We start from the raw sequence: 71,437 nt of genomic DNA on the forward strand, positions 1-71,437 counted from the left end.
GCCCGTCCAAAAAGCCTCCCCAACAATGTGCCCCTAGGGTTTTTACTCAGTCTGACACATTTTTATTTCTTAGCTGAGCATATGCTTTCTTAACCAAGGCTACTCTTTCAATGGGCCCAGTGGGCTTTGTGGGGACCATGTGGGCCTCATTCAGGCCCTTCCAAAAAATCTCCCCAAAAATGTACACCCATGTTTTTTATTTAGTTTGACCCATTTCACATTTTAGCAGAGCATCGGAATTCCAAACAAATACTACTTTTTCAATGGGCCCAACGGGCCTGTTAGGAGCCCATGCGGGCCTTTTGCAGGCCCGTCCAACAAATCACCCTAAAAATGTGCCCCATTGTTTTTTACTCAGTCTGACACATTTTTATTTTTTTGGCTGAGCACACTCAGTTTGCATTTTTTTTCAGTACAGAGTGATTTTTTTTCAATGATTTTCCCAACCTCGAACTTTGAGTATTTTTTTTGGGAAATTTCATTATCCTTGAAGTGTTAGAAAAATGCAGTAAGTTGGAATTGACTGTCACACCCTATTGATTTTTTTTTCTGTTTAGTTTTTGTTTTGAAAAGATAAGAAAACAGGCACAAAAATTGGTTATACTATTTTCATATGGGAAAATATCACTAATTTGGGTTGCCTAGTCCTAGGCCACGCCAGAGGTGCAGGGGAGAAAATACAGCCAATATTCGACTGGCGTTCGGAAGACAAGAACCAAATGGTCTTCTTCGCTAATGGGTAGGTCTGACAGCGATCTTGAGACATTGGCGACTGGCCATCTTATCCAAGGCTTGTTGATATTCTTCAATTTTGAAGATATCCTGTTACACGTCATAAAATTTCTATCAGCAGCGTCCTCATCCCGACTCCGATACAATTGAGTCGGCTTACAGTCACCATCCCCTCGGTACGAATCTTGCCCGAATCACTAGCGAGATTGAGTCAGGCGATCGTCTATCGAGTCAGAGACAAACAAGACTTGCAGGACTTACAGGTATGCAACTGCTCGCGGAAAGCAGTTTCTACAACAAAATAAAATGATCCTCAATATCCAATGAACCAAAAACAGAAACAGAATAGAGAACAACCTACGTTTGAGAAAAAGATCCAATAATGTTTATTTCATCGGAGAAAATTTTGGTGGGCGACCAATTGACTCGCGCAGCGTTATCATAAACGCCATAGACAAGCCTGCAACGCACGTCTCAAGAGTCAGCAACCATTCTGAGAAATAAGAGAACGGAGAAGCACTTGATGGGATGGTCTACAAAAACTCTTACAGAGTCCCTCCACGACGCACATAGTTGATACTGTCATCAACTATCGATTGCACTCCGGTGGCTTCGACCACCACATCAAATCCGTGCGGATTATCTTTCTTCAACTGGGCCCATTGGCTCGCAGCATCGTTCCGATCTAAATCGATGTATTCACTATGACGTCATAGAGACTACGCGTCAATCGAAATGAAACAGTTGCTTGCATAAGTCAAAAGAGCCTGAAAAGCTTACTCTGCCGCCTGAATCTTGCGCGCAATGTCCTGTAGGAAGGGTGGAATGAAGTATCAGAGTGAGAATATCCTTGGATGGTTATAGCAAAGCGGTTGAAGCCCGGGACTTGCCATCTTCATGCCTTTGTTAGCAGCTAGTACAACACGCTGTGCTCCATTTAACTTGAGAAGTTGGGCAAGGATGAGCCCTGTGGGACCGGCGCCGATCAAGAGGCACTCGCTGCCAGGTTTGGGACGGATCTTGTCGAGTCCGTGGACGGCACATGAGGCAGGCTCGACCAAGGTTGCTTGCTCGTCGGTCAGATTCTTGATCGGGAACACCTTGGCCGCGTGGAATTTTGCATATTGCGCAAAGCCGCCGTTGAGGGTCACCCCATGGGCTTCGAAACCTGCCAAAAACAAAGTTACATCAACCCCCAAAAAGTCCGTGTTCCTATGTCATTGTAGATACTTGGACTGCGTGAAATGATTTGTGTAACACACTTACTTTCACAAAACCTGGTGGTCCAGATGGAATAAACAGTTGAGTCAGGAAATTATGCTGTTGACTGTCTAGATTGAAAGAAAGTGTTACAAACAGGGAAGTGCCACGTTGGCAGTAGAAGCATTTGCCGCAGGTTTCCCCAACGTCGCAAACCACACGATCGCCAATCTTGACGCTGTGTACTTGAGATCCAGCTTGAACTATCGTTCCAATGACCCTGAGTTGGAATGGGAGAGAGGGAGAGGAAGAGGGAATGGTAAGGAGCCCCATTTAAGAGTATACTGGACTGAGATCACTCGGTTGACTCAACTCATGTCCTGGGATCAATGGAAACTTGGAAATGAACTCTCCTTCGTGAATATGTCTGCAATCAGGGAGAGAGGATTGGGAATTTGAAATGAGGACTTGGAACAGAGAATCGGAAAGATGATGGGGATTAATTGAAGAGCAGCAAAAAATAATAATCTAACTGGTCGGTTCCACAGACTCCGCACATTGACACTGAGGAAGGACATCAAGCAAGTCATCATCAGTTTCGGTGAGAGCACGAATCAAAAAGGGAAAAGATAAGAAGATTGCACAAGGGAAGCCCATCACAGCGACATTGTAACTACGTCATCGGGAGCAAACACTTTGGATAGAAGAGATTGGAACGGTTTTGAAGAGGGAGACGTAATTTTTAAGACTGGAAAGCCCAGCATAACACCATACAGGCTTAAAAGCATCGGTGGCCAACTGTTATAAATTGGCTCCGTTCTTTCATGCAATTCATCGTTGCTTTACAGATAGCGAGCCACGGAGAATTTGATGTACTCGGAAGAGTTGAAACTGCTCTACAGCAATAGCAAGGAGTCTGACCAACCTTTCAGCAATACCTCGTGTTCATCGATCGTCGGGAGATCAGCCTGGATGACTGAAAAGTGACGAGCTTTTTCGTAGTAGAGCGCGGTCATCTTCGAGGGTATCACGGCGGCGGCGGCGGCCATTTTGTTCGGCAATTCGGAAGTGGGAAGGTTGGGATTGTGAAGCGGGGCGGTTGACTTTCCGGGATAAGTTTTGGAGCGAAGCTGTTTATACGCTGCCTTGATGAGGGAAAGCAGATGGGTTGATGAATCGAGGAGATGGGTGAGTTGGAAAGTGTCTATTGGAAAATCATAGACGAGAATCTGGCTATGAAATATCTATCAACCAAGCAGCCTACTTTATACGCTTTTGTGCTATCTGCGCTTGCTCTCAGACTTGAAGAACGTGGATTGCTTGGCTGGGGGGAGAGTTCAATCGATTGGATGCTGGCAGAGGGGGCGAGAGAGGGAGAGCGGCAGGCAGCTGGAGGACGGAGAGAGTCGGGGGGATCACGAGGCTTGTTTTTTAGCAGCTCAGTGGCTATTTTGATGTATGCTGTACAGGATTATAAATTGCCCTCCTGGGTGGTTCTCTTACCAGAACTCTGGGCTCGAGGGATGCCGGCGGGGCAGCGAGAATGCGCCACAGAAGAGCTATGCAACCGCACTGGAGGGCCGATGTCGAGCGCTCTCCTTTTTTTTTCTGGAGGCATTAACGGCCTGTTCTCATCATTCATGTGGGGGACACCCTCTTTACATACGAGTAACGAGCCGAAGAAAACGGCTCCCTTTTTTCCATTCCGGTCAGGGAACCAGTCCGCATTCTTCAGGTGTGCAAGGAAACATCCATTGATCTGGGCATTCATGATATGGATCTCTCCCATAGTCGATTCAAGCTTCCGGCATGAACTCTGAGCCAGGCCGTAGACCGAAAGATATCAGCAAACCTTGCACTGCCGCACATCAACAATACTCGTCATCTGAGTTGGCCTTCCATCGATACATAAAATATCTTGTAGCTTATTGCTGTCCCGGCCTCTGCCATCTAGCCGCCATCGGTCCACACTCTTTGCAGGGCTTATTTCGATCAAGCATCCCTCGCTCGCACGCGGTGATACTCGGCGATTAAAATCATAAACAGGCCTTCAGTTAGCCTGCTGCATTACCATAATGATCCATCCAGCATGCCCTGTGCAACAGCAGAATGAAACGCTAGAGTCAGAACAACAACCTCGCCATCATAGATCACATCCGCTATCAGACATCCAAGTTTCAAACCCAACCGCCAGCTGTATATTTACTATTTGCCCTTCGTCAGCCTTCGTCTCATCGTCGCCGTCCCGCTCGACTCCTCATGACATCACGACATCCATCCCACCCTTCACCACCTGATCCGAGCAATCACCTGAGCAACCAGCCACTTGGCAGAATCAAACCATATATCTCTAATGCTGGAACCAGTTGCGTGACTCGAAGCAAGGTCCAAACTGCTTCGGTATTGATGGCAAGCTACCATGACCCGGAAGCCACGTGTCTTTGACCTCATAGAGACATTTTAACAGCCCTAAAGTTCACTTTATGCCAAGATACTCCCTAAAAATTGGTTTACCCATGCAAATTTTTGCCATAAACTTTACCTTAATAGATCCTGCATGAGCAAGCCCTCCAACAATCTCTAAACCTCCGAGAGTCTGCTGAAATCTTTGAACTGCGTGTTTTGTGCTTAACCCTGAAGAGCAGGTCGCCGGTACCCCTCATGCGGTCTATGGAAACGAGTCATTTCGGGTACTTGAAGCAAACTAAGATTGAGAGGAAAGGAAGAATGAAGCCCTGCTTGGCAGCAATCATATATATGAATATTTTTGTCTGAAATCATCTGTGACATGTGATCAGGCCCACCAAACGTTCATCAGATAACACAAGAATTTGCAATAAATTAATTGCTTGGAATGATTCACTGCTAAAGAAAGCCTAATTGAGAAATGATGAAAGCTTGACAATTCTTAGGCCCCATTTGGAGCCAATAGGTGGGTTCATGTAAGGCTGATTTCGCAAATAAGCCTTCAAACCTTCCTAAAAATCAAGTACTGCTTTACTTATGCATCTTGATGCAGGAAAAACTCTAGTGCAGCTGCCTTTGCATCAGCAGCGCAAATCAGCGGGGGTGTTCACATTGCCCAGGCTGAGAATTGTGCATTTTTGCACATGAGAACTCTCAAAATTTTCAGCAAGGCCTCGAGAGTCAAGGTGTTGCTGAAGTGCCCGCTTATGCACTATTTTTTTAGAGTTTATGCAGGCAGGGTGCATGAGCAGTGCAGGCTGATTTTGAAATCAGCCTGACGTGAACCCCCCTAATATAATTGCCCAATATAACACCAGGGGAGATATGTTCCCACTCCCCAGGGAGTGCCTTACCGTAACTTTTTTCCATAACTGTGCTGGAGGCCTTTGGTAAAGAAATATTGAATAGGTATGAACAAGACTGGAAGTCAGCTTGGAATCAGTTGGAAATCATCCTGAGTAAACCGTAACTTGCCAAGGAATAATCCAGAACTCATCCAAAATATAGGCCTTTCTTGGCTTCATGACCAGTACTGTGTCCTTTTCATGGGGATGTGAAAGGCGCAGTATGTCATATTGTCCCCCTCATGTACTTGCATACATCAGGGGGACAATTGATGTCTCAACACAAAGTTTTTACTTTTCATGTTGCTGTGAAAGGCCCATCCTGTGATATTTCCACCTCAATGTACGCGCGTACATTAGGGTGACTATTAGCAAAGTGCAAAAAAGTTCACTTGCATGTGCACATGTGGATTTTGAAAAGCAAAAAAAACAAAACATCACACAATCATCTTTGTGAAGAGGCCAAGATATGTGGCCAAACTGGGGTGGCAGTGCCATCCAACCTTGACTTACCTCAGACTTTCACCCCAATACAATAGTTTTTCACCTTTTTTTTAGCCAAATTCAAATTAATTACAGCATTTCCAAGAAAATGGGTTTCACTAATTTTACTGCAACATTGCCACATTCCAAAATTCTAAACCCAATAATACCAAGTTGACTTTTACTTTAATTTTGTACATGAGGGCATATAATGTGAATTACAAGAAACTCATTTTTTTTACAGGAATTACATTCAAGAATGGCAATTTTGCTTTCCTATCCTTCAAAATCATCAAACAGGAGCAATTGATGAGTTGGACTTGGGTGAAATATCATTTTGTCATATTTTTTCCTCTAGTTGTACCTAGAAAACAAAAGAATTCTACACAACATCGTGTTGACTCCCAAATCAATTCTGACGGACTTTTGACTCACTTCTGCATCCACTTCAATTCATTTAGGGATGAGTTACTGATGCACATCAGGCTCACATCCGACCAAAACTCACATCAAATTCAGCTCTGGCACTCCCTGGGGAGTGGGAACATATCTCCCCTGGTGTAATGTGGATTTTTGTGACATCTGATCAAGGTTTGGCGGGCCTTATCAGATGTCACATAATATGACAGGCAGAAAAACTCACTCATTTCCCGGATTATATTGGCTACAAACAGGGCCTTGTCTGCTCTTTTGATTATTCTTTGATTTTCAAAGATAATTTTGATCTTGTTTCTAAAGAAGTAATAAAAAGCTATTCCAAGCACTAGAAACTCATATGTAATCAAGAAAATTTTGAAGATTTGAAATAGATTGACAGATTTCCTTTGCACACTGCAAAAACCTTGTTGTGCACTGCAGGGGGGTGTCCACTCAATGTCCCGGCCAAAATTTCGGGTAGCTCAAAATGCTTTGTGCACTGCAAATGAAAAACCACAAAATTCCCTTTTTTAAAAAAGGAAAAGAGAAAAAAGAAAAAAAACCTGAGTGCAGGCTCCCACTCCCTGGGGATTTTCAATCTGCCAAAAGCTCATGGATTGGGTACACAGCCCCTTCAAAACGGATTTTGAGGGGAAGAACCTCCAACTGCCATGCCAATGGCCGGCACACAGATGAAGTGCAGATTACCAGTCATCAAGGGAATTATTTGATCCCTTTGATTCCCATTTTGGCCATCAAGAGGAGCATACACTCCCCTCAATGAACAGGTCTTTTCTTGTTGTTGATAGGAGTAAAACTCCTCTTGATGACCAGAACAACCAGCCCCTCAAGGGGAGTATCTAATCCCTCTTGATGATGACCAGATTCCCCTCAATGAATGGGCTCGTTATTGTCAACAAGATGAAATATAAACCCTCCCCTCAACAACCAGAAAAAACTATGAAATACCACATAGATGGCAGTGAGCTATGTTCCAAATGATGGGACTGATGAGAGCAAACAGAACAGAACTACTTCAGTCAATAATGAACAGCTGCGTAAGCGTTATCAAAATGAAATGCCTGCAACAACTTACAGAGTGTCAGCCTTAGAGATACATCAAGGATCCAAAAGACTGCAATAACTTAGTAAATAATAATTATTATTAAATTATTATTGCAGAATCAGATTCCCCATCATAAATTAAGGGGGGTCACCCACTTAAAGTACCCCCCTATTCCTATTCCTTCATGTACTAATTGTATAAATAAGAATTGGCCCCAGAAAGCGCTCAAAAATAGTATTACATACATAAATTTAGTAAAACAAACAATGTACATAAAATTAAACTGTTTTACATTAATGAGTAATATTACTTGTGTAAAAATACCCCGTGAAAGTATTAGGTAGACTTCTACTGAAGCTCTTTCACATGACAATTGGTTATAAACATGTCATGTGACAGAGTCAGGGAAATTAGTCTATTACAATACAATTAAATTACCCACAGCCAAGCCCTTTTCACGGCTACACCCCTGGATACTCCCATAGGGAGAAAAGGACTCAGTGCTTACGCCCACTGAAGTCCCCTCCATCAATAGAGGCCTATTTGGCCCTCAGGAAAAGATCCCCCAGACCATTCACCGCCCGTAAACTTTAAGTTTGCTGTGAATATTCTCCTCTGCTACATTTGTAGCCACTTTTCCTTATAAACCATCCCCAGCATGTAAAATCCACTGGATTAAACCCTTTAAATCATCAAAAATCCCTTATTAGCATATTTAAAGCTTTATCCTTATAAGTAGCTGCCGTAAGACCACCGCCTCTGTCAAGCAGCCAATCAGTTTAAGCGCTTACCACCTACTTTTACGCCAAATTAATTCCCTGTAATTAATAATTACATATTATTAATTACATAATTAATCATTCCTCTGTTACAGAGTGTTAAAACCCTTGTGGTGGCCATATTTACCACGCAACAAGCTTGGTAATTAATTACATAATTAATCATTCCTCTGTTACAGAGTGTTAAAACCCTTGTAGTGGCCATATTTACCACGCAACAAGCTTGGTAATTTAAATTACCAGTGTTTAAATCAGCACAGTCATAGTGCTAGGGCCCAAAACCCTTAATTTTGACGGGTTTTTGCCCTAAGCTTCATAAACAGAGCTGTCACAGAGGCTTGTCAGAGTCTCAAGTAGACTCTTCACTGACAGGCTCAGGGACAAGGCGCTCAGGCCTTGAAGAGAATTCTAGAACCAAAGGCTTCTATTGCAAAAGACTAGCTCAGAGGAAGTGATCAGTACTTCCCTACATACAACTTGTGGAGATATGAAGAGAAGAGAGGGAATGATTGAGTGCTGACCTCGCTCAGAGGAAGTGATTAGTACTCCTCTACTGAGCTAGGAGGGTAGGGGGAGTCAAGGCCTAAGAGTTGTTAAGATAGTCAAGTTATGTTTTCTTTCCATCTTCTGTTTTCTTTATGCCACATACATTTCACACACAGGTCACTTGTACTGTAGTCTACCTGGAGCAGCGTACGTGGAAGGCTCTCTCCTCATCCTTCCACAACCATCTCACTCGACTCCGCACCGTGCCCGCTGCCTCCAGACCCTGTCTCGCTTATCAGGTTATGAGCGCCAGCTAGCTTCCAGCTACGAACAGCACCGCTAAGCACGTTAAATATCGGCGTACCGAGTGTTTTCACATCTGTGGACTACCTAAGGATCACCTACCATCTCTCCTCGAAAATCTTCCATGTCGAACGACAAGAAAGAGGACTCATCCAGCCACACCAACATCAATCTAACCTCTCAGATGTCGGCCCCCAACCCTAAAATCTCAACAGCCCGTCTTCCCATACTCAGAGCCCCGGGTTTTGATTCGAACTACTTGAATTGGAAGAAAGTCGTCCTCCGCGTGTTCAAGTCGGCAAAAGTCAACCATGTCCTGACCCCCGTGGATCCCGCACGTCGTCCCGCCAACTGGGAGGAGGACAACGATCTTGTCTGCGCCGCTCTAGTGCAGATCGTCGATGAAGCTAATCTTCGCCATCTCGCAGACGAGGACAACGCGGCAAAAATCTGTCAGGTTGTGGTTCTGCTACTCTTAGCTTTATCATACCTGCTGGTGTCACTCATTCATGACCTGTCATTTACAGGTCTTACCCTCAATTAGGGATCTTCATGTGACACCAGTGGATGTTCTTTCACCCACCTGCAGCCATTCATATCCAAGCGTCCTTAGTACAGTGGTTAGTACACTTGACATGGATATAAGAGACATGGGTTCAACTCCCATAGGACACATAATATTTTATGGAGTTTCACAAAATCTGGGCCGATCTTTCCAAGGCCCATCAAGACAACTCCTCTGGCGGCCGAATCTATTGGATCCGCAAGCTTCTTAATGCGCGAATGGATGGCGACGACATCCACTCTCATCTCGACACTCTTGCAAAGCACTACGAGCGTCTTAAAGCTCTCATCACCCCCGACAAGCCTCTCACTGCGGAGGATGTCCACAACGCAGCCATCCTCAGCTCTCTTTCGCCCGACTGGATATCTTGCGTCTCTGGTCTGATGAACCAGGAGGATGTGAAGACGGAAACGTATGCATCCGCTCTGAAAAACGAATCCATCCGGCGCGAGTCACAGGGCGATATCATTTCGGTCTCTTCCACCAAACCCCACCCGCCTCAATCAGCTACTTCTGCCAACGCTTCCAAGGGCCCCCGGAGCGATTCCTCCAAGAAACCCCGCCGATGTCCCCTATGCAATAGCGACTCGCATGACCTTAACTCATGCAACAACACCCAAAAGCTAATCGCGGAGCATAAGGCCGCTCAGAAGGCCCGGTGGGAGGCAAACCAGCAAGACAAAACCTCATCCTCAAATAAGCCCGCAGCTTGAGCAGGACGTACCTCTGCCGCGACACTTGGTCAGACCTCTCACAGATACGACGAGGACGAGGCTTCCGACTACTCCGGCTCAGAAGTTGAGATCCGGGCTGGGAACGCCGTAATCGCCCTTTCCATCCCTTCGGACTTACCCCGAGGGGGGGACGCCAACATAGACTCTGGATGCTCGATGTCAATGACTCCCGACATCTCAGTCGTCGACACCCCGAAGCCCGACCAAACTCCTGTCTGCCTGGCCGATCACTCTACGGTCGAAGCCTCTCACAAAGGTCTCATGAAACTTCCTCTTGCCGGCGAAAGGTCGGTAAAATCTCTCGTGGTTCCGGCCCTCCACGAGCCCCTTCTCTCAGTAGCCGCCATGTGCGACGAGGGGCTCACGGTAGTCTTCACGAAGTCGTCCTGCGACTTCTACACCACTCCCTCAACCCAAGTCACCGGGAATCCTGCGGGGCGAGGTTACAGGCGGGGAAACCTATACTACCTACCGTCCGAGCCTGTAAGCTCGAACTCGTCTCTCTCTCTCACTCCTAAACCTCAGGATGGGTCTCTCATGGCCTATCATCTCCGTTTCTCTCACATCGGTGTCAAACCGCTAAAATCCTTTCTGAAACTCCACGGTATCACACCCGCAGTTATTAACGAAGTCGACGTTCAGCGCTGTCCGATATGTGTTCAGTCCAAGATGCCTCAAAAAGCGTTCAAGTCCCGCTCCTCTCACCGGTCATCGATCCCCGGGCAGATCGTTCACTCCGACGTAGGATCGTATGAGGTGGTTTCAAGGGAGGGATACAAGTATTTCATAACCTTTGTCGACGATTGTTCCAAATTTCTCTCCGTTTATCCTATGAAATCCAAAAGCGATTCATTCGCCTGTTTTAAAATCTTTCGCGCCTTCTTTGAAAGGAATGGGTCCCACAAAATCCTGTCCCTGAGAACCGATAACGGAGGTGAATACATATCGACCAAGTTCTCTTCTTACCTATCTCAAGCCGGTATCAAACATGAACCAGGTCCCCCACATTCCCCGGAGTTGAACGGAGTTGCAGAGCGTACCAACAGAACCATCAGCAATCTCGTCCGGTCCTCGTTGCTCAGCACCAACCTTCCAAAGTCCTTCTGGGTGGACGCGATCCGACACTTCATGTTCGCTTACAATTCCTTTCCCTGTAATACACCCGTAGGTTTCAAGCCACCAGTATCAGTCTTGGGCGAACCATCAGTCGATACCAACGCGATCCATCCTTTCGGATGCCTTGTCTGGTACAAAATCCCCGAAGCGAATCGAAAAAAGCTGGATCAAAAGGGCCGGGCCTCCATCCTCTTGTCGTACCTCTCCGATGGAAATGGCTTTCGATTATGGGATCTGGAAAGACGGTCCGTTCTAAAATCCCGAGACGTCATCTTCGATGACTCTACCTTCCCCTACGGGTCTCAACTCAACCCGCCCCCACCGCCAATGACGGTGGAGATTGACTGGCCGCAACCGACAGCTAACAAGCCTTTAACTCCAACTCAGAACAACACTACGATGATCCCCAACCCCTCACCTGCGCCGCGTGCTGACTCACCTCTGCCTTCCGTCCCTACATCATATCCGCCTCCTGCAGCCGAGGAAAATTCTACCCCACCTCCTCGGCAGGCGACGCCGGACCTTCCCCCTCTGAACATCACCCTTCAACCACGCTTCGACCGCCGGTTGACTGCTTCCATCCATGCCCCCGGTAATGCGCCGCGCTCACCGGACAAAATCTCCTCGGACTCTGACTCCTCTGGGAAAATTCCGCCCCATTCTTCCCCATCCCTGTCTCCAGGTAGCCGATCCCCGTCGGATATCTCCATCATTTCATTACCCCCTCTTCCACCTTCCCCGCCAGCTCGTCCCTCACCTTCTCCACCAGACCGTCCAGCTCCCTCTCCACCCCAACGCCCCCCCCCTTCGCCAATTCCTGAATCACCGGTAAGGCGCCCGATTTCTCCGCCTCCGAAACCTGCATCACCCCCCCCTCGTCGCCGCTCAGGTCGAGAGCGTAAGGCCCCTGATCGATACAGTCAGTGGTCTAAAAATGTCTCTCTAGGCTCAGAGATTGACACTCCTAAGACCTGGCGACAATTGATGAAGTCCCCTCACAAACATCGTTGGCTTAAGGCGGCGGAGGATGAGTTCGCGTCCTTGTTGGGAATGCAGACGTGGCGCCTGGTTCCGCGACCTGCACGACGGAAAATAATCAAATCAAAGTGGGTCTTCAAGGTAAAAAGACGACCCGACCAATCGATTCAGAAACTCAAGGCCCGTCTGGTGGCCATGGGGTACTCTCAGGTCCAGGGACTGGACTACGACGAAGTCTTCTCACCAACCTTACGTCTCGAAACCCTTCGCATTATCTTCACCCTTCTGGCAAGCCAAAGCTGGAAGGGCCGTCAGGTAGATTTCAAAACCGCATTTCTCAACGGACATCTGGACCATCCTGTTTTCATGGAGCAGCCGCCAGGATTTGAGGATCCGCAACATCCAGATTGGGTTTGCGAGGTCAACAGATCTCTTTACGGTTTAAAACAATCGCCTTGTCAGTGGAACATTGAGCTCCATAAAGCTCTCCTCGATCTCGGTCTCTCAAACTCAAAGTACGATCCCACCCTCTACTTTAAACTTCAATCAGGCACTCTTGTCGGTGCTCTCACCACTCATGTCGACGATCTGGCTATCGTCGGCGAACCGGCTTTTGTTGATTCTATCATCCCAGCTATCGGCAAGCGCTTCAAGATCGGCACTGACGAGGACTTAAATCATTTCTTGTCGTTAAAAATCACTCGCAACGTCCCAAACAGATTCATATTTCTGAACCAATCTCACTACATTGATGAAATCTGCAACCGCTTCATTGGAGACCATCATCTTTTGGTTTCGACCCCCACCGACTCAACTTTCAAGAACCTCTGTCACCGAGCCCCTTCTGATCCCCCTTCTTCCGGTCCATACCCTCAACTCATTGGCGCTTTGCTGTGGGTTTCCCAATGTACCAGACCGGACATTTCCTTTGCGGTGAACCGATTGTCCCAGCATCTGCGCGACCCGTCTGAGGCTCACTGGCGGGCCGCGGTCCGTATTCTGAATTACCTTGTCTCAACCAAGCATCTCAAACTCCGCTTGGGGGGCGATCTTTCTCTCTCTGGTTTCTCAGATTCTGACTGGGCGGAGGACCGCGATGATCGTCGATCAACCTCAGCATACACCTATCGGGTTGGCAAAGGTGCCATTTCGTGGAAATCTCGAAAGCAAGCCACGGTATCGTTGTCAAGCACCGAGGCTGAATACAAAGCGCTTTCTGAATCATGTAAGGAAGCTCTTTGGCTCCGACACGTCCTCACAGAGCTCCGCCTCCGACCAGATACCGCCATCCCTATCCACGTCGACAACGAGGGGGCTGAGGCCCTGGCGAAAAATCCTGAACACCATGCCAGGACTAAACACATTCATGCCCGCTTCCACTTCATTCAAGAATGCGTGCAAGACGGCACGGTGTCACTTCTTCATGTATCAACCAAGGACATGCTCGCTGATATGCTCACTAAACCGCTCCCGCGAGTCGCCCTGGAAAGACATCGGCAACTATTCGGCATCGTAAGCTAGCCCACCATCCGACCAGCAGGGCAATTTCCCATTTTTCTTTTTCCCCATTCCTCCTCTCCTTCCTTCCCGCTCTCTATCTTCTCTCTCTTTCCTTCTTCCTCTATACTGTTTTCATTTTTCTTTCCTCTTTTTTTTCTCTTCAAATTTTCCCATGTATGCAGCAAGGGGGGGTGTTAAGATAGTCAAGTTATGTTTTCTTTCCATCTTCTGTTTTCTTTATGCCACATACATTTCACACACAGGTCACTTGTACTGTAGTCTACCTGGAGCAGCGTACGTGGAAGGCTCTCTCCTCATCCTTCCACAACCATCTCACTCGACTCCGCACCGTGCCCGCTGCCTCCAGACCCTGTCTTGCTTATCAAGAGTCCTGCCAGAGGCGGTTTCCTGACATTCATATGACTGTTTGTTCTTGTGTGCTCGCAGGGGGCGGGGTCACAAGGCCCTGCACCCCAGCATCTTCCAAGAAGAGACGGATCACAATACCAGGAGAGCTTATTTTGAAGCCAGTGCATGCTGCTGGGGACACAAGATGAAGAACCCAAAGTTCATGGGTTGAGAAACCTGTGACACTTTGTTAGTGAGAATGAAGAGGTTATGATTCACTAAGGGAATAAACTCCATAAACAAGCTTGTTTTGTGTACTTATGGTTGAGGCATACAATATATGGATAGGGGGTTGAAAAATTGACTCCCATAAATTACAAAATTGACTCCCAAAGGGAGTTTACGTTGCGCGGACCGCTTTGAGACGTCTCTCCCGGGTCCTCATGACCGTATTTTGACCCAGGGGCGTTTTGGGAGTCGGAATTGTAATTCTGCAATCCCAAACGGGAGTCGGGATTTTAATTGTATGAAAAATCCCACAAAATAAATAAAAAAAAACATATCTCCTCACTGAAGCACCCAAATGCTCCCAAACATTTACAGCCATCTAGACACACTCTCTAGACAATATGTTGAGATACACAGCATTAGAAACCATCAGGAAGGCCTTGTGGAACAGGGGGGTTAATTTAATTTGGCGGATTTCCTACTAAGGCAAACCCCGAAACCTCATCTATGGTGCTCCAAACGGCGCCAATTTTTTTCTGCCATAAAAATAAACTCTTTGAAAAATATGTTGAGTAGCACACCTCAGGGAAACCTTATGTAGCCAGAGTTGATTTGGCGGATTTCCTACAAAGGCAATCCGCCGAATCCTTAGCTGCGGTGCTCCAAACACCCCCAGATTTTTTCTGCCATAATAATACACTCTTTAAAACATCTGTTGAGCTTTTTTGCCCTAGTGCCCCTCACGGTGAGGGACTCCTGTCCATGCTAGGCGGTGGCAGTTGGTTGAGGGGATGCTTGTTTTTTAGGCTGCCCTCGTGGCTGGGTGGTCCGTAGAGATGAGCTCTAGAAAGGGGCAATCTGAGATAGCTGTTGGGTTTTGGTGGTTTTGAGATGTTTGCCGGGGGTTTGGATCCTTGGCGGCGGTTGTTGGTGTTTGGAATGAAGAGGAAGGTGATCTTAAGAAGGGACAGAGGAGATGGATGCAGACCTGGATGAATGGGATGCGGGGAGCAAAGCTCCAAAGTTTGAACTCAGAAGATATGACCAATAGACTCCAGGATGGTCCGTATTCTGGGGATCAGAATGCCATGCCTCTCCCATCATCCAAGTTCGGTGAACTTGGACTCCGGGAGAGCCACATGTTACATGTATTTCATCACATCCTCCTGCGCTACGCGCGTACACACACACAACAGGCAAGAGAAACAGGAAAAAGAAAACACAACAAAAAGGAATAAGAAAAACACAGTAAGACAAGAACCAAAGGAGAAAAAAGGGAAAAGAGGAAAGAGAAGACAGAAAACACTTAATACAGGCAAAAACAAACAGAAAGGGACAGAACCCAGAAGTGTTAGGACCAAGAAAGCTGAAGAAGGATGGGGAACTGAGAAGGATTGGGAATGGAAAGGTGGAAAGAAGGAAAAATGAGGAAGGGGGAAGAGATCTTGAAGGGGGAGCCAGTTGAAAGTGGGAAGGTGATGAGAAGGGTCTTGAGGTTGGATTATTGATGCCTTGATGAGTCTTGATGATCCTGGCGGCGGCGTTGATCCTGACTAGCTGGCCACAAGAGGGGACACCTTGTGTAGCTGGGGGCTGATTTGGCGGATTTCCTACAAAGGCAATCCACCAAATCCTTAGCTACGGTGCTGCAAACACCCCCAGATTTTTTCTGCCATATGAATACACTCTCTAGAAAATATGTTGAGCTCCAAGGAGGTATTACACATCTGGAACTCCTGTAGCTGGGGGCTGATTTGGTGGATTTCCTACAAAGGCAATTCACCAAATCCTTAGCTACGGTGCTCAAAACACCCCCAGATTTTTTCTGCCATATGAATAAAATTTCTATAAAATATGTTGAGCTCCAAGGAGGTACATATTACCCATCAGGAACACCTTCTATAAAGCACTGTGGATAAGGATTTGGTGCAGTTCCGTAGGAAATCAAATTAGCCCCCCACTTACAGAAGGCTTTCCTGATGTGCAATACCTCCTTGGAGCTCAAACTATTTTCTAGAGAGTGTATTCATTTGGCAGAAAAAATCTGGGGGTGTTTGGAGCACCGTAGCTAAGGATTTGGTGGATTGCCTCTGTAGGAAATTCGCCAAATCAGCCCCCGGCTACACAAGGTGACAAGGTGTCCCTGATGTGTGCTAATTCCGTGAAGCTCAAAATATGTTTTAAAGAGTTTATTTTTACTTATGCTTGTAGATTCAAACTCTCTTTTTCTTTTCTATCACCGGCATCCCAGTGCCAAGACCACTCAGCCCTGCAGACTGCAGAGGGCCTCTTTCAGTGCACCCTTGAGAAGCGCGCCCCCCGCGGGGCCCTCGAGAGAAGCCTTGTTCTCAGCTGTGTGAGCACTGCATGTTGAGCTTAACAAAGCCTCCCAGTGAGGCAGCCCCGCAGGGTCTCTGTCTCACAAAGCCTCCCAGTGAGGCAGCCCCGCAGGGTCTCTGTCTCACAGAGAGGCTTAGCTGCAAAAACCTGTATCTGGCCTGAGAGCCCCAGGAATATCAGCCTGTATCAGGCTTTTTTTCACTTTTTCCTTTTTTGTAACTCAACCGTCAGCCCGCTGAGGCTGCCCCTCAGGACTTAAGAAGTGCTCGGGAGTGCGCTTCTTCTGATGCAATTTAGGCCTTGTAGCTGCCAATATAAGGCCTGATCCTTGCGTTTGAAGTTTTCAAACACCGAGAAAAGCGGACCATATTGAGAGGACTTTTTTTTGTAAATACATGTGGCTTTGTATCAAAATCTGTTTCAATCTATTGAAAGGCAGTTGAATACTGCATTCTTGCTTACATCAGCAGGAATGCGTCTCAAAAAGAGGCCCTTTTCAAACTGCTCTCCAGGCCATGAACCAAGTGCTAGACTGCTGCCAAATTAAAGAGGAGAAGCAGGCCTTTCTTTGATAGCCGGGGCGGGACTCAGTTCTTTTGGGAAGTGGGGTTTTTGGGGGCACAAAGTTGGACACCTGCAAAAACCAAGAGCTGTACGCGGGGCTCTCACGCCAGGAATCAGGGATTCCATGCAAGTCCCTCCCTGACGGGAGGTCGCACTTGGTGCGAGGCGCTTCGCGCCGCGCCCCCCGGCAGGCGAGGGACTTGTGCCTATAAGTTCGACTGCATGTGGGCTTGAGCTTATCCACGGCCCTCCAAACGATAATAATGTCCCCCAGCGTCCACCTGGTCACTAAGCAAGACAAACTTCCAGATGGTAGAAGCTTTACAAGCCAAACTCTTATCGATTTGGAGCATCAGTATGGAGCCCACAAGTTAAGCCCTAATCCCATGTGATCAATATCATTTCCAAGGTCATCGGAGCTGGTGGTCTTGGCTCACAATTAATATGTTTGAAATTGAAACAGTTATCACCCGCTCCCTGTTGTCTTTGATCGAGCCGAAGGATGTGCAGTATGGGATCCAGAGGGAAATCGGTACATCGATTGTCTTTCGGCCTATTCAGCCGTCAACCAAGGCCACTGTCACCCAAAGATATTAAAAGCGTTAGTCGATCAAGCGGGTCGTCTAACACTCTCATCCAGAGCCTTTCACAACTCGGCGCTAGGACCATACCTCGCAAAACTTTGCTCGACGTTTGGGTATCAAAGAGCTTTACCTATGAACACAGGAGTCGAAGCTGTTGAGACCGCACTCAAGCTAGCTCGCAAATGGGCTTACACGAAAAGTGATTTGACTTTCTTTGACATAAGACTCTCAAGAGCTAACTTATTGCATTTTTGTGACGGCTGCGTTATTCCGTTCGTTTTCAAAGAGGGGGTCCCCGAAGGTCAAGCAATAATCTTGAGCGTCGAGGGGAACTTTCATGGCAGGACCTTAGGTGTAATTGGAATGAGGTGAGTGGGTGTTCATTGCTAAAATTGATGATTTGTTAAACCGATCCAACTGGTTCGAAAAAGAACTTGGAAATAACAAGCTTGATATGAAGTATAAGGCTATTGCAGCTGACAACTCTCTTATTTTTACTGGCAACTAAAGTACTGATCCCGATTCCCGCAATGCCTTTGGGCCATTCTTAAAAGGTATCGGTTCGAGCTGCCCAATTAGCCCTCCGAACGAGGCTGAAGGAAGGTTATTGAAATACAAGTCAGGGAGCTTTCATCTGAATCGCATGTTCATCTTGCTAGATTACTAATATGTGTATGTGGGTTCATTGAAACAGTAACTTTAACGATATTGAGCGTGCCCTACAAGCGCATGGAAGAAATACTGCCGCGGTTTTACTAGAGCCTATTCAAGGTGAAGCAGGGTAAGCAATGGCGAACAACACCGAGCCGGGAATTCTGTTGGAAAAACCTTACTAATTGGAATTCGCCTGCCCGGTTTTGTATTCCAGGGTTGTTGTTCCAGACGATGACTACCTCCCGAAAGTTAAGGCTTTATGTACGCTACACAACGTGCTATTGATATTGGATGAAGTACAAACTGGACTTGGTCGAACAGGAAAGCTGTAAGTTCCTTGTTTCGAGCTTACATCAATACCTAGAACTAAAGGTGCGAGACCCGAAAGACCTTGAAATCATGCTGAATAAGAATTATCTGTGGCTATCTTTAGTCTATGTCAACATCATTCGAATGTTCGAGCTGATATTACTACTCTCGGGAAGGCTTTATCCGGGGGATTTTATCCAGTCTCAGTGGTTTTAGCGGATGAAAATATTATGGACGTCATTAAGCCCGGAGAACATGGGTCTACATTCGGTGGGAACCCATTAGGCTGCGCAGTAGCAGTCGCGGCATTGGATGTGTTGCTTGACGAGAACTTGGCAGAGAGGGCCGAGGAAATGGGGCAGATGATGAGAGATGGTCTCCTGGTCAGTCATGCTCATCCCAAATCTCAACAATTCCTTCTTTTTGTTCATGTATTGTTTTATTGTCTAAAAATAGGAATTGAAATCGATTCGACCATCAGCAGATAGTCCAACAGGTTATATTCAGACCGTCCGAGGAAAAGGTTTATTGAATGCGATTGTCATTGATTCAAGTTTATCTCCCAAGAAAAGGGGGGCATGGGAGCTTTGCTTATTGATGAAATCGCGAGGTGTTCTGGCCAAGCCAACGCATTCGAATATCATCAGATTGGCACCACCCTTGATAATCGGAGCGGAGGAAGTTAAACAAGTTGTTAAGGTTATCGCCGAGTGTTTAAAAGATTTAGATCAAGTCAGTTGCCATTCTACTTTTACTCATCTTTCAGAACCGCCCATCATTCATTTTGCTGGCACTTCACAGGTCGATCAAATAGTCGAATAAAAGTAGACAATCATTGGGGTTTTATGGACATCTAATTCCTAGGCTCAAAGTTGAATTGGCCACATCCGTCATTTTTTTCTCTTTCTGTAAACATTGACATCAATTACTTACTGTTGTAACTCTACCATTCACAAGGGCTGATCTTTTTGTGGTTTTATGTATATAGTCGACCAGATTTGAGCGTACTGTATTCCTCCCCCTCAATATGAGTGTTGGTGTTGAATTTTGTATTGCCATAGTTCATGATTTTGTTTCTCCTCACTTGGCATGCCCCTTTGTAACTTAACCAAGGTCAGATCTGGATGGATCCAACAATTGTTGGACACACCAATCAATCTCCTTACCTTAGGCTCGTAGTCCTTGCCATGAAACTGCCCCAGTTATTACATGAAAGTGAGCGCAAAATTGGTTCCGCCAAGCTGTCAACTGACTTCACATTATGTCACGCTTGATTAAAATGCTGACACGAGGCCTCACGGCGGGCGCGATCTGCGATGTCGCAGTGGGTCATTGAGCCACTCAGCCACAACGGGTGACTATGTACGCTAACCGTAGCGGTAGCGTCATGGTAAAGTAGCAATTTTGGGTCGCTATCGTCATCGTACACGTAATTTCTGTGCACTACATTGTTGGTGCACAGTTTTGCAGATTTTTAATTGAAACCACACTATTGGGAGGACTTATTATATTTCAGGATAAGAAATATAGCAAGAATACAAGAGAGAGAAAGAATGAAAGAAATGAAGATCTGAGTTTATGATAATCTGGTGGGTACTAACTTCCACTGGCAATGCTACCTAGAGATGGCATTTGGTACCCGGGTACCTCCTGTTATTTTGGATAAAACAGATACCCGGCACCGCAACCGGCATCGCCTGGCTGGTGCGGGTGGTACTTTAGGGGGGTACCTGCGGTACCCGCACTGCTAAGCGATCCTCATATTGCTTGGAAACCCTGAAGAAGGGTATTTACACATCAAAATTATTATAACTAATCATCCAATTCTATTACCTTTTGTTTACCCTTATCATTTTTCTTTTTTTGAGTCTGAATACCATCTTTCCACTTCGCCAAAACCCCTTTCTTGATCATGCCATTCTTTGAATAGAATGCAACCGTCATCCCTCTACTTATAAGCAACCGCGCTGAGAGTCGGTGTCTCTTCTGTGACACATAATCATTTTCTCTGGGATTGGTGGGATTGGTGGTTTGGGTGAGATTTGAACGATGAGGCTGACGATGCGCTGGATGACTTGTGCCACTTGCTGGTGGTTCTCATGGTGATTTGAGCGACTTGCTTGGATGGTGATGGCGGCGGATTGGCTCTGAGTCACCGCTGGCGCCTCAAAGGCATCCACCCCTTGTGTTTGGTGGTGGTGGGTGGACAATCGTGGTAGCCACTATGAAAAAAACTCAAGAAACTCCTGTCAGTTGACATGCTGTCAGCCCTCCGCTAGTTCAGACGGCAAGGAGAGCCAACAAAGAAGCTGCGCATGCAGCCCACCGGCAAGAGGCGCGGAAATGAGATTACAACAGCTGGGCAAGTCAGCCATAAAGCAGTGATCACTGCAGTGACTCACCCAGAAGTTGTTGTCTAGTTGAGTTGACTTATGCCCCCTTAACAGCGGGCAAGAAGATTAGAGAAGTGGAGGTTGAAGAACCAACCCTCACTTCTCACATATAGTACGGGGCTCTCTCTGGCAGAGAGAGTTTCCCCCAGAGCTCTTTGGTACCAAGCCCAACTATATTGCTGATCCGCATCAACAATTGGGGCTTTTCCACCAATACTCAAACAGCTTTTGTCCTTCTTATTCATTCAATCCTCCTAAATACAACAACATCCACCAGCCTTTGACCTCGCCTCTTGGATCCTTGTAAGTCTCCAAGCCAGTAAAGCTCAAAAGGCTTCTTCCTCTCCTTTTCCTTCTTTTTTTTGGCAATAGGATCCTTTTAGATCCCAGCACATTGTATATCTGCTAGGCCCCTCTTTCTCAAAGAGGCGTGGCTGCTCCTCCCGCGTTGACAGTTGAGTAGAGATAGACTCAGTTCTTCTTGTTTGTTATAAATCGCCTTGCCAGCGCTATCCGTACGGGTACTAAAGTACCATTTCTATTCAGGGCCCCGTCACTTTAAGGACAAGCCCTGACACATGCAGCATACTCGAGTTGATTTCTAGTTGATACCAGGCTCAGACAAATTAATCCCAGGGTAGTACACCCCACCCTGAAATGTTTGGAATTTCCTCAGCTTAAGTCTAGTGCACAATGCACTAGACTGATTGGACTGAGGTGCACAGACTGAGCCCTGTCAAGGCTCAGTGCAGATCAGCCCCTCTGGCCCGGTCAACAAGGGGGTCATAGGTGCCCAGGCCATACCTGTGCAAACATGATACACATCCAGTTGACCTGGAGGAATCCCTCCCGGTCGCGGGAGGCCTCACTTAGAATTGATGCTACACTTCCTGAGCAACCAAAGAAACCGGCAATTATGGGGAATCCCTCCCAGTCAAACCAGTTGACCCGGAAGGCTTCCTCCCGGTCAACAGGATAATTGCAGTAGTTGACCACAGGTCATCGAGTGGGTCTCGCCCTCTCAATGACCAGAACATAACAGTCATCAAGAGGGTACACAACTCTCTCAATGACCAGAACACACCGGTCATTGAGAGGGTCTCAGACCTCTTGATGACCTGAACAAACATACCGGTCATCAAGTGGGTCTCAGCACTCAATATGTGAATGAATGTTGCTGCCTTCCATTTGGGTGTTGATGAGCTTACAAATCCAGTAGACCCACCCGCCAGTCAAAGAGTCCTGGTGGGCGCGAGATAGGTGTTCCCATATTTTAGCTGTGTTGTCTTTGTTGGCCAGGTGACGGAGGTTGGCTTTGTCAACTATCTGTACCAAGACAGCACAGAAAAGGTTGTTGTCTTCTTCCCGGGTTTCTGGTCAAAGATTAGAGGCCATGGAGGTGAGAACGTGATTGACCTTAGCCAACTTCAGAACTCAAAGAATGACTTTCTTCCAGTTGAGGAAGTTTGATTCTGACCCAGGTGCCTTCAGTATGGGAGCCTTGCCCTTGAAATCTTTGCAGTAGAGGCAGATGGCTGAGAGTGAAGGCTGACACTGTTGTGAGTAGGTATATCCTCCTTGGTGCCTTTTGGCATTGTTTTTGGGAAGGAGAAGAGAAAGAAATGATCCTTAAGGTTTCTAATGGTGAGAACCACTTGATAAACCAATCTTTGACGTGCCTAGCGTTTCTGCCAATAGTTGTGCGCTAGATGGTTCTCACAACCTGATAAGCTGAACAGGTACTGGAGGCAGCAGAAACAATAAAGGAGAGTAAATTATGGTGGTGGAAGGATCATTTAATTGCACATGTCAGAGAAAAGAAGAAAAGGAAGCAAGAAAAACACCAAGAGAGAAAAGAAGAAATGACTAACCTGGAGGCAGCAGACACAATACGGGAGAGTATATGATGGTGGTGGACGGATGAGGAAAAACAAAGCCTTCCATGTCTGCTGCCGCCAGTACACTAACTGGAAATGTGAAACTAAAGTGAAATATGAGAAATAACTGTAACATGTATGTAGCACGTAACACACCTGTGTCAATCCAATTCTTCGGCTTTAAACCAAAGATAAATTTGCCATTATCTTTGGTTTGGAACCGATGGGAGGGCAGAGCTGGATGGAGCTGATTGGAGCTGGCCTGGGTAATAAATTCTCCCAAACAGCCCTATGCAGAAAATGTTTCATAGCCTAGTGATTTGCAGCTCTGCTGCAAACCAGGTAATAGGCAGGTTGCTGGTTCAATCCCCCCTGTCCCCATCCCCCATTTGGGGGATTAGGGATTAGGGATCAGGGATCAGGGATCAGGGTTTAGGGATCAGGGGTTAGGGATTAGGGGGGATATGAAAAAAAAACTTGGGCAATACTGGTCAGAAGCGTGTGGTAACCTTGTTTTCCGTGGTTCTGACACAGCTCCTCCCAGCTCCATCCAGCTCCGCCCTCCCATTGGTTCCAAACCAAATATAATGGCGGATTTATCTTTGGTTTAAAGCTGATGGATCAAATAGCCATGTCTCACGTAACAAGAGGTGAAAAAGAACTAACAACCACCAGGGGGGAATGTGTGGCACTCTCTAGAGAGTGCCAAGCCGTATGTTCTTTTGGGAAAGCCAATTGATTTCAACTGTGTGAGCATATGTGATGCAGGCTTCAAATATGTTGAAATTATTTTCAATTAAGGCTGATCATAGATCCACTCCATGGTGCACACACTGGTAATTCAGTTGAGGGTACCTCCACGTGATTCTTGGTAAACTCTTGGATTCTACACTTACTGGTGTGTATCAGCCATCAAGCTGAGACACCCTCCACTCAATTATTGGGGTGTACAGCCATTGAGTGGAGATACCCTCCACTTTATGACTTTTGGAAAACCATTGAGTGGAGGGTGTGTCCACTCAATTAACATATGCACATTACCAGCTACATATCAAGTGAAGAAATCCTCTACTTGATGACCACTGGTGAATGCCATTGAGTAGAGGGATTCTCCACTCAATTACTGGTGTGTACCGGACATTGAGTGGAGGTTTTCTCCACTCAATGACTGGTGTGTACCGGACATTGAGTGGAGGTGTTCTCCACTAGGTGATTGGTGTCTACCAGCCATTGAGTGGAGACACCCTCCAATTGATGACAGGTCACTGGTCTGGGAATAGCCCGCCTCAATAACCAGCACTACATGGGAGTCATTGTGCCTTACCTTTCCATGTTTAACGGTGTGGGACTCCAACCGGTGCTGGCCGGCGGCAGTTACTTGAAGGGATGAGTGCGCCTTAAACGCTGCCTTCACGGTGGTCCGGGGAGATTCTAGGATTCGAGGTTGATAGCGGAAGTGGGGGAGGATTTATTGAGGGGCGATGAGGGGTAGATCCTTGTCGGCGGAGGTGTAAAGATTTTGTTGTTTTAAAGAAGGGAAAACTAAGGAGGTTTGGCGAACTACGCCAGGAAAAGTGATCTCAAAGAGTTTTTGAGGGAAAGTTCGGCGATGGGCTGAGAAATAACGTTCAGAAGCCTTCCAAAGATATCAGATTTCTAGATATAAGATTATGGGATTTGAGCCGTAAGAATTTGATGGAAAACAACCGAGATGAATAATATGGTTCAGACGGGGTCCATGCCGCCCCATCGCCCGAATTCTCAAACTCAAACTCCGGGGTTTGTGACATGCTGCGGACAAGTCATCACACACCCGCGCGCCTCTGCGCGCCCTACAACCAGGAAACAAAACCAAAGGAAAACAGGACAAAACACACAAAAGACCAAACAAGACCAACCCAACACATAACCAACCACCCAAGAGCGCGCCAAAGAAATGCAAAAAGGAAGAATAAGATAAGAAAGCACCAAACAAATCACACAACAAACCCACAGAAACTCTGTGTTAGGACCAAGAAAAAAAAAGAAAAGGGGAAAGAAAATAATCAAGAAGGGGGGGAAAATTCTTGAAGCCAAATGGAAGAAGGGATCTTGAGGGTGATCTTAAGTATTTGAATCTTGAGGGATTTGATATTGAGGATTCTTGCAGATGAATGAAGTTTGAATTGAGTTGAAATCCTAATACGCGTGCGGCGCCACCAAAATGTTCACCACAACGGAGGGGTACGTACTGTACATTGCGCTGGGAGAGTCCTGTCTCAATGAGCAGTACATACCGTCCATCCAGCTGCGCTTTTCTGAGCTAGTTGGCCATTATGCATGCATACCATGCTTGGAAAGGTTGGCTTGATGACCAGAATTTGCTGTTCATTGAGCTAGGGCTTCCCTGGCTTGATGACCAGGTGCTGGCCATTGTCTTTGAGTTTGGAGACGCTGCAGATTGATGACTGGGGATAGCTGTCAAGCATGGCCTCTCCCCACTTGATGACCAGTTTGTGCTGGCCATCAAGTTTGAGGAGGCCTAGATCAATGACCAGAACATACTGGTCATTGATCTCGGGCTTTCCAAGCTCCGTAGGCAGCACATACTGGTCATTGGGGCTGGGAAAGCCAGGCTCAATGACCAGTATGTGTTTTAATTTTGAGGGTACCTTGAAACTCCCTGATTTTTTTTTGTGCTTTTCACCACATATACATGGGTACAAATGCTCCTCCTCCAATGTGAATTATGTTGATTGGTCTGGATAAAGCAGGTACTACTACAAAGTGCATCAGTGTTATCTCAGAACTTGGCAACTATGTACCATGTCATAATAGAAATCAACACCATGTTGTTGCACAATGCCCATCAACATGATGGTACCTGTGAGGAAAGCATGCTACCTGTAGGAAAAAATTGGCAGAGTAATTCAGGGAAAAGATGTGAAGATAATCAATCTACAATAAAAAAGGTGTTACCCATGCTGGGATGTGCATGGGCATTTCAGAATTCACTGTTCACCTTGGATTTCTCAGACCAGTTTCTGAATTTTTTTGCCTGCTGGTTCCAGGATCACTGAAATATTGATGAACCTGTTGATATCCACCAATCTACCCACTTTCTCTTTATAAACTTCATTAATTTCACAAATAGCTACATTTTGTAGTCAGGTGGCGGTAAAACTATGAAAATTTTGCAATGTGTATTCTCATATGCCAGGTGTGGTACAAAAATAACAGCTGATGACACTTCAAACTTTACCTTTCATGAGTATTCCATCCTTTGTTAAAAGTGGTAGGGAAAACAGCCCCTGGTATTCTTCACATTTCATGGCATTGCAATGTGGAAAGTTATAAGTTACACAGCTTTTCCCAGCTTTGGCACTGTTTGATAATCAAAGAATATACATTTGGTTTTAACATCACTTACCTCCCAATTTTTTACAGGAATAGGCATGACAGAAACATGCCGGAAGGATTCATCTACCACTTGGTTGAGACTTTGGAGTTGCTACATTTTACAATTTTTTTGCACAATCTCATTTTACATGTGTTTTGAATGAAAGAAATCAGCTCTCCAAAATATTCCTTGTCACTTAGTCAAGGATATTTTTAGCATAAGTATAGTCAAATGCTTGGCACCACATCTTGTGCATTAAAGTTAACATCTAGAATGTGATCAAGATTGACCAGACAAACAATTTCACAAGAGATATTTTCATGTGTTGGCGTTGAGGAAGATCAGTTGGAAACAACTTCACCTAAAGTTATGCTTGGATTGAGAAGAAAGTTGAGCAAAGGGTTACAGTTGACATTGAGGGCCTGTACCATAGGGCATGGAAATTGAAATTTTCCAAATTTATTTACCTCAAAATTTCTTGGGACAAAAACTGATCCTGGCCAAAATGTAGGCTTGAGCCCAAATGTGAAGAATTTCAACATTTGAACCCTCTGCTAGTTTTCAATTTTTGTGTACAGGACAAAAAAAGTTGAAATTTTTCAAAATTGAGGCCCATGGTACAGGCCCTGAACTCACATGAGACCATTTGACTGCTAAAATTACTGTCACGCACTCTCTAGAGAGTGCCACACATTCCCCCCTGGTGAACAGCTCTCCAACTCAACATTTTGTTTGTCTTTTTATAACTCATTGGAAACTATGGCATGTGAGTATGATGAATTGATGTGTTGAATAGTTTGAACTCAAAATTCACTCCTCATGAATTGTTGTTTAAATGTAGCCTATCTTACTCATAAGTCTAGATTTCATAATTCATTATCTTTCATATTGTGATTTGGCAGAACATGACAATGACTGATGTTCAAGTCACTCTCCATGTACATTGAATTTGTTCTTTCAACTGAGAGCATCTGTGATAATCATGTTCAGATGAGTATGTTGTGTGTTTAGGCCAACTGGTGATCACCCATCCAACGTTGTGTTATCCGCGCAATTTTGGTAACGTAACTACCCACGTTATCCGGGCCCCCCGTTACTTACTTTACTAGTAATGGGGTCATTTCAGGCCCCGCGTGTAACTTAATACCAGGGGAGATATGTTCCCACTCCCCAGGGAGTGCCTTACCGTAACTTTTTTCCATAACTGTGCTGGAGGCCTTTGGTAAAGAGATATTGAATAGGTATGAACAAGACTGGAAGTCAGCTTGAAATTAGTTGGAAATCATCCTGAAATAAACCATAACTTACCAAAGAATAATCCAGAACTCATCTGGAATTCATCCAGAACTCATCTGGAATTCATCCAGAACTCATCCAAAATATAGACCTTTCTTGGCTCCATGACCAGTGTGTCCTTTTCATGAGGATGTGAAAGGCGCAGTATGTCATATTTTCCCCCTCATGTACTCGCGTACATCAGGGGGACAATTGGTGTCTCAAAACAAAGTTTTCACTTTTCATGTGGCTGTGAAAGGCCCATCCTGTGATATTTCCACCTCAATGTACGCGCGTACATTAGGGTGACTATTAGCAAAGTGCAAAAAAGTTCACTTGCATGTGCACATGTGGATATTGAAAAGCAAAAAAAACAAAACATCACACAATCATTTTTGTGAAGAGGCCAGGATATGTAGCCAAACTGGGGTGGCAGTGCCATCCAACCTTGACTTACCTCAGACTTTCACCCCAATACAATAGTTTTTCACCATTTTTTTAGCCAAATTCAAATCAATTACAGCATTTCCAAGAAAATGGGTTTCACTAATTTTACTGCAACATTGCCACATTCCAAAATTCTAAACCCAATAATACCAAGTTGACTTTTACTTTAATTTTGTACATGAGGGCATATAATGTGAATTACAAGAAACTCATTTTTTTACAGGAATTACATTCAAGAATGGCAATTTTGCTTTGCTATCCTTCAACATCATCAAACAGGAAAAATTGATGAGTTGGACTTGGGTGAAATATCATTTTGTCATATTTTTTCCTCTAGTTGTACCTAGAAAACAAAAGAATTCTACACAACATTGTGTTGACTCCCAAATCAATTCTGACTGACTTTTGACTCACTTCTGCATCCACTTCAATTCATTTAGGGATGAGTTACTGATGCACATCAGGCTCACATCCGACCAAAACTCATATCAAATTCAGCTCTGGCACTCCCTGGGAAGTGGGAACATATGTCCCCTGGTGTAACGGGCCTCATTTTTGGAGCCTGTTATCGCGTTATCCCCTGGATAATGCAATAACAGACCATTTAAGGATTTTTTAGCCTCATTTTTTGCTTGTTCTCAGGGGCTCTGCGCACCCGGATAACGCAACAAGCATAAAAAAAAAGCTTAATGTGGTGCGATAACAATTGCACCACAGTTACACGTAACGCGTAGATAACGACAAAAATTCTGTTACGTTACCGTTATCTACGCGTTCCGCGTAGCGTGACTACCCTTTGTTGATCCAAGCCATTTTGGGATGAAGTGGATATATAAAGTTTTATGGCCCCTTTGGCTGCCGCGTTATACGTCATAAATTGTTGAATTTATGACGCCGCGACCCAAAGTTCGCCCCCCGTTGCCACCAAAACTTTGAAACCCCTGGGGGTCGCGCGTCATAAATTCGACCATTTATGACGTATAACGTGACAGCCAAACGGGGCCTACGAAGGAGTAAAGTCATGATAGCCTCTTATCTTCTTTTTTCTGGTGCGGTTGGCTTTTTCCAACAATTTTGCGGCAAAGTCTATGTGTAGTTTGATGCATAGGAACCAGCCTATATTTGGGAAGTACAGCTCCTGCCAACAATTCTCCTGTACTGGTTTTTTGAGGAGAGTAACAACTCCTCTGGAAGACTGTGGAACTTCTCACGGCGGGGAGAATGAGCTTGGAGAGTTAGAGTGCTTGAAGGGCTGCTCTCTGGTAACTCTGGGAGAAATAGCACGAAGAAAATAAATAGATGTGGCTCTTTTATCTTTCTAGGCGCAACTACTGTGTCAATCACGTGCAAGGCACTGAGGAGAGGTTTATGGCAAAGATGTGGGGGCAAATGTAAAGGTTATAATTTCCTAGGGTTCAATTTATAAACGTTTGAGATGAAAATACTAGACTGAAGTGTGAACCTTCAATGGCCACCTGTACCGGTCATCAAGGTGGTTACACATCCTCTTGATGACCTATCTCAGTCAGTCATTGTCTACCCTTCCAGTTCCTCTCAATGACTGGTACAGACCGGTAATCAAGGCAAGGTGTAACCCTTCTTGACTACCAGCCTGTGCTGGTCATCAAAGGGAGTATAAACTCCTCCAAAGGACTGGTACAGACCATTCATCAGGAGTAGTTGTGAATCCTCTTGATGACCTCCTGTGCCGGTAATTAAGGGAAGCTACAACTCATCCCGATGACTGGTACAGTTGGTCATCAACAGGAGTTGTTAATCCGCTTGATTACCAGTACAGGAGTTCATCAAGGGGAGTTACAACTTCCCAATGACCGGTCATTGCAAGGAGTTGGAACTCCCTTCTATGACCTCCTGTGATGTTCATTGGGGAGTTACACATCTTCTTGATGACCGTTTGGTGCCAGACATTGATGGGAGTGACAGCTCCTCTCAATGACCCTTCTACACCGTTCATTGAGGGGAGTAACACCTCCTCTCAATGACCAACTGTACCGCTCATCCGGATGAGTTCTCACTCCCCTCATTTTCTGTCACCAAACAGTCATTGAGGGGTGCTAGTCTCCTGATGACTAGCACCTGTACCGGCCATTTGATTACTTTTAAAGCTGGTCATCAAGATTTTTCATTCCCCTTGATGACCGGCTGTGATTGATACAATTCCATGTCTACTCTGATGTTCAGCCAAGGATCAGGGTGTACACCAGTTTGCAGCGGATCCACCATGTTTGTGACCACCCTAAAGTTTGGCCAAACATCACGGTGGAAATGTCACACAAGTGACAGGGAAGTGATGCCCCTTAACAGCCCTTGAAAGCAAATTCACCAGGCTGTGTTACCCCAGCACTTGTCCCCAGTGACAAGCATACTGAGAACAGTGCCCACCAAGCCCCGGGCTAACCTGGACTAATAAAAATTTGGTAGCAGATGTAGCACCTGTGTGAGCATGGCACAAAGGGGCTGGTGAGAGAGCAAGGACTCAAGAGAAAATGTTACTTGTCCTTGCCCCAGGGCCCACAGCCACAAGCTTCCACCATCATACTTCACCAATCAACCTGGCTCAATCCAGGCAGAATTCCCCATTTAGAAAGCCTCAAAAACCTGGGAGGTCTTGAGATGCCATTAAAGAGACATCATTAAATATATATTGGGCTCTATGAGGTTCAATTCAACCTCCCTGAAATTCTGATATTTGCACCAGTCCAAATTGCAGTCTACTGCAGCACTTATCTGGCTATACTTTGAGATCTTACCTTGTGGGATCCGGCAGAAGAATGAAGGTTTTCCCATCTGCAATTTGTGACAGTAGCCCATGACACAAGCCCAGAGCCTACTAAGCCTTCAAATACAATTCAAGTTGATTTGCACTGGAGTTGTGAATTGTCCAAGGTGAAAATTTGTTTTTTCACCATATTTAGTTGTAGATGAGATCGGCTTTAGTTGAACATCACATCAATGTGGATTTAAGCTTGAATTACACATGCTCCAACAGTTGACATCAGTCTGGGTTAATCAAGAATCATACAATCTGGCACTCTCCAGAGAGTGCCCCACTTTCTCCCCTGGTGAAAAAAGCTGCATATCACCAAAAATGTGCATCAAAACAAAGATGGATTTAATCTCTTTGAATAGTCACCTGATTGAAATTTGAGTTGTCTTTTTATACACCAGGGGAGTTTGTTTGGCACTTGTGTGTGAGTTTCATTGTTTATAAGATCTCTGATAGATGCTTTTTTGTCACCAAGTTTATGTATGGTGAAATTTAACCCAATATGAACTGGAATCATACCACATTTATTCCACAATGTATGTGGGGCACCAAAGGGCCTGCCTCCCAAAGGGAGGGAATTGCATCTAAAGTTGGCTTACAAGTGGGAGAGCTACCAGCCAAATGGCTGGGAGGTGATCTCACCCCCTACTTTCTCCACTAATCCTTCCAAAAACATCCTGTTGTTGGCACCATTGAAGCACAAGATATCAAGCACACTGAATCCAGCTTGAAATTCCTAAGAGCATCCGCATTTGTTGTGGATTAAGGGAGGATTAGCGCAACTAATCCTCCTTGGCAACCACATTGGGTCCAACTTACTTGGACTAAACTGCTCCCAGGAGTAGAATTTGAAGTAAGCAGGAGTAAATTTACTCCTTGCTAATCCTGGGATTAAGTGCTGCATGCAGACACTCCTCTCCCCCAAAATTATGCACCAAACACAGCTTACATACGCTGTAGGTGCATACAACATACTTACCCATCTTTATATCCTGCACCAATGCAATTGCCAGCCCGGATTAGCACTAATCTGGCAGTAAGCAGATCTGTTACTCCTTGAGTTACACCTGCACCAATGCAGATGCTCTAAGTAGCTTCATTCCTTCTGAAAAAACATTCTGTAAATAAAATACACCGTAAACAATCTGACATCTTCAATCTCAGATATCCTAACACATATATCTGGTACTTATATCAATAACCAAGTATCACACCATTCCAACAGCTAACAATTATGATGATCAGGCACTATGTATTTAAGCCTAAGACTTGGCTGCATCAAATCAAAAAACCACTGGAGGTTCCATGGACCAATGATCCAAACATTCCATTTTGGGCTGTTTTTTCCAAAAAAAAAAAATGTCAATGATGCCCAAAAAGCAAGGCTACAACTTTGTCCATTCAAAATTGTTCTGAAGGGCTTGGTTTTTGTTTAAATACCTCTTGAGCTTAAACATGGTGAAAATTTGACCATTTTCAAGTGCTCAGGCCGCGCTGGGGAGAGGTACACCATGGGTGCAGTTGGATGGCGGGTGGACGTCCGGCCCAACATTGGCCACCCCCTCTCCGCCCCTGCAGTAAAACTTTGCACGGCGGACATTGAGAGGAGTATATGTCGGGAAGGTCAGGCTGCCCCTGACGGCGGCTAGGCCGCAAATCCTACCCAGACATTGGGCTTCAAGCTGGGATTACCCAGACGTTTTCCACGGGGCCCAGGGTCATGATGAGATCCGAGCAGCACAAATTATCCAATGGGAGGGTTGATCCGGCAACCGCACCATGCATCCGGAGATTGCTTGCTCACCAGTGTGATTGCTTATGACCACTGTGATAACAACGATCTTCATATCAGTATCCACCCTAGTCAACATCATATACAGCATTCTCTACTTATCATGAAGAGCAAACATTGTAAAGTCCAACATTTCTTTCTCTTCTATGTATGATCCGCAAGCACGCTCGGCAGATCGTACTGATGGTCTCAGGAAACTCACTTTTTCAAGTGAGATTCTGACCTTGGGCCGACGGACAGGTCAACTAGTCCGGTGACTTGTTGGGAAGGTTGGCTCATTTCCGGGGGCAGCCAACCTGTTGACAACCTCAAGGGCAAGCCAACCATGCTGACCCACTGGGCAGATGGGTTGGCCGGACCTATCAGACAAGCCAACCATGCTGCCTTGCGGTTTGGCACAGTCGCTAACTAATTAACACAAGTCCCCCACATTGGAGGGCCCTGGTACAGCCTGGGCTGGCGCAAAGAGCGACCTCCGTCAAAGGAGGGACTTGGGACTAATGTCCACATTTTGGCCTGAGGGTTTGAGGCCTTTTGGTGGGGGATTTGTGCCATTCCAATTTTGACCTTGTTCCCAAACAGCCCCACACACGCCCTTTGGACCACGAGAATCCTCTGGTTCTTCCCCATCTTTTGACGCTACACTCATCCCTGAGAACCCAACCCTTCTCTTTCCATGCTCCTTCAAACTTTTGGTTTTGAAGGTCATTCTGAGCTGTATCATGTGAATGTGTTGAAAAACAGTACAGTATTCAATTCAGAGCGTCCCGCGGGGACGCGGTGTCCCCTCGTTGTTAAGCTTGCAGACATTTGTTGTTGAGATTGATTGATTTTTTTTTTTTTCGTCTCATGTGAATCAAATGTCGCCTGTCAGAGAGGGTGTCAGCTGACTGTCACCTGTGCAACAGTTTTTGTGCTTGCGGGCAAAGAACTTCCAAGGAATGCTCCCCCAAGATCTCTGGAGCGGAACAGCGAAGATATGCGGCTCATCAAACCCAACTGGGTCATCCATCCAGACGATAAGGGGAATCCACAGACGATCTATTCGGCCCATGTTCATCCAGATGGGACCAGATTGGCAACCGGCAGTATTCAGAACGTCGTCAAAATATGGTCAACCGCCCCCATACTCGACCCGGCCTTAGAGGAGGCCGATGAAGAGAAAGCACCTCGCCTACTGTGCTCGATGGAGGGTCACGATGGTCAGTTCCTTCATTCTGAATCTCTCATTGGCTGAACAGAACTATATAGTATTCATCAGACGTCTACCTTGCTTTTCTCTCCAGGTGCCGTACTGTGTGTCAGATGGGCTTTTAGTGGTGCGTTTCTCGCCACTGGTAGTGATGATTCGATTATCATGGTGTGGCTTCGGTAGCTCATTCCTTCCATTCACTTTATCGAGTTTTCAATGGAGCCACTAATCTCCCACAACAGCCCTCACAATCCTTAAGCCCATAATGACTTAAACTGTCATCCTGTCCTTAAGCTTAATGTTTGCCTGAAACTAACTTCCTTTTTCTTCTTTCCTCTGCTGCTTTCTTTAGATGCCCCGGACAGTCCAAGTCATTCGGATCAAAGAACGCAAATGTTGAAGATTGGAAGTGTTTCAAGCGTTTAGCCGGTCATACATCTGACGTTCAGGGTCTAGCCTGGTCTGAAGATGACCAATATCTTGCATCGGTCGGACTAGATAACCTGGTACTCATCTGGGATTGTCTCGACTCGTCATTTCTTCTACTGAAAAGGCTCGAACTTCATCAGGGACACGTCAATGGCGTTGTCTGGGACCCCGTTGGTCAATATCTTGCTACCCAATCCGATGATCGAACGGTCAAGATTTGGAGGACAACGGATTGGAAGCTGGAAGCTGATATCAAGGAGCCATTCGTCAATTCTCCCCATTCGTTCTTCAGACGGCTCAGCTGGTCACCAGATGGTAATCATCTCGTCACCCCGAACGCGATGAATGGGCCTGTATTTGTCAGTGCAGTGATCGACAGACGCGCATGGACTAGCAATATCTCTTTGGTCGGACACGAGAACGTAGTCGAAGTGGCTGCCTACAACCCCCTATTATTCTTGCGAGATCCGTCTAAATCCGTCGAAGGACCCAACATATCTACCGTCTTTGCCCTCGGAGCCCGCAATTCCGTCTCGATTTGGCATAACTGTAGTAGCTGTCCGATCGTAGTTCTACACGACGTCTTTGATCGTGACATCCTCGATCTCAGTTGGGCAGCTGATGGGATCACCTTGTATGCTTGCTCATCTGAGGGACGAGTAGCAGCATTTGTAATCAACGAATTAACCACGCTTTCCACGGCTGCCCCTCCAGGAGCAAAGGCAAAATTCCTGGAGACGTATCCATTCACGAAACCTGATCGAAGTACCCAGAAATCTCGCTCTTCATCTACACCGTTTGCCCCAAGATATGCATCGCCCATGCCGCCCATTGGGCCATACAGGCATAATCGTCCATCACCCGCTCCTTCTGCCTTGATCCCAAATCCCAGGCCATTTGATTCCCTCATCACCCAGCAAGAAATGACCATCATGCCCAACGGAAAGCGGCGAATCAAGCCGGCATTCTTGGGTACTAATGAATCTGTCATGTTTCTCAACGCCATGCCCAATGGCCATGCCTCAACCTCACAGCACCAACAGGACTCGTATCAAAATTCTCATGCTCAACTGGCTCAGCCTTCAACCTCAAGCAGCGCAACTTTGATTCCCACGCGTCACGCAGTTCCAAAGTATCTGAACGATGAAATGTTCCCGTCCATCTCAGTGTCACGCGAACCACCTGATATCGTGCATTGGAATGATGTTGGCAACTGGGGAGAACCGATAGCCTTACCTGTCAAGATAGTCAAGAGGATCCGTTACAATACTGTGGAATTTCAAATCGATTGTGGAAACACACAAGGAGACATGGACGGTAAGCTCGATGGTTCATTTAATCCAAGAGTGTACCAGTTTCGAAATCTCATCACCTCCCTTGTCTTTGGGCTGCTGCGCGTGATTGCAATCAGTCGAATACTCAGAAGCGATCCTATCGTCAAATAACAGCGACCAGAAGAAACAGCTCTGGAAGGAAATATTTTCGGGCAAATCAATCACTGCAGCTTCTCTAAGCAAATCACACGTTGCTATTGGCTTCAGTGATAAATCGCTATCAGTTTATAGTTTTGTCGGTCGCAGGTAAGGTATCTCTCTGTTCTCTTCCAGTCTGTCTTCTAGATCTTCTCTCCATGAATGAATAGGAAGAAGAATGTGAAAATCATCTAACCGTAGGTTCATTTGTTTCAAATTGAAAATCGATGGCTTAGAGTCATGCCTGTGATTCGAATGGATTCTCCCTGCTTCAAGCTACAATTCAGAGATAACCTGCTGATGTCTATCTCACTAAAAGGCACAGTGATGGTTTGGTCAGTTACCAATTGTATTTCGTTCCTGATTAGGACGGAAAAATCATTCAGTGGACTCACCTAGACTGTCCTCAATACAGGGATCTTGTCAACTTCGAAACCAGTGCCGGGCCCAGTAAATTAAAATATCTGTGTGATTCGCGAGAATCGATCTCATTCACAGCTCTGACGCATCACGGGGCGCCGATCGTGAAGGTAAGAACAGAGAGTCTGTTCACATTCGATGGAGACCTGAAGAGTTGGACGGTCCTCTCGGGCCACACGATGGACGAGATGGCGGATAAGGATCGGCTAGATCACCGAGAACTCGAGTTCCCGGTCGGGTCTCCATTCTTAGTTGACTCAGCCTTGGTCCTGGCGGCCAATAAACCGGACATTTTGGGCTGTTTCGTCGATCATGTGAAGTTCTTGAGAGACCATAATCGGTTCCAGGTCGTGGATGAACTCTGTCACGAGTTGTGGACAGGTTCTGGTTGGATGTTCGTCACCCGTCTTTTCTTATTTGCGTTTTGGACTTGTTGTTCTGAGTATAAGTTACTTTTCTACCTCTTGTTTCCTATGTAGAAGTAATAGGAATAGCAATCACCTCTTACCGACCCCCACTTTAAACCTCTCAAGAACGGAACGAATCAAACTGCTATACCGAGTCATCGAAATCCTTGGTAAGCATTTTCTTTTCTTATCTGCTCAATCTTTTGCTTGTTTCATTCACAGAAGAAGATACACCACACTGATAAAATGACCTCATATGTGTTGTGCAGATGAGAACCTAGAATTCCGGCCGATGTGTCAAGAATACTCGACATTACTTAAACATGATAGTACATAGGATCAATAAAATTTTCGTCATCCTAACGGCTCAAAGAAACACCCACACGCTTGTTTGTGCACATATGTCGGAGCCCTTCATCCCGCTCATCTAATCCACTGGGCTTGGAAGAAAGGATAGGCTTAAAAGTCTGCTGTGTCTATTAACCCTGATTCTTGTTCAAATTTCGGCCTGCTCCCGCTTTGTTCTCTCGCTCTCGCTATCTCTGCCTTGGCTGTGTAACACCTGAGGACTACTGTTTACCCAGTTTATCGTTTTAATGTCTATTGGTTTAGTCAGCCAATCTCATGTACCATTCGTATCACCTTGGTTGGACCCTCAGTATTGAGTAGAACTGAAGGCTGCACTTGTCCAGTAAGGCTGGATGCCATGCGAGTTGAGAATCAATGATTTGCTGTTGAGTCCGGAGCACTTAGGCCCTGTTTGGCACCGATATAATTATAGGTGATATAATTGCTGATTAATTCAATAAAAAATAGAAAAAGCAACATAAAGCCTCCAAATTTTTTTTGTGGGCAACCTACAGTGCTGGTCTCTTCAACTTTGAAATCAGATTCAACTGATTCAGCCATATTCAGCACGATAATACCATTATATCACTTTTGACCAATATGAAGTGATATAATGGTATTATGGTGCTGAAGATGGCTGGATAAGTTGATTCTGGGTTCACAGTTGAAGAGACCAGCACTGTAGGTTGCCTACAAAAAGAATTTGGAGGCTTTATGTTGAATTTTGTATTTTTTATTGAATTAACCGGTGATTATATCACCTATATTTATATCAGTGCCAAACAGGGCCTTACCCTAAAAGTTTAGATTTTCGTATGTAGGAAAATCTAACTTTGGAGGCTGAGAATTGATTCTGGGGGAGCCCGCAGATTTTGACAATGCCCGTTCGTCCGATCGAGGGACTCATTTGAATGACAGGCGTGGATGACCGGGAGGCTGTTTGTGTAGCTTTATTACGCTTTTCTCACTACCCAACTCATCAGAAAACGCTGGCACATTCGGATGGATGCATTCTTTGACTCTTGGGGTCCTTCGCGAAAGCAGTGAGTCGTAGGAGTCGAAGATTCAAGGGACCTTGACGCTGTCACCAAACCGGTGCACCAGAACAAACTGCGGACCACTCATCATTCACACTTCAAGGAACAAGTGAACGAGACCATAGCCGAAGAAACTACCACAATGTCGCCCGGCGGCCACCTGGCCACTGACCAAGATGACTTCTCACATGGTAGCAGCTTCACGAGCCAAGCTCTAATTGCTTTGGACAATCAGTATGGAACCCACAAGTTGAGCCCCATTCCCAATGTCTTTCCATCATTTTAAAGTTAATCGGAGCTGGTTGGCTCGCAAATATTTTCAAATTTCAACAGTTATCATCCCCTTCCTGTTGTCTTTGATCGAGCCGAAGGATGTACAGTATGGGATCCGGAAGGAAAACAGTACATAGATTGTCTCTCGGCTTCTTCGGCTGTCAACCAAGGCCACTGTGATCCAAAGATACTGAAAGCGTTAATCGAGCAAGCGGGTCGACTAACGCTCTCCTCAAGAGCCTTTCACAATTCGGCGCTAGGACCATACCTAGCAAAACTCTGCTCGACGTTTGGGTATCAAAGAGCTTTACCTATGAACGCAGGGGTCGAAGCTGTTGAGACTGCACTCAAAATAGCTCGTAAATGGGCTTACACCAAAAGTGAGGATTCGCTAATTGTAATATGAGTTTTCACAGCTAACTCATGGGATTATTGTAACGGATATGTTATTCCATTCATTTAAATAGAGGGGGTACCGGCCGGCCAGGCCATAATCTTGAGCGTTGAGGGGAATTTTCATGGTAGGACCTTAGGTACAATGGGAATGAGGTTAGTGGTAATTCTTAGCAAAAAATAATGTTTTCACCCAATCCAAATCAGCCCAAAAGAATTGACTGACGACATTAAATTAATATTTCTCAAACTATACTGATGAATCTAGCACTGATCCAGATTCCCGTAGTGCCTTTGGGCCATTCCTCAAAGGTATATGTTCCAGTTGCCCAAGTAGTCCTCCAAAGAATGCTGAGGGAAGATTATTAAAATTCAAGTCAGAGAGCTTCCATATGCATCACATGAAGGTGTTGCTTCATTGCTAATATATTCATCGAAACAGCAATGTCAACGATATTGAGCGAGCCCTCCAAGCGCATGGAAAAAGCGCTGCCGCGGTTGTACTCGAGCCTATTCAAGGTGAAGCAGGGTAAGCAATGGCAAATAACACCGACCTTGAAATTCTGTTCGAACAAACTTACGAATTTGCCTTTCCCGGTTTTATATCCCAGGGTTGTTGTTCCAGACGATGACTATCTCCCAAAAATTAAGGCTTTATGTACATTGCACAACGTGTTATTGATTTTGGATGAGGTACAGACTGGACTTGGTCGAACAGGAAAGCTGTGAGTTTCTTCTTCCCGTTTTTTAAGAATGCCTAAGACAAACTGTGCGAGACTAGAAATAAAGTGGATGCCTTGAAATCAAGCTGAATATCCATTATTACCCGTGGCTGCCTTTAGTCTGTGTCAGCATCATTGGAATGTTCGAGCTGATATTACCACTCTAGGCAAGTCTCTATCCGGCGGATTTTATCCAGTCTCAGCGGTTTTAGCGGATGAAAATATCATGGACGTCATTAAGCCGGGAGAACATGGGTCTACATTCGGTGGGAACCCCTTAGGCTGCGCAATAGCAGTCGCGGCATTGGATGTGTTGCTTGACGAGCACTTGGCAGAGCGGGCCGAGGAAATGGGGCAGATGATGAGAAGTGGTCTTCTGGTGCGTCATGTTCATCCGAAATCTCTATCTGATAACTTCGCCTTCTAATCAGCCGAGTACAACTTCCTTCCTTCTATTTATCTATTGCTTGATTGCCCATACACAGGAATTGAAGTCGATTCGACCATCAGCAGATAGTTCAACAGGTTATATTCAAGCCGTCCGAGGAAAAGGTTTATTGAATGCCATTGTCCTTGACACGAGTTTATCCACCAAGAAAAGGGGAGCTTGGGAACTTTGTTTATTGATGAAATCACGTGGTGTTCTGGCTAAGCCATCACATTCGAATATCATCAGATTGGTACCACCATTGGTAATCGGACCAGAGGAAGTCAAAAGGGTTGTTACGGTTATCGGCGAGTCTTTAAAAGATTTGGATCAAGTCGGTGGTCATTCTTATTTTTTTCTCATTTTCCAGAACCGCACATCATTCATGTTTGTTGGCACTTCACACGTTGATCACATAGTCGGATACAGTCCAAAGTTAACACGAACTCTGCCTGCAGTGCAGCAGGGCAGGTGAAGCCTTGGCATGTAGCAAAGCAAATCCTGCAAAATGAGAGACTTGAAGTTGAAAGCAATCACGGGAATCTGAGTGTGGACATTTCTTTGGTTTGGCCCTACCAAATTGGACAAACCAAGAAAGTTGTTCCTAAATCCTTCAACCTTCACAAAATGTATGGGGGGACTGTGGGGGATTCCAACATTGTATTGCTATCATTTGTAGAAACCTTTATAATTGTTTAGTTATCAGAGTGGAGTAGTGTTCTTTGTGCAGTCATTTGTGTAGTTGGCATCAGAGGCTACTAGCAACGGTGGGCCATTACAGTCACCTGTTAATGTAAAGTATGGAAAAATAAGTTATGATGCAGGAAATATGGTTATTGATTTTGCCAACAAAAGTTGAATATAACCTTGAGGGCTTAAAAAAGAACCTAAAACACCCATGATAACAGCCAAAACAGGCCCTCTTTGTTAATACAGCCAAAAATGTATCATAATCTATTGTAAAGTATTGAAAATTCAATGTTTTTTTGTTAAAAATAACAGTTTTTCCACAAAAATAACGGCCAATGTGTTACACAAATTGGCCCACATAATGTATTGGCCCACCATTGCCACTAGGTTATTTTTTATATATTGAGTAGACAGACTTTGTTTAGATTTTTGGGTCAAATAAGCCCGAGTTTGTGGGCAGGTTAGCTGACTGAGGTTGCCTTCAAGTGGGTGAATGCATTTCATTGGTCAGTTTCAGGCTAAAGTGACCTGAAATGAGCGGGAGACTGCCCTAGCCTGAGGCTAGCTAAGTTTAGCTGACCTTGTCCTGAAATCAAATCTGAGGTTTGTTGACCTGGGATTAGCCCGGACTGATGTGATTGCCAGTTGGGTTAAGTTGCCCAAAATCATCAACTTGTCCCAACAAATGTGAATGCTCTTAGTAGGTTAGTGGTGGTTGTTGCTTAGGTAAGCTTCCTTGAATGGTTTGTGAAACACGCAGCGCCGCGGGGATTAAGAGTCTCTACCCCTACATAAGATTTGAGGGTAGGGGGGTGTTGTCTGGTGTGTCCAGTGTTGCTGAATCTGAAGCTGGGGCTAGGACTGTGCAATAAGGCTGCAGAACACTAAGTGAAATGGAAATGCAATGCAAACAGAAGCTGAACAATGAAATGAAACTGGATGACTGAAGAACAGGAAAACAGAGAGAGATTACAGGTTTATATACCTGTGAGGAAAGCCTGAAACAACAGAAGGTGTAAATTGTGCTAAGCCACATACAAGATAGGACCAACTGGTCTAGACAACAATGGTATGAAGATAAATAAATGCTATGCGCAAGGCGCAAGGGGTGTTGTATCCTGGTCAAGGGTACCAGGGCGGAAACAGGGCCTAAGTAGGTGGGACAATGGAAGTACTGGTGTAGTGGCAGGGAATAGCACGGTGGTATTCAACACTGTGGTGATCAATTCTGGAACATGTGCCAAATTGTCCACGGAGCACAGGCAGAGCGGAGCGCAAAACTGAAGGCAGGGGCGCGCAGAGATCAACAGCGGAACTGGACTCAAACTGAGCAGGCCAGCGCGGACTGGCCAGTGGAGGTGGTGATTGGGGGAAGCCAGGGTGGTGTGTGGGATCCTGACATCATAGGCTAGACAGGGGTGTGGAAGCTAGGGAGAGGAGTTTGACGGAGGTCAAAGGCAAGCGGCAGAGACAACAGGAGTTAGCGTGAGAGTGTAGCTTGACGGATGACTTCCGTGTGTGTATAGCGCTTGGCGGATGACGAGTGTGCGCATGTGAACGGGTTAGCAGATGGTGTGCGTGGGAGGCGGGCGTAGGATATATTTTAGTTCTCTTCCTTTTCTCTATAAAACCACGGTGGGGGAGGGAGGATTCTGCCGTGTTGCGGGGGACACAAGATGAAAACCAAAGTTCACAGCTGACAAGCCAGTGACACTTTGTGAGTGAGAGAACTATGGTTTGAATTCACTGAGGGAGAAAACTACAACAGTAATCTTGGGTAGAGATCGCCGAGTGGACCTGGGTTCCCTTGGCGTGTGCGGGTACCTGCGGTCATTTTGGGCATATTTAGATACCCGGACTCAGACCCAGCACCCGTAGGGCGGGTATCACGGGTACCACCTACAATTCAACCCTCTAGCCGGTCTATGCCAGCTTTGAGGGTGGTGTAACCTCTTGATGAGCAACACAGACCGGTCATAAAGGGTGTATATACCCTCTTGATGCCTGACCTGGGCCAGGTATCAAGAGGGTGTATGTATACCCTCTCAATGTCCGGTCTGTGCTGGACACCGAGAGGGCACACAGTCTTGATGACCGGCACAGACCCAACATTGAGAGGGTGTGTGTATACCCTCCCAATGTCCGGTCTGTGCCGGTCATCAAGAGTTTACACCACCCTAAAAGCCGGCATAGACCGTCATCAAGGGCCTCAAAGCGGGCATAGACTGTCATCAAGGGTGTATATACCCTTGTTCTGGGCCGGATATCAAGAGGGTATGTCTGCGTGTGAATTCTTGATGTCCGGTCTGGGCCGGACATCAAGAGTGTATGTCCTCTTGGTTTCCAGCACATACTGGACATCAAGAGGGCATACATACACCCTCCCAATGTCCGCTCTGTGCTGGACATCAAGAGTGTATGCCCCCTTGGTGTCCAGCACATACCGGAAATTGAGAGGGCATACATACACCCTCCTGATGTCCGCTCTGTGCCGGACATCAAGAGTGTATGCCCTCTTGGCGTCCAGCATGTGCTGGACACCAAGAGGGTTAGGTTAGCGGGGGCCATGATTGCACTGCAAAAGGTTGTCTGCAACTGCTTGTCTCCAGACCTTTTGCAGCAGGTACCTGGACGGGTACCTGCCATCCAAAATTTACATACCCAGACCCGCCCACGGATACCGGGTACCCACAGGCGATCTCTAATCTTGGGTGGACTAAGTACAAGATTTCTGGAATCTCAATTGAAGCATACAACCTGATACATATAAGCATATATGTGTCTCAACACTCCCCACACCCCACACACTCTCTTTTGCGGTTTTTGTGGACTGTTATGCTTCTTTTACTTTTTGGGTATGTTGCGGACTTGCTTTATGTGTCACAGTTGTGCTTGCTTTACAGCTGTTTTTCTTGCGTTTTGGGGAGTTATCTTCCTCATGCGGCGGAGCTTTATTTTACGGTTTACTTTTGCGGAGATTTATTATTTTACGTACTTCACTTTATTTACCTCACTCAGAGCCCTAAAACTTTGGCTGAGCTGCGGAGTGCAGTTCTCCGAATCACCCAACTTTCTCCGGGATAATCTTGCAGAGGAGTGGCACGGAAACTTGAGGGTAACACTCTATTCCTCTAAACGTAAAAGATAACTCTGAAGAAGTAAAATAACCGTAAAGCAATAATACTAATAGTAATACGTTGAAATAGTAAAGCAAACACCGTGAAACACCACAAAACACCGCTGAAACATTGCAATAAGTAGCCATAATAAACCAAAATAAAATCCCTCCACAGTCAATATCCGCAAGAAAAGTAAGGATCCACAAAACAATAGTCAAAACTCCGTAGAGGATAGCATGATAAGATCCCCTGCAGGGGAAAAACACCTCCCCCTTACACCAGGGGGGAATCTGTGGCACTCTCCAGGAAGTTCCAGGCTGTAACTTTATCAGTCAAATGGTCTGAATTCATTTCAATGTCAGTGTGCAACTTTTGTTTGATTGTTTTTATAACTCATTAGAAACTATTTCATGTTAGTATGATGATTTGATATGTTGAATAGTTTGAACTCAAAATTCACTCCTCATGAATTGTTGTTCAACTGCAGTGTATGTTACTCATAAGTCTAGATTTCACTATCTTTCATATTGTGATTTGGCAGAGCATGACAAGGAATGAGTTTCAATTCCCTCTCCAAAAGCATTGAGTTTTTTCTGTCAACCAAGAGCATCTGCGATAATTATGTTCAAATGGGTATGTTGTGTTTTTAAGCCGACTGGTGATCACTCATCCAAGCCATTCTGAGAAGAAGTGTATATATAGTTTTATCTGCAAGTCACAATAGTCTCTTATCTTCTTTTTTCTGGCGGGGTTGGCTTTGTCCAACACTTTTGCTGCACAGTCTATGTTTATTTGGAGGCACAGGAACCAGCCTATTGGGAAGTACAGCTCCTGCCAATGATTCTTCTATCCCGGTTTTTTGAGGAGAGTAAAAACTCCTCTGGAAGACCTGTTAGTACCTGCTGAAGTTGTAACTCCCCTTGATGACTGGTACAGTGTTTCATTGAGGGGAGTAAAAACTCCTCCTGATGACTGGTCTGTACCAGTCTTTGGGAGGAGTTGTAACTCCCCTTGATGACTGGTACAGGTGGTCATTGAGGGGAGACTTGGAGTGACAACTCCTCCTGATGACTGGTTTGTACCTGTCATCCATCAGGGTTAATGTAACTCCCCTTGGTGACCAGTATGACCGGCCATCAAGGGGAAGGTCATCAGGTGTAATGTAACTCCCCTTGATGACCAGTACTGACCTATCAAGGGGAAGTTACACCTCCTAGCTGTTCATCAAGGAGTGGTGACTCCCTTCAATGTCCATCTGTACCGGTCATTGAGGGGAGTTACACCTCCTCTTGATGACTGGTCTTGGCTGGCCCTTGTAAGTCTTGCAGCTCCTCTTGATGACTGGACAGACCGGTCATCAAGGCAAGCTTTAACCCTTCTTGGCGACCAGTCTGTGCTGGTCATTGAGGGGAGTAACAACTACTGCCAATGACCAGTACAGATCAGTCATCAGGAGGAGTTGTACATCCTCTCAATGAACTACTGTGCGGGTCATTGAGGGGAGTTACAACTCATCCCAATGACCAGTACGGTTGTTAATCAAGAGGAGTTGCTACTCCCTTCAATGACCAGTAGAGGAGTTGATTGAGGGGAGTTACAACTCTTCTGGATGACCGGTCATTAAGAGGACTTGTAACTCCCTTCAATGAAATCCAGTACTGGTCATCGGGGAGTTGCACATCTTCTTGATGACCGATTGGTGCCGGTCGTCGAGCAGAGTGACAGCTCCTCTTGATGACCGGTTTTTTCTGGTCATTAAGCAGAGTGGCAGCTTCTCTCAATGGCCAGCTGTGCTAGTCATTGAGGGGAGTAACACCTCCTCTCAATGACCCACTTTACCCCTCATTGGGATGAGTTCTAACTCCCCTTGATGAACGGTACCAACCCGTTGTGGTAACCCTGTTCCTGTTCATACTATCACCCTCATATCACCTAAAACCTTCATAAATACTTCATTATTACTTCATATTCAGATTTTTCACCCCATTTTACCCCTAGTCACCCACTCATTTCACCTAGGATTTCCAAATGGATCAGCAGTTATTGGCATGTATAGTTTTGGCAGGTATTTTCTTCATACATATCCTTAGTGTTATTACATAAATCATTCATTAGTATCATAGCTACATAGGACTGCAGATCTTACATAACTTCATTCTTCATTTTTCCCCTTCATATGAATCAGCAGTACATTCCTTCATAGCTCTTGTAGTTATTATCAAATGCTCATCTTCATTATGTACATTCTTACTTCTGTTCATCATTATTTCATATTCTACATATTTACCTTTCATGTACACTCCTTGGTCATTGCACCTTCATCTTTACTGCTCATCTTCAGATCTTGTTACTATGTGCTCATCATGTATCACCCCCCTGTAGTACTTCTCACATATATAAACACCCCTCTAGATGTTGTATTCCCCATCATGCACTTTCTACTACATCCCCTCTGTAGCACCTTTTTACACCACCCTTATATGCACTTTCACCCACTACACTTTGTATGCACCTTCCCCCACATACACTCTGTAGCACCTTTACACACCTCACTTAGATAAACATTTCACCCCTCAGAAATATACTAGAGGAAATCGCGGCGTATCCGCCGCGAGCTTTGGGAAAGGGAAAGAAATGGGAATTCGTCCTGAGTGGAATGTACAATGCAATCTTTGGGAGAGTGCATAGGGTTGAGAATATTATGTACAAAGTGAAGAATGATGATTATAAGAGACAATGGGGAAGTTTGATCATGGGATAGGGACATGAGATCCACCGTGTGTGCCTACCTTTGGTTGGCTAGTAAGGTTCCTTCGCCTGCCCGTCTGAGGATGTCAAGATTGACGACGTTAGTCGCAGATGGGGCATCCATAGGCTCACAAACCATCCCAATCAACAAACCCGCTGTGGTATGCTTTATGGTTACCCATCTAGCCCATTTCAAAATTTTCCATTTTCTCATATGTACACTCACAAATCAACCAATACGGCGACACCATTGGATTCTACGGCCAAAACTACACAGGATACCATGGACAACACACCTTACACCCCTCTGGATCAGAAGATACAACCCCTTCAAGACACCATCAGCCAGTTTCACGCACACAAACACCATACTCAGGTCATGTAATCTGTTACATGAACCACCCTTACCCAGGACCATGTAATCCGTTACATGGTCCGCTCTGACACTTGTCTACCCTTTACATATGCTTTACCTCATCAGCTGCACTCATTACATTGTGTTATGCACGTGTCATGCAGGCTTATGCAGGCTTATGCAGTCTTATGCAGGCTCATGCAGGTGCATGCAGACTAGTGTAATAGGGGCTGCAGTTCATGCAGGTGTCAAGCTAGCAAAAACCCCTCATGCAGCTTACACACAACATCAGTTGACAGCTCAGGCTAGCTAAATTCCCTCGTATGACATCATTTGACAGACAGGGGCAGTACAGATGATCAGATGACCCAATGACATCATACGTCAATGACATCATAGGCCAAACTCAAACCTCTCACCTCCACTTTCTCACCAGCTAAATTCCCTCATCATTACATCATGTGACCTGTCAATCGGGCTAAATTCCCTCATCTAGGCTGTGCCACCAGCCAAAATCCCTCATTTGACAGCTCAGGGCAGCTAAAATCCCTCATTCCCTGGTTCCCCTGGAGCTAAAATCCCTCACTCTTTTCTATTTAAGGAGGCTCTCCTCCCAGTTGTAATTTCTCTCAGCAAACTACTTGCACTCAGCTTACCCCATAACAGTACAACACTTGCTCACTCTACAGTATTAGCCCCCACTATATTGTGGTTTTACCCTTATTACATAACAATTACATACATACAACATCACTATTACATCGCTCAATCATCATCAACCCCTCTGTCAGGGTGTTCCACAACCTCTTTGCGGCAACACACGGACCATATCAACTCACGACTTGCTCAGCACCGGTTACATCACCCATATCCCCAAAGCCACTTGTTTGACGTAGGCTATCTTTTGATACACCTCCACTATCACTACATAAAACTTCCAATCGTAGATTGGGGGGCTTGTTTTAGTGTCTAGTGACCCAGGAAAGGCAGAGGTAACCTCATTCATCCCTTTCTGCACTCAGCAAAAGGTTCTCAGGAACACTTTTGAGCTTTACACCGCGACGGGCGTTACCCGGGACAGGGCAACTTACAGTTGCCCGTGACTGAAAACCGGCCGTGGTAAATAGCGCCGCGCAATCAGTGATAGGAAAAGGGGTGAGGGTATGGATGAGAGCAACTGGGGTCAATTTGGCTCCAGGTCTTGGGCCCCCAACGAAATAAATCATATAACATAGCATTGAAGGCCCATATTGTATATACATGTGCAAAGAATCCTGATCTCTGGTTCACTCAAGCTTGTGCTGGGTGAGTTGTGCGCCTCCTGATCAAATCAAGGTTAAAAACATTGATTTTGGAATTGGGCTGTGTTGGTTGTGTGACAATCCCTATTGAGAGAGCCATGATGGATGTTACCTGGGAGAGGGCAACATACAGTTGTCCATGGCTGAAAACAGAGTATGGGAGGTACACCATGAACTTTACGCAAGTGATTGGCCCTGGGACTTGTTGATTGTGAGCGCAAATGCTATTGCAACCGGGTATCAGAACCAACTGAACAATACACCATTAGAGGCATTAGCTTTGTGGATAAGTTTGATCTTGGGGATGGTGCACGTAGAGCTGACATGCAATCTGGTAAGTATGGTGCACTTGAGCCCACCAGGGGCAATCTCATCTATCAATAGTCTGGTCCTGCTCCCAGGTTAAGGTTGCAGAGCAGTATTATGGGCATGGCAAACTTGATTTGGAGGGTTGATTCTGGCAGGCCGGGGATCAAGAACATACACCAGGAAAAAAACAATGATCACTTGTCTGCAGGTGACACAGCAAAGTAAAAAGGGGCCTTTTTACTATTTCATGTCACTTGTAGGCAAGTGATAATTTTTTTTTTGCCTGGTGATGTGGGGGACTTCTGCTGTCACTGCTTCCTCTTCATTGATCACATTCATATTTGTGGCCATGGCGTCAATTGAGAGGAACTCAACAAATCTCCCGGGCAGGTGCCGGGAACAAACATCATTGATGGTTGAGCAACACCAAAATCACACGTGAGCCGTAATATTTGACGTTGGTGGCTCAATCTTGGGAGTGCAGAGGTGAACTGGGGTACATGGTGGTTATAAAATGATTGGGAACAGCTGTCTCAGTCAGGCTTGCATATACGTCTCCAAAGTCCAGTGTCTGGGGGGTATGATATTTGTGCTGCCTGGTACTGTTTCCAATAAGGGTGTTCAAAGTTGAAATCATAAAATATTTGATGCATAAAATCATAAAATCATAAAACTTTCAAGTGATGATTTCATATGTACCATTCTAGAAATGTTGCTCTAATTTGAGTGCTTGGGTGCAACATATTTTTTCAGCTTAGAATTTTATGATTTTATGGTGTTATGATTTTATGCAAGTCAACTTTGAACACCCTAAATGGTCAGTAGCCAGCGGTAGAATGAAGCATTCAGCTCTGTCAGTGCAGAGTCTGAACCACCACTCAGCCTCAAGTTCTTGGTCAAGGAGAACTTGATAACATGGGCCCATAGAGATGAGGTGACCATGAAGGCTGCCTCCAGGTCAAAGATAGTCCCATTGAGCACAACCAAGAGCATCTGTTGGAAATCCCCCCCTCCCAAATATGACTAACTTGCCACCAAAAGTTTGGCCGTCTTGCATAAGATCTTGAAGAAAGCGGTCTGCAACCACCTCAACAGCATGTCATGTTGCATTGTAACCTTGTCTCATATGATCAATTCACACCTGCCTCTTTCAATACCTCAGCGCATTGAGACCAAAGGGCAAACATGAAGGTGCTGGTTGAGTGGATTACTATTGGAAATTTGAGCCGGGAGTGGGCAGTGGCACCATTGACTGACATTAGGGAAGCAGCATCTGAGGATGAAACCACTACTGCGGGGATGTGCATGGCTTTGAGGGAATGGATAACAGTATTCATTGTGTAGGTTTGCCACACCCACCGGGCTTATCCACATATAGCATGCTGGCAGCATTTGCTTCCGCCAAATGCACAGCTAAGTCAACAATGATCCATTTTTTATGGTTCAGGGTTTGTCACATTTTTTGGAATAGGTCTTCACACTCCCCTTACTGGAGATCTTCTTCATGCATAGTGTTTTCAATAATTGCCCCTCCCCAGCAGCGGGGGTATGGAGTCCAACTGGCAAGAATTTTTCCACTCTTCTGAGGCTTCCTTGCCAGTAGGTAGTAGCAGAGCAAGATGTGAAGTTGATCTGAGGGGTTTTTGACCTGGTAGACCGTTTGGAGTTGGTGCAGCAGGTCATCCAAGAGCTCAACAGCAATGTGGTTGAACAATTCTTGAGGGTTTGCCAGTTGGCTGTGGATAAGTAGGATGCAGAAAAAATGATGTAGGGCTTTGCCCGTCTGCCAGCCTGCGGTTTTGTGCCAGCATTGGCAGCAATGCAAGTCTGAGGACCTCTGCTGTTTTCCAGTAAGTGTCATAGGTCCCTCTGTTGATTGTGTCCATGTCTGTGAAGCTAGTGATACCTTGTCAGTGTAACAGTAGCAGACAAAGGTAATATTTCTGGCCTTTATTGGCAGTGGGAAAATATACCGGGCTCATCATTTTTGCGTGTCTTTTCCTTGCTTCAAACCTGTTGATACCTTTGACATGAAATGTTGCAGGACCTTGTGATGGATTCCCCTGCTTGCCCGGAAGGCTTCCTCTTGGGCATAAAAATTACACCTGCTTGCCAAGGTCTGGGAATCATCTTGGGCAAGCGGGTACATGTACATATTACTTGGGGATTGTTCCGCTGGCGCATGATTCCAAGGAAGATTCCTCTAAGCAGTTAAAAATGGTAACTGCTTTCTGGGGGGGCTTTCCAAACAGGTACACCTTTGTACTTGGTGGGATGGTTTTGTTCCATTCCCCCCATGACTTGTACCTGCTTGTTTAGGAAGATTTCTCAGCAAGCAGGTGCAAGGTCCTCGGACATGAGGAATCCTCCCGGGCGAGTGGGGATCCGCTTGCCGGGGATGATTCCAACAGAGATTCCTCCCCAGCAAGCAGTGAAAAGACCCGCTCGCCGGAGCAGCCTCCTCCTCAGCGATGTTCTCACCGTTGAGGACACCTTTCCACAGAGCAGCTACCCAGCACTTGCTTTCCAAGCAGGATTTTATTTGCTAAGCTGTTGTATGCACCAGCACGCCGGTGAAGAATCATGCTTGGTCGCTTGGCTCTGAGGGCCGGTGTCTTTAATGTATGGGCTCATCCTGGCTCTCTGGCTAGGGACAGTTGAAACTACGTGTTGTCAGACGCTTCGTGAATGACATTCCGCATAAGGTGGTGTGTGTGTTTCCTTTGTGGAAAAGCGCCGGGCTGAGATCGGCAGCCCGTGAATAAGGGCGAGCAGATGAGCGGACTCGCGGTCACTATCCAGATTGGGGGTCCTGGGGCTGATCGTGGCATGACTTCATCGGAGATGACCCCATGTTACCACTCCTGTGGGAGGACCGGGATAGAGCAGCTGCGCCGATTTTCTGATTTGCTTAAATAGGGCTCTTATTTTCACCACAAAATACCCCGGGTCTGCTAAGGCTGCAGCGCATCAGCGTGAGCCTTCCTACCCATCTAGACTTGTTTGTGCGCATTGGCGTCTGAACCCAGAGCAACAGCTCAGTCCAAAACTTCTTCGAGCACCAGGCCTTGAGGGGCCGAGCATCAGCTCTACCCTGCCCCGCGGCTTCGTTGCTAAATTGCTGCTCCAACGGAGTGGGCGGCTTCGCCGCAAATTCGCCGCGACCCAACTTGCGGCCCCAAGGGGCCAGGTTCTTGAAGAAACAGCAAGAGCCATCTCAGAGTGACTCCCCAAGAGCTTCTGCTTTTCTCCCCATCTCACTTCTCCTCTCTCACTCAGTAGGTTTGATACACCTCAAACTCATAAAGTGTTAAAGTCATCTAAGTCAAAGAGAATCATCAGCCACACTCTTTTCTTTTTCTTAGTTTAACCCTCTCTCCATCAGCATTAGTCAAGAGGGCAGCCTCACCAGCACATGTAGCCTCTTCTACATTATTAGTAGTGTAGTTGACTATTTCCCCTCACAGCTCTTTCCTGATCTTTTAGGAGTTCCACACCGTCATCAAGAGGAGCTGCCACTCCGCTCAAGGACCAGCACCAGTACCGGTCATTGAGAGGAGCTAAGCTCTTGATAACTAGCACCTGTACTGGCCTTCTTATTATTGTTACAGCTGGTCATTGAGATTTTTTATTCCCCTAAATGACCAGGTGTGATTATTACAAGGTCATGTCTCCCCTGATGTTCGGCCAAGCATCAGGGTGTACACCAGTTTGCAACAGACCATTGTGTCCACCCTAATGTTTGGCCGAACATCAGGGGAGACATGTCACACAAGTGACAGGGAAATGATGCCCCTTAACAGCCCTTGCAGGCTGTGTTACATCAGCACTCCTCCCCAGTGACAAGCGGACTGAGCAAAGTGCGCTCCAAGCCCCTGGCTAAACTGGACTATGTATGAGCAGTTGGTACCAGATTTGCACCTGTTTGATCATGGAGCAAAGGGACTGGTGAGAGAGCAAGGACTCAAGTGAGAATATTACATGTCCATACTACAGGGCCCACAGCCACAAGCTTCCACCATCATACTTCACAGATCAACCTGGCTCCAGGCAGAATTCACCATTGGGCCTACCCCAACCACGCAGGAGGTCTTGAGATGCCATTAAATAGAAGTTATTAAACATTGGGCTCTGTGAGGTTCAATTCAACCCCCCTAAAATTCTGATATATGCACTGGTCCAAATTTCAGTCTACTGCAGGACTTATCTGGCTATACTTTGGGATCTTACCTCACGGGATTCGGCAGAAGAATCATGGTTGTCCTATCTTGTATCCGCAATTTGTGACAGTAGCCCATGACACAAGCCCAGAGCCTACTAAGACTTCAAATAAAATTCAAGTTGATTTGCACTGGAGTCTTGAATTGGCAAAGGTGAAAATCTGTTTTTCCCGCATATTCAGTTACAGATCATCAGATCAGCTTTAGTTGAAAATCACATCCATGTGGGTTCAAGCTTGAGTTGCACATGCTCCAGCAGTTGAAATCAGTCTGGGTTACTCAAGAAACATACGGTTTGGCACTCCCTGGAGAGTGCCACAGATTCCCCCCTGGTGTTATATAGACAAAATCTCCACCGCTCCACTATAAAAAATGAACCATGAGAAAGCTCCGCTGCATGTCATAAACCAATAGAAAAAATAACTAGCAAACAGAAATCCTCCTCCCATCCCATGCCTCTGCTCCCACATCCTCATCTGCGCCTCCACTGCTTGCTGTAGACAGCCACCAAACTCCTGATCATCCATCATCCACACCCCTGTCTAGCCTCTGTTGTTGCGATCCCACACACCGCCTCCGCCCAAGCTACATCTGCTGACATACATAGCCCACTTTAGCTACCATGAATTCTCCCAATTGCCGCGCAGCCCTAGATAGTTGGCGCTGGACTTCCTGGACTCAGCAAGTCTGCTCCACTCCGCAAGCTGCAGCTCCACCACCTTTGACTGCACACTATGCGCCCAGCTTATGCACTCCGCCTCTGCCGCCTGAAGATCCTCCGCGCCAGCCTTGCAGAATCCGCAGTCCGCAACCTCCGCAAACCCATGCGGTGAATTCAGGTCCCCTACCCGGATCTACCACCACAACATGTTTTTTGAGCCCCTTGAATACTGTTTTTTCAAATATTTGAGTATTTAGAGATATTCAACGGAAAAACTTCCAAAATACATTAAAAACACCAAAAAATTACATTTTTTTGTGGTTTTAACTTATTTTGGACCATTTCTGGGCCATATATTTTTGAGGGGGTCATCTGTCAAAATTATCATGGTGCCAAATCATAATGGCAGACTCAGTATTCAGAGTGCCGGACGCACTTTTCATAGTGGCAGCAAAAGTGGGTCAGCTACGCTAACCATAGCTGTTAGTGTAGCATAGCGCAGCGCAAATGCACTATTTTTTTTGGTTTAGTGTTAGCGCAATTGCATGCATCTGCGCTAACGCTACGCGCACAGGGTGCAAAGCTATTTTAGCTTTTAGCGTAGTGTTAGCGCAGATTTGCGCAATGGCGCTTACGCTAGGCACGCAGGGCGCAAAAGAGCGTTTTCTACGCTGCGCTACAGCACTTTTTGAGGCAAAAAAGGCCTTTTTTTGGCTAAAAGAGCCTTAGCGTAACGTAGCGCAGCGTAGCCATTGTAGTGTAGTGCTAATGCTAAACAAAAATTGGCATGCTGTTAGTGCCGCTAAAAATTAGTGCAGCGTAGCGGCGCTAAGGCTATTCAAAAAAGGCCAACGCTTTTTGCCGCTACACTAAACTTTAGGGCTAAAATAGCATAGTTTAGCGTAGCGGCCCACCGTTGGTGGCGGGCGCACTTTTCATAGTGTCAGGCCCACTTTTCATAGTGGCAGACACACTTTTCATAGTGGCAGATGCCCTTTTTGAAGTGGTGGACACACTTTTCAAAGTGCCAGAGGCAGATTTTTTTTTGTGTTGCACCAAAGGGAGATTGTTTTTTGTGTTGCACCAAAGATGGCCTGTGCAAACTCATCTGGGGCCTTTGGGCCCCAGAGAAGCTTGCATTGGTAGTCATTATTTGACTCAAATCAATTTCAAATTCAAATACTCAAATTGATTTGATTTGATGTGCTATGCCCTGTAAACCATCACATAGCCATATCATGCCAAGATGAGTGCCCCAAAATACCAGGGGCTTAGGTGAATCCTTTACAAATTGTACCTGATTTTCATCCATCAGTACAAAAATCATTTTGAGGAGATTTTCTGAATTCATTCACAAACTGCGGGTAATCTGAGGCTTGCCTGTACTTGTCCCAGAATTCCAACTCCCTTGGGTCCGGGACAAACTTGAGCAGCTGAAGAATGTGTCACACAAATTTAAACATGTGTGCTGGTGTGTCACATTTTTCATTACTGAGCCAAGTGATGCCAAGCTGAGTATTCATGCAGAGCCAGGGGCTTAGGCGGACCCTTCAAAAATTGTTTATAATTTTCAGCCATATGTACACAAATGATTTTGGGGATATTTACAACTCCTAATTAATCTGAGGTTTGTTCCCCTGGAATTGTCCCAGAGCTTCAACTATGCTGTGAAAAACTTTAGCAACTGAAGAATGTGTCACACAAACCTACACATGCATCTTTTGTTGTAACCCAGTAGCTGGGTCACCATCCGCAGCTCACCAGACACAGGAACATGAAGTTCCAGCCAGGTAGTTTGTTCAATACCCATGTGTTTCTATCAAAAACCAGCAAATAATTTTGAAACACACTAACATATCTTGAGCTTTCTGGGATTTATGATAAACACATGATAAATTGAAATGTTTCATCCCCTGGTAAATACCTTGTTTCTGCCAAGCATTTGATATTGCATTGAAAGGTAGTTGTAAATCTGTTCTAAAATAGTTCCAGTGATACCTAGAGTCAAGTTGGAGCTGGTTTTCAATTCAATTCAACCCCTTTCCCACATGCCTTTAGCTCAATTCAATGGTGGGCCAGTTACGCTAACAATAGCTGTAGCGTAGCGTAATGTTAGTTTTTTTAGCTACGCTACCCAAAAGTTATTGTTAGCGCCGGTTTTGGCCAGCTAACACTACATTTTTTTTGTTTTTCTTAACAATAGCTGATAGCGTAGTGTTAGCGCCACAGAAAAAAGGTAGTTAACACTACAAAAAAATTCAGTTAGCTGTCGTGTAGCGGTCGTAGCGGCCCATAAAGCTACGCTAACCTCTAGCGTAGCGCTCTCCCCAGCTACGCTAACAAATATTATGTAATATTTTCAGCCACGCTACATGTTAGCGTAGTGACACTCCCAGTTACGCTATATGGTAGCATAACTAAAAAAATACACTCAAAATGAGCTCATTGTAGAACAAATGAAAAATTTCTGACTTCATCAAGTAATCAACAGGAAAAAAGGGAACAAAAAAAACCTGGGAGAAGTCAGTGCACTGTGGAATAACAAAATAAGAAACATGAGTGATTGTAGAAAAACTTTTTTTGAGTTATACATATAATTTTTTACGGTTTTTGTTTTGTGATCATAAGAAGAAAATAAAGAAACTAAAATAGTGATCTCAACTGTAAAAGAATTGATTTATTTGTGTCGTTATTAGAATTTACTTTTTATTAAAATTCACATAAGCATCAATGATTTTTTGTGCTTTTGCAAACTTTCCCAAAGATCTTATACCCTCCTTCAACCACATATGACTACTAACACATCTTTTGATTGTACGGGGCAGCAAGCTCCCTCAGCCACTTGCGCAAACATCTGCAGCAGATGAAAAGGTACGTTCTGCTGCACAAGATGATCCTGAGCTTGCCAAGTAGTCCTTTGCCAACAACGAAAGAACCGGATAGGTTGATGCATGATCCTGGAAGTGATAAGCAAAAATGGGAAAATTCTCAGCAAAAACGTTAACAAATTTGGTTTGAGTGATTCACAAAACACTATACCTTCCACCATATCAAAATGCTATTGGGATCCTTTCCATCATGACCAGGGCCAACTAAACGATCCATGTTCTTGATGTAAACTTTGAGCTCCTTGCTGTTGGACGAGTTTTCAGGATTGTTGAATATAACAAAGATATTGTCCTGCAATGGTACTGCCGCGGTCGATTTTTTTGAGACCTCAATCTCAGATTGCCTTTTATCCTTCAAAAGCTGTTCATGTTTAGAAAAGTGCCGTCCCAGGAGTTTTTCTGCTTCAGAATATTTTTCAGGCCAGCAATGCGAGAAGATCTTGAGCCGGAACGTAGGATGTAGGATAGTCGCCATAACGAGGGTTTCACATTTGAGGGCTTCTCCTTGGTAGACTTCAAGCTTTTCGATCATTTTGACATACATCGGATGGAATGGATGTCCCCGTTCACATTGCGACTATTTTTTCTTCAGATCCATGATTGATTGGTAGTAGTTCAGGAGGACAAAAGCACCTGTTGGACCATCCCCCTCCATTTCCTTGGTCAGACGGTTAAACGGCTACAGGAAAAAATAAGCATTTGGTGGAACTTTGATGAACTTAATGAAACACCTTACTTTTAATTCCTGATTCAATTCGCCAATCATCAACCAATCCTTGCTACTGAACTGAATCTCGTTGAAGTGGCCAAACTTCTTCCGATTCTCCTTGCAACTGGATCTGACAATTTGGTCTTGGTATTTGATATACTCGTCGTGAAGCATTGCATCAATTACCTAAATTTGATTTCATAAACAACAATACACAGGAGAAAATAGTTTGATTACACACTTCTCTTGCCTTATAGGCACGGCTTTGGCTTTGATATTTGATGTTCCAGCGAATTCCATAACCAGCAATTAGGCCTTTTAGTTTTTTACCGCCCACGCGTTTGTGATATTCTTCTGCCCGTCGATCAAAATTTGCTCTCCAGGAACATGAGCCTGTGATTTTCTTCACAACAAAGTCCAGCTGTTTTTGAAAAAAACGTAATCATAAAAGTCAGTACTTTAAAAATCAAAAAAAAAAAAAAACTCACCGCTTTTGTCAACTCATCCAGCTCATTGGAGCAATTCCTATTAGTAGCAGTTTTTTTTTTATTTTTTGCCTTCTGAGGCCGGTCCTCGCCTTCCTCATCATCGGTTGGATTATCTTCTTCAACGTCCATTTCATCCTCTTCACCCCCATCACTTTCAGTATCACTTTCCTCCAAGCCACGCTCCTTAAGCACCCTCTCTTCAACCATCAATTCGACCTCTTCATCTTCTTCGGCCTCTTCGGGAATTGGTTTCATGTTGTTAGAAAAGGGGAAGGAGCCGAGGAAAGATTTTTTGATCTTGGGAGGAGGAGGCGTGTCAAGACCCAACTCTTTTAATCCAGCATTAACGACCAATGCTATTTTATGACAAAAGCACTTCATATGCATAGTCTCGTAGTTCCAATCCATATCTGTTCCTCCTTCAATGTTATACAGTTTTTCGTGCATCGTTTCAGCCATTGTGTTGTTATTAGATCCTGAGTCGGTAGTCTGGCAAAGCAAGTATTGACAAGATGAAAAATTAGCTTTTTGCCCGGTGATTTGAAAACAGGAGAGTGATTGAGTACTCATCTTATTTTGGAGATGATGTTTCTGCAATAAATTCACGATTGGCTCTGCCAACAAGTGCCCATTGTGCTTCCAGGCAACCAATTTGAGAGTCAGATGCAGCACAACATATTTCCAATCATTATCAATAAAGGACACTGAAACGCCAATGAATCCAAATCGATTTCCTTTGGCTGTCCATATGTCGTGTATCAAGCAGAACTTGCTATTAGCTGACTGTGATGACAAATTTTGAACACATTAGTAAAAATTCGCCCAATGATTGAAACAGATTACTGACTTTTAAGCGGTGAAGCATAGCATCTTGTAACTCAACGTAAGCCAATCTTGCAGAATTAGCTGCCCACTTGCGTTTAAACAAATGTGCAGCAGTTTGGCAGTAGTTGAAGCAAGCTTTTAGTGCTTCATCCTCGACTCGATTCCAAGTTATTGCTTGTCGTAACAACCACAAAGTGATCATCTGATTGAGAACTTGGTTATCGAACTTTTTGGCTTGAGGAAAATAGCCAGTGATCTTCCCCGTATGTGAGCCACTTTTTTTGTGCTTTTCTTCTTTGAGAGTAGTTGGAGGGAGTTTGGCTCCTGCATGGATAGCATTTAGACGCTTTGGACATCCATGTGACATCCTTCCAGTTTGACGAGAACCATCACGATGCGTACGGAGATTTGAGAAACTGCTTGCTGAGACTCGGACTTCTTTATCACACCACAAACAGGTATGGGTCATCGGGGGTTTGTCGGTAGGCTTTTGATAATATTCAAATACATAAAGATAATTATCAATCATATTGATCAGTTATTATCTAGCAAAAAAGTTGTATTAAAACTTAGCAAAAAAAGACAAACATCTTCTGGGCGACGGAACGGGTGAGAAAAAAAATCCCTAGGATCATCGAAATCAAGGCTTTTCTTTTGACGCTTGTGTCTGACCTTTTCATTTTCTTCATTGGAGTCTTGAACATAATTGACCACCTGGGAGCTGGCAGCTTGCGAGTTCAGAGGAGTGACTTTAGGGCGCTTTAGGGTTTTTTTTTCCGAGTGTTTTTCGGTGTTTTTTCCTTCAGATAGAGACTGCAATGGAGGATCCTTTTGTTTTTGAGGTTGCTTTTCAGATAAGTTGGCGGTCTTTTTGGATAAAAGTGGGCCCACAATAATAGATCAACAAGAGTCTGGTGACGGCTGGATCATTCCTGAGCGCTTCATTGGGGTTGTAACACGAGAAGAACGACGGGTTGTACCTTCTGATACATCGCTTTGAAGTGTTTCTTCTTGATTTTTTGATTGGACTTGGCTGGATTCTGGGTACATTGTGAATTTTGGTTTGATGAGTTTGAACTAGCGAAATCGTCACCAATCACTGCTTGAGGTCAGCAAGGTAAGCAAGGTACTGTGGTGAAGAAAAGTGGAGTTCACTCGAATTACCCCTGGGCCCAATTTCAAATAGGACCCCGGATGGGCTTTTCCATGGTATATCAAAATCCCCCCGGGGGCCCTAGGTGATGACACTTCCCGCAATAAATTTGATCATTCAAGAGCATGGTTCATAATTCATGAAATAAAGGAAAGATTCATGACTTATGTTGATGCATCTCTACATCTGTGTGTTCAAAACAATAGCCATATGATATTTTATGCAAATGTTTCAATTGATCCAATTTATTTTCAGTGTTATAGCAGGGGTTGAGGCTCTTGAATGTTAAGATTATAATTAATATTGCCAACTGGTTAAGATATTAAGGGCGGCAGTTTCACCAAGTGTATTCTGCATACAATTGAATTTATAAGGAAAAGCCAGCATTATTTTATTAATTTGATAATATCCAAACAACCCAGTGTTATAAAGTGGGGTGCAAAGAACTAGTTGAGTTGAGGTTAAAGTGGCAAATCAAGGATTCTGAATGTCTCTGCATAGCTGTTGGTCTTCAAAATATCAACAAGATAAATGATATGTAATAAAAGAAAATTTTGCATTTGCTAACTGTCTAGCATCTGCAGCTCCATTGGGCAATTCTTCAGGGAAGCTCCAGAGTACAGTGCTGGAAAATCACAGATTTATCATTATTTTAATGACATTATGAATAATCAATCACTTCTTCCAAAGGAGAGCACTTGATTTTCTGGGTTAATATCAAACACTTATTCAAAATTGGGTGCCTTGGGAATGTGTGCAAGGAATGTGTGCAGTTCAGCCTCATGGCATGTGACAATTTTTGTAATTTTATCCAATATTCATGTCTGCTTTTCAACCACCCAAGTATCAGGTGCAACACAGAACATATACCATATTATTCTAACAATAGGTGGTTTCAAAGATGGCGCAGGTCCCAGTTAATTTTCAGGAACCCCAATTCAGGAAAACAAAGTTCCTGCAAAAATAATTTTCAATTTATTACTGCATGATTTTTGAAACCCCCTGATAGAATAATCCAATGTGCTGTTGAGAGGTTTGAACTCACAAATTTGGGTTAAAAGATCATCCAGGAATCATTCTTATATCAATATATATCCAGCTTTACCAGAAAGCATCAGGACCAGGTATGTTAAATCCATACTCATTGATATTGAAATGTTGTAATCTCAATCTATAACTTGAAGTATCCATAATCCTGGAGTGATTGTTCAATGTTTGGTAATATTTATTACTATATACACCCATGTGTGGCTATTCTAAACATGTGGGTCCAGGTAAAAATATTTTCAACCTTTCAACCTAATCCTGTTAAGTTTGGTAGGACAAGGTCACATAAATATTGATTGCAAGGATTTTTTCCAAAAGATATTGATTTCATGGATGTTTTCCAAAAGAGACCCTTTACGCTCAAACTGTGCAGAATTATCTGAAACAAGCTGATATCCACTTGAGCAATAGTATCACAAGAATTCAAAAAAATCACAGATCAATTCATTCAGGGGACAAGGAGTTCTGGATTGCTTATAAAAAAAAAAGAGAAAAGAAGAATATAGTAGCCAATAAAGTGCCTCTACCTAAACTACGAAACATGTAATAAAAGTGATTGCCAAAATAATGGAAAGGATTACTGTAATGACCTTCCCCTTCTTTTTTACAAGTTTGAGCAAGAGAAAGATTAATCTGAAGAGACATTCCAAGACGATCAAAAATAGAACTAATAGTAGGGGGGAGTGTACAATGTTTGTATGTGTTGGCTTGCCAAACCATCTTAATTATTTGGTGTGTTTTATCGAAGTTGATACCAACCTTGTAGTCAGGGAAAACAAAAGGACCACCAGAAACTTCATAACCAGAATCAGGAGGGGCTAGAGCACCAGTACAAGAGTAGATTGGAAGAAATAATACAAATGCAAATTTAGAAACATCTTCCTTATCTTTGTGTGGTGGATTGAAAAAGCCTTTGGTGGTAAAAGTGAGATGGGGTGAGCAGGAAAGAGGGCCAGGCTTATTGCCATAACAGAGAGACTCAAACGATGGGATATTGTATTTTTTCATGATATCTTGATTGAACCCAAAGGGAACTGACGCCATTTCTTGGAATAATTTTCCAATTATTTCACCAGCTCAAGATGACTTGGAGAAGTGAGTATCGTACTTTTCCATATCGTCCGGGAGAAATGCTTTGATATACCGTCCAACAATCTGCATAAAGTCCTGTGACTTTTGCCACCCAATCACCCACATTTTTCCACCCCAGGACCGGTTTGAAGAAGCGACAGGACGAATGAAAGCTTGAGAGTCGTGAAGAAAAGTTGACAAGAAGTTCAACTCTTCCTTATCTATATTGGTTAAGTCGTCCCAAGAGGTAAACTCGATAATACAAATGATCTCATTTGGATTATCAGGATCCTCAATCACACATCGGCCACTGTTCAGGAGGAAGAAGTTCTTGTTGACAGTCTTGCAAGCAGCCAAAACCTCCGCTGGAGTTGGTTTGCGAGTAGGGTTTTCGTCATTATCGAGTGGAATGTTGGGATACAGATTGAGTTCTTCATATTTTACGCGCTGCCATCGAATGGAGGTTTCAGTCGTATTTGTTGTGTCATTCAGACCGATCAAATTTTTCTGTAGAGCGGCATGCGCTTCTACTTTCTTCCTTTGTTTATACTCCTCCTTTGCTAACTTGCTTCTTGTATTATGATGACTGATACGGCAATGGGTCACCGATACGATATTCAAGGTCCCAGTGTCACAACAAATCCCGCCATCACCATAATTGAAGAAGCAAATTTACAAAAGAGTTGAATAAACAAGATTGGAAAGAAAAAGCACGGTTAAATCAGTATGCTGCCAATCAAGTAAAGAACTTTGAAACTCCTACCGGTGGTTCTTTCCCATTGTGCCGGTTCTTAATAAATTGGTGAACGAGCAGTGGGGACCTTGGCTGGGGAGGCTTGAATCAATCGGTCAAGTGACTGTTCAAGTGGTTGGACAGAATGGTCGTCGGGTGGCTGCCAGAGGTTAGAAACAATTGTCCAATTGATCAGCCAGTTGATCGAGTAAAATTAAGCGATCAAGTCAGATTAAGCGAACAGATGATAATCTACTCACATCAGAGAAACAATCAGGGAGCTCGGCTGGTGAGGCTCAAATGAATCAGCCTGACAAGCTAATTGATCTATTTCTGGCCGAGTAAAAAAACAGTCCTCCAATCAATCAGTGGAGTGACCAACCAGTAAAGAAAACAGAATCAAAATATCTACTCACATTCACAGGCGGTAGCGTCGTGTGGGGAGTGTTGAATCAAGCGGCGAGGCAATCAGGCGATCGTTCAGGCTGGGAGGTCGTGTGGGGAGTTTTGAATCAAGCGGCGAGGCAATCAGGCAATCGTTTACGCTGGGAGACTTGTGGAGGAAAGAAAAATTTATCTGATCAATCAGCCTTTGAATCAGACGATAAAGAATAGCCGAATCAAACATCATTATACTCAACTTCGCAGAGGGTCGCAGGGAGGTTGGGTGGGAAGGCTTGGATCAAGTGGCAGAACAAGAAGGTGTTCAGACAGGGTGTTTGGCAGTGGCTGCAGGAAAAAGTTGATAAATTCACGAGGGTAGCGGGGAGGTTGCAAGCAGATGGAACAAGCGATTGTTCAGAAGCATTCCTAGCCGAGTTGTGAGCATTTCCAGTAGCATGGACTAGTCCAGTTGGATCAGCGTAGAGGTCTGAGCGCAGGTTCAACGCTCATGTGTGTCGCCATGGTGAATCCCTGGGTGGCGAAAAAAAAATTTCGCTACATGTTAGCTTCCGCGGTAGCGTAGCTATTTTCGCTACAAGTTAGCTTCCGGAGGTAGCGTAGCTGAACAAATGGTATGTTACGCTACTGGCTCATCAAAATTTAGTGAGCTGAAAAAACACTGCGCTATTTGTTAGTGTAGCGCTGATTATTTGTAACTAACGCTAAAACAAAATTGGGTTGACAATTTCACGTTACGCTCATTGTTAATCTAGCTGAGTGTAGCTTGAGCTAACACTACAAAATTTCCAGACAAAAAAAAGGCCGCTACGCTAACGCTAAGTGGCCCTGTAGCGTAGTGTAGCGTAGCGGCCCACCGTTGCTCAATTGAGCACAAGTTAAACATAAATTCATCATGAATTCAGCATACATTGAGGCTCCAGTTCAATGATGTATCTAACATGGTTCTTGAAAAGTATTGTGCAATGGCACTTGTATGCAAGTGCCAAGCAAACTCCCCTAGTGTGTGACATAACAATTCTATCTGATCACAGGCAAGAAGGAAGGCTTTGCGCCTCTTTGCACCAAGCAAATTTTTAAAGCATAATTCTTTGACAAACTGTGATGGTTTGAAGAAACCACCTGGCCAAACTCAGATTCTGGGCTCTGCAAAAGGGGGTGATATTGTGCAAGTCCCTCCTGCCAAGGGCTATCGGAGGCTTACTTTGCAAGACCCGATGCCCGCAGCAGCGAGGGACTTGGATTAAGTTCGAAAATTTTGCGACCCTGTACGGTCTCTCAAATTGTTCTTTCAGATTTCCCACTCTGCCCTGACTTTTTCCCCGCCAGTCCTATCAGTTGAGAAATGCCCGGTCATCCGGGAGTAGGCCCGGTTGTTTGCCGCGATGTTTGTTGTCTTGAGCGGCTTGTTTTACCTGGCTTGTCCACAACACATCACGTGCGTCGGCCCACGCGCCTTCCCGTGGTTGCATCTCAGGGTGTAAACGGGTCGGGTTTGGGTCGAAAAACAGCGCCCGAACCCGACCCAACATTTAGCGCGGGTCGGGTCGGGTCGGGGCAGATTTTAAAATATGCTGCCCGAACCCGACCCAATGTTCGATCATACTGTTTCGGGTCGGGTCCGGGTCGGCTCGGCTCGGGTCTCGGGTCGACCCGACCTCTTTGGCGCCAAAAGCCCCAACTTCTGTTGGAGGCGTCATAGTCGGGTTGCAGGCTGACCCGATTAGGAAATAGGCTGCCCAAACCCGACCCGAAAATTTTACAAGTCGGGTCGGGTTGGGTTTGGGTCATGTCATTTTCTTTAAGGTGCCCGAACCCGATCCACTGCCAACTGCGGCGGGTCCTCCTCTGAACAAAATGTAGAAATTGTTCTGATTGCAAAGGAACACCCAAATGTAGAAAGTTCACTTTTTTCTTAAAAAGTTGTTCATAAAGCCCTTGAAATAGGGTCTAGAGGTTTTTTAAAAAATTCTATTGTGAACCCCCCAAATTGACATGCATCATATAATCATTTTAAAATTTATTACGCGCAGACAAAAAAATTCCTGGCAAGTTATTTTGTTGGATGCTTTTGGCTTACAGCCTTGTGACCGCAGTGCATAGTCTACACGTGAATTCCACTGCCAGGACAAGAAAAAAAGATACAAGGCGGGTATTTGAGATTCACAGTGAAAGTGGCCGCTATGCTACAACTCTAAATGGGTCAAGAATACAATGGGGTGTCTGCTTGTGTAAGAAAGGCTGTTTTCCCCTCAGATAATTTATAGGCCGAATAGCCATAATAATTCCCGCTCAGACAATCGCACCCGTGAAGCCCTCAATGGTGGGTATGATTTTTAACGAGAAGTCGACGGTTTGTGTGCCTTGGTGGACGCTTGAAGTCGAATAGATATCGACATCTAGACCCAGTCATTAAAATCACAATCTATCAGGAATGAACTCAGGATATGGGCGGGGAAGGATCTCTGTAAAGATGAGCTGGTGATGGGGCTTACCGTGACAGAGATGAGAGCTGATGTTTTCCTCTGTCAGGCCCCCGGAAACCTCAATGAGGAATCGACGGTCGGTGCCTAGGAAGGTTTGTTTCAAAGATCGAGCGGAGGTCTTGACATTTTCGGGGGTGAACTAAAGTGGGAAGAATGAATGAGAGATGTCTACTGATGCGAGGATGAATAGAAGGAGACATGTTTATTAAGACAGACGTTATCCAACATGATCACATCTGCCCCAGCCTCGATAGCTTCCTTAGCTTCTTTCTCATCTCTGACCTCAACATCGATTCTTAAGCTGAATCCACAAACGCTGCGGGCTGCTTGGACGGCCGCGGTGATCGAGCCTTTGCTCCAGATGTGGTTGTCCTTGAGCATGACCATGCTTGAGAGATCATATCGATGAGGATCGATTCCTCCGACCAACATCCCGTACTTTTCGACCAGTCTGAAACCTGGTGTCGTTTTCCTAGTACCTGCAACCAAGCCTTTGTACGATTGATCTCGAGCTAGCTTGAGAATTTGATGAGATCTTTTAGACCCGAGTAGTACATTAGATCCGAATCCCACATTAGTAACAAACGAGGTACATGGGGCAAGAGGTCGTTGGACTGGATGAACTGACTGGGTTGCGATCCCACTACAACGTGCCAATAGATTCAAGCCAACTCGCTCTCCGATCAGCAAACATCTTGCTTTCCCTGTCACGATAGCCACGACGGTCCTGCCTCCCGGTACGAGATCACCTTCTTTAAACTTCCATTCTACACTGTCATAAAAAGAAGAAGATGTTAGTCTTATGTTGCTGCCAATCCACGAAATGAGACTCGAATCCAAAAGCTACCTGCATCCCAGTTGGTCAAATATTTCATCAAAGAAAGGTACGCCGGCCAGGATGCCCTATACAAATATCCAATATGTTTGGTCAGCCCAAAAAAAGAAGACGATGAATGGGTTGTAGAAGTGCGGCAACTGAACTTGAGATTTTCCCAACAACTGAGCTTCCTGATGACTTTCGCCTACGACGAACCCGCCATAGTCGAAGCTCGGCGTATCTTCTCTCAACCACACAGTGACGATCGACTTCCATGAAGGGGGTAGCAGATGGGCCGGGTTTCCAAGCATTCGTGTGTCCATGTTCTTCTGTGGGGTGAGCAGCCCCCTGGCCCTGGGCAGGAACACCGTCTTACATAATCCGGCTGGCGCGGGTCGATCGGATCGGACAGAGCTGCGGAGCGACGGTCCGCCTTCAAAGGTGGCCGCTGCACTCGCGGCGGGAAAAAAATTTGAAATATCAGACAGACCCCACCTCGACAAGTAACTACAATGTCTGACCAAGATTTAAAGATCTCGCTCTTCAAGCCCAAGGCAGTCGTCGGCTCCCCATTGGTGACAATCCTGCTGGTCGTTGTCGTCATCGAGCCCGGCAAAGATTTGGGGCCAGCGAGTAGTTTGGCGAAGAAGCTGGGGTTCAAAGATATGCGAGCGGCTGGAGATGATCTGATTATGACTGTGCTCAACAAGCCTTCAAAGGCTGAAGGTGTGTCTCGCTATCCGTCTATTTATTCAATCACAGCTAAGCGTTTACTGAGTTATATTGTTTTGGTTCATCAGTCAAGCTCGACTCTATCACGCCTAATCATGCGACGACCGTCATGCTGGTCCTATCAGACTCTCTAGCTGACTCCGAACACATCCAAAGCCTCCAAAAGACTGAGATCAAAATACAAAAACATGCGTTCCATGTCCCCGGAGCAGAGACTGTGACTAAGTAGGTCACATCAGTCTAACCCGATGTTTGAACCCATTGCTAAAGATAACCTCTTTCTCTTATAGTGCGGCCCCCAAGGCGAAAGCCCCAGCCCAAGCATCGAAAGCTGCTCAGAGCAAGGAACCCGGTGCCGATAAAAGCTCATTGGGAATCAGTTTCAAGAAGGATTCAAGTACCTTTGGGGATTGGTATCAAGATGTTAGTCCTCCCTCCGATGATCGTCACATTCTTTGTTGATCAGCAAGTCTAACGTGGTATTCCTTCAAAAAAAAAAAAAAAAAAAAAAAAAAAAACTCCAGGTTCTCAAAAAGGGCGATATGATTGATTATTATGATATATCTGGATGCTACATCTTGAAACCAGCTTCATATCGAATTTGGGAAATTATTCAAAGTGAGTTGTACTGACTGATACTCAAACCTTACCTGGTTCGTGTGCTTATTTCTATCCTGGGCGCTTGATATTCAGGGTGGTTTGATGATCGGATCAAAGCACTGGGTGTTGAGAATGCCTACTTTCCGATGTTTGTCTCTTCCCGAGTCTTGGAGAAGGAGAAAGACCACATCGAGGGATTTGCACCGGAAGTAGCATGGGTGACCAGAGCGTAAGTGATGTGCCAAATTGTTTTCGATCATGAAAGCTCAGTTATCTTTGTTGCTCACAGTGGCCAATCCGAATTGGAGGAACACATCGCTATTCGTCCGACATCCGAAACAGTGATGTATCCCTACTATGCCAAGGTAAGATGCTTGTATATTTGATAGAAAGAATTGTGCTCAGTCAGTACATCGATTCTGATTGCCTGTTCGGTTCGGGCTTTCGCAGTGGATCCAAAGCTACCGTGACCTTCCTCTGAAACTCAATCAGTGGAACAGCGTTGTACGATGGGAATTCAAGAACCCTCGTGAGTGTTGCCTTACAGAGTTCGGTTGATACGAAATCAGTTTAACTGATTTGAGTTTCCTAGAGCCGTTTATCCGTACTCGAGAGTTTCTTTGGCAAGAGGGACACACGGCACACTTACATCGAGAGGAAGCCGACCAGGAAGTCCGACAGATCCTGGACCTCTACCGAGGTGTTTATGAGGAGCTGTTAGCCGTGCCAGTGACACCGGGGGTGAAGTCAGAGAAAGAGAAGTTCGCAGGGGGCCTGTATACGACGACCGTCGAAGGATTCGTACCCACCTCAGGCCGGGGAATCCAAGGAGCGACCTCGCACTGTCTTGGACAAAACTTTTCGAAGATGTTCAATATCAGTGTTGAGGATCCGTCGAAGCCGGTTGATCCGAATGCAGGCACTCAAGCCGAGAAGCTGTTCGTCTGGCAAAACTCATGGGGACTCTCGACGCGGAGTATTGGAGTGATGGTGATGGTTCACGCTGATGATAAGGGATTGGTCTTACCCCCACGGGTGGCCAACCTCCAGGTGATCGTCATTCCGGTGGGGATCGTGGCGTCTAGTGGGCCGGAGAGCCGGAAGGATCTGTACGACAAGTCGGAGGATCTTGCGGCTCGACTGAGGAGGGTGGGCGTGCTCGCGAAGACGGATACCCGGGAGGGTTATACGCCCGGGTGGAAGTTTAATTCGTGGGAGATGAAGGGGATCCCGCTTCGCTTGGAGCTCGGCCCTAAGGATCTCGCCAGTCAGACCACGCTCGTCGTCCGTCGGGACACGGGCGAAAAGAAATCGTATGGGCTCGAGACGCTGGATGTGGAGATTCCGAAACTGTTGGAGACGATCCAATCGGACATGTACTCGAAGGCCAAGGTGATCTATGATGCACACCGGAAGCTGGTGACGGATTGGAGTGAGTTCGTGCCGACGTTGAATAAAAACTGTTCTTGTGTGATCGCGTGGTGTGAGGAGGAATCATGTGAAGATGAGATCAAGAAGCAGAGTGCTAAAGAGTTGAGTTTCTTGTCTCGTTTCGTGTGGCTGGCCACTCTTGATATATATATAGAGTTTTCTGACTAAATTTCTGATCCGTTTATTAGGAGTGCGGTTGAGCAAGACGAGAGAGCACCCTCTGCGGGTGCCAAATCACTCTGCATCCCCTTCGATCAAACTCCCTACCCGGCCATCAAGCCAGGCGTGACAAAATGTTTAGGATATGGTTGTACGAAGGATGCGAAACGATGGACGATGTTTGGACGCAGTTACTAGACCATCCATTGTTCTCTCCTCCCAATATCCATTCAGTGTTCTTGATTGGCATTGTTACCCTTTTTGCAAGAGCTGTGTGGTTTAGTTGCACAAATCTGCATATAATTAAAGAAATAGCCTCTGGGGGCCAAACAAACCTGTACAATTATCTGTCATGTGAGTATGTAACCCAGCATTGGTATGCATGTAACACTGGTGTCCACTGCAGGAGCTTTCCGTAGTGCTAAAATTTTGTCAACTTAACTAAGCCCTCATCCCCGCAGCGGCCAGGGGCACCCATTTGGCCTGGGAGAGATGCATAGCATTGAGATCTCTCCCGCGGGGGGAGGAGCAAGATGTTTGGCCTCAGAGAATCTGCAAACTTTGGTGGGGGACAATTTTGCCACCACCTGCACCAGGAAAAATAAACTGTCACTAGACTACAGGTGACATCAGCCTAAGTCCACTGAGCTACCCACCAGCTGCACAGTTGGCCGCATGGACAGCCCCCTCTAGGAAACAAAGGGGCCATTGTAGCCTAGTTGTGGTAGCACCAGAGCTGGAACAAAGTGACAGTCATTGTTGCTTGATGTCACCTGATGTCTGGTGACAATTGATTTTTCCTGGTGCTGGAGACTGAAAGAATTGGAGAACTTAAAGGTATAATTTCTTTTATGAGTATGCTAATCTTTAATATATGCGTACAAGTTATAAAGAAAAAAAATAAAGAAAAAAAATAACCTTAAAGGCAGATGTGATCTGCTATGAATAATAAAATAATAGAAAAGCTATTTTATCGAGAGTTTTGCTGATAGCAATAATATTCGTTGATGATTAAAGATCTGTTTGATGAAGCTGCCTCTTATCAAACAAAAATAAACAACGAGTTGAAATCAGTTTACTAAATCATATTACTCGTTAGCTATAACTTATTAATGATCGAATTACTTTGCGAAGCAATGTCGCTTAATCTGAATAAATCTTTATTGATTAAAGATCTTTCGGCTGATCTAAGAGAAGAACAATAACTTGTTAGAATAAAGAGTAACTCATTGTTGACTCCTTTTAATAAACAGTTATATTTTATCTTCCTTACTCACAACTGTTCGGTGAGGTGATACAATCAATGAGATTTGTGTTATTTGCGTTGATGACAGTCAACGACTTAGCTGGACTTTTAGAGGTTTGAAGAACGTAATCAGTTCTTTCTTCCTTTCCTCTTGACCTGCTTGATCATTAACTCACCTCGAGTTCAATGATCTTTGATCGTCATTGGAGAAGATGACGTAACTGACGTCACTTCTTGATTCGCAAGCAACTCGCTTGTTCAGCTGTTCCAAATCGGAACCTGCTGTGTCTATGCATGAAACAAAAATATGTTTCAGCAATTCATCCTTGTGAGCATGTACACATCATACAACTCACCTAGGCTTTTTCTCTTCTGAGAAGTAACAGAATTCAAAGAATTCCAACAGAGACCAGGGTTTTGGACTAGTGTTTTTTCCACCTCATCATCCAAAGCTTGTATTTTTCTTAACCAAACTGTGCATTTAAAATTTTGAACCTGGCAAAGCTGATGCTCAGCCTTGGCCGTGGCTCAGAAGATGCTCAACTTTGGCCCTAGTGTAGCTGATTTTCAGCTCTGGTACTTTCCAATCTTATGCCCATATTTGTCCCTGGCCTGGCTCAGCTGATACTCAGCTGGCCAGCTGGCCCAGAACTGGGTAAAAGCTGAGCATCAGCTGGGCCAGGAATGGAAAAAAAAAGCTGAGCAAAGCACCAGGGGAGACTTTGATGCACTCTCCAGAGAGTGCCAGAGTCTGATTTTATGTTGTTCTGGGTTGGATGTGAGTCAGATGTGGATTAGGAAATGATTGATAAATTCTTCAGAAGTCAATGGGAAGTGTGTCAGAAGTGATGCCAAATTATCACAGGACCTTGGGCAATGTTGTATAGAACCATTCAATTTTCTAATGATAACTTAATTATAGCCTGTAATGAAATCATAGCTAATCAATTATGGTGTTCAAAGTTGGTTTGCATAATTTTACGGACCTACTTTGCGCAGCAGAGAAAAACTCTTTGCGCACAGAATTGACCACTACCCAACGTCAGGTCCCCTGTGCGCGCAAGCCAAAAAATACTTTGCACACAGAAAAAAAGGATTGGCATTTTTGGATTTATTTCTTGACCAAAATTAAGAGGGGGTTTTTCTTGCCTCCCCCAACAATGTTTCATAATTTTAGGGCCACCCTTATGGTGCCAAAATAAATCCCAAACATTAATTCCAGAAAATAGTGGATGAACCCCCGTTGGGGACTTGACTGGCAGATTCCCCTGCTCAACGGTCAGTCCCCGGGGGACAGGAAGCACCCGCAAGCAGCACAAGACCACTTCGACTAGAGGACACCGCCAGGAATACAAATACACCCGATCTCAGCAACTCCACCGGATCTCAGCAACTCAGCAACACGAAACAACTGATTGATCTCCAGGAAGCAGCAGCCACCCCCTTAGATACATCAAATGTCGAAAAATCCGCGTCAGA

The 71,437-nt window shown here is 45.2% G+C and overlaps 8 protein-coding genes across 8 annotated transcripts; 4 read left to right on the forward strand and 4 right to left on the reverse strand.

The window, feature by feature from the left end:
• Nucleotides 1-732: 732 nt before the first annotated feature.
• PtA15_8A760 (uncharacterized protein) lies at nt 733-2,981 on the reverse strand (the record flags this gene model as incomplete). The annotated part of the gene is made up of 4 exons (XM_053172223.1): nt 733-822; nt 893-929; nt 1,675-1,900; nt 2,858-2,981. The coding sequence occupies 4 exons, from the start codon at nt 2,979-2,981 to the stop codon at nt 733-735; spliced, it is 477 nt and encodes a 158-aa protein (XP_053023408.1).
• A 14,432-nt stretch (nt 2,982-17,413) lies between these two features.
• Nucleotides 17,414-19,519, forward strand: PtA15_8A761 (uncharacterized protein; the record flags this gene model as incomplete). Its single annotated transcript, XM_053172224.1, has 9 exons — nt 17,414-17,520; nt 17,614-17,933; nt 18,021-18,102; nt 18,245-18,352; nt 18,429-18,515; nt 18,603-18,716; nt 18,822-19,080; nt 19,154-19,429; nt 19,499-19,519. 9 exons carry the CDS (start codon nt 17,414-17,416, stop codon nt 19,517-19,519), a joined length of 1,374 nt encoding a protein of 457 aa, XP_053023409.1.
• Nucleotides 19,520-33,627: 14,108 nt separating this feature from the next.
• PtA15_8A762 (uncharacterized protein) lies at nt 33,628-36,905 on the forward strand (the record flags this gene model as incomplete). Its single annotated transcript, XM_053172225.1, has 8 exons — nt 33,628-33,850; nt 33,935-34,019; nt 34,193-35,586; nt 35,681-35,849; nt 35,978-36,076; nt 36,157-36,555; nt 36,641-36,738; nt 36,838-36,905. The coding sequence occupies 8 exons, from the start codon at nt 33,628-33,630 to the stop codon at nt 36,903-36,905; spliced, it is 2,535 nt and encodes an 844-aa protein (XP_053023410.1).
• A 1,190-nt stretch (nt 36,906-38,095) lies between these two features.
• Nucleotides 38,096-40,530, forward strand: PtA15_8A763 (uncharacterized protein; the record flags this gene model as incomplete). Its single annotated transcript, XM_053172226.1, has 9 exons — nt 38,096-38,202; nt 38,287-38,606; nt 38,694-38,775; nt 38,888-38,995; nt 39,062-39,148; nt 39,319-39,344; nt 39,509-39,720; nt 39,827-40,109; nt 40,511-40,530. The coding sequence occupies 9 exons, from the start codon at nt 38,096-38,098 to the stop codon at nt 40,528-40,530; spliced, it is 1,245 nt and encodes a 414-aa protein (XP_053023411.1).
• Nucleotides 40,531-55,814: 15,284 nt separating this feature from the next.
• Nucleotides 55,815-57,511, reverse strand: PtA15_8A764 (uncharacterized protein; the record flags this gene model as incomplete). Its single annotated transcript, XM_053172227.1, has 2 exons — nt 55,815-55,832; nt 57,257-57,511. 2 exons carry the CDS (start codon nt 57,509-57,511, stop codon nt 55,815-55,817), a joined length of 273 nt encoding a protein of 90 aa, XP_053023412.1.
• A 3,847-nt stretch (nt 57,512-61,358) lies between these two features.
• Nucleotides 61,359-62,132, reverse strand: PtA15_8A765 (uncharacterized protein; the record flags this gene model as incomplete). The annotated part of the gene is made up of 2 exons (XM_053172228.1): nt 61,359-61,938; nt 62,116-62,132. The coding sequence occupies 2 exons, from the start codon at nt 62,130-62,132 to the stop codon at nt 61,359-61,361; spliced, it is 597 nt and encodes a 198-aa protein (XP_053023413.1).
• A 2,647-nt stretch (nt 62,133-64,779) lies between these two features.
• Nucleotides 64,780-66,113, reverse strand: PtA15_8A766 (uncharacterized protein; the record flags this gene model as incomplete). Its single annotated transcript, XM_053172229.1, has 6 exons — nt 64,780-64,886; nt 64,983-65,112; nt 65,190-65,508; nt 65,602-65,745; nt 65,821-65,876; nt 65,955-66,113. The coding sequence occupies 6 exons, from the start codon at nt 66,111-66,113 to the stop codon at nt 64,780-64,782; spliced, it is 915 nt and encodes a 304-aa protein (XP_053023414.1).
• Nucleotides 66,114-66,302: 189 nt separating this feature from the next.
• On the forward strand, nt 66,303-68,910 carry PtA15_8A767 (uncharacterized protein; the record flags this gene model as incomplete). Its single annotated transcript, XM_053172230.1, has 9 exons — nt 66,303-66,516; nt 66,591-66,747; nt 66,813-66,945; nt 67,047-67,140; nt 67,216-67,351; nt 67,412-67,487; nt 67,573-67,651; nt 67,715-68,654; nt 68,742-68,910. The coding sequence occupies 9 exons, from the start codon at nt 66,303-66,305 to the stop codon at nt 68,908-68,910; spliced, it is 1,998 nt and encodes a 665-aa protein (XP_053023415.1).
• Nucleotides 68,911-71,437: the final 2,527 nt, after the last annotated feature.

The sequence above is a fragment of the Puccinia triticina genome, chromosome 8A (genome assembly GCF_026914185.1).
Source record: "Puccinia triticina chromosome 8A, complete sequence".
Classification (NCBI taxonomy): domain Eukaryota; kingdom Fungi; phylum Basidiomycota; class Pucciniomycetes; order Pucciniales; family Pucciniaceae; genus Puccinia; species Puccinia triticina.